This window comes from Mesoplodon mirus (assembly GCF_964341445.2).
Source record: "Mesoplodon mirus genome assembly, chromosome: 6".
Lineage (NCBI taxonomy): Eukaryota > Metazoa > Chordata > Mammalia > Artiodactyla > Ziphiidae > Mesoplodon > Mesoplodon mirus.
The window spans coordinates 4,660,149-4,725,801 of NC_138982.1; the positions used below are offsets into that span (position 1 = coordinate 4,660,149).

Genomic DNA, 65,653 nt, shown 5'->3' on the forward strand with positions numbered 1-65,653 from the left:
AAAGGCTGCAAATATGCACCAAACAACATGGGCTCTGAGGCAGATTGTATGTTTCAAAGTTGGCCAAGAAAATATCTCCCATTCCACATGCTCTTCTGCAGTGTGACCCTGTTACTCCCCACAAAGAGATAGAGTCTGATTTCCCTGCCCTTAAATCTGAGTTGGCTTTAATCACTGGGTTGAAACCAATAAGGTGAAACAGAACAGATGCTATGAGATTTCTGAGAGGCACTGTCAGAAGAAGGCTTGCAGTTTCTTTCCTGTTCTCTTGAAACCCGCTCTCCAGACTCTCCTCCTTGGGGGGCTCCCTCTCAGAACCCAGCTGAATTCCATGCTATGAAAAAGTCAAGTTCGTAAAGGATCATGTGTAGGTGCCTTGGACATTAGCCTCGGCCTTTGAGTCACCACTGCTCAGGTCCTAGACTTCATGTGAAGAATTGTCCAGGTGATCCCAGTGCTTAGCAATTTGAGTCATTTTCTCCACAGGTTGAGGAGAAGAGACAAGCCATCACCAGTATTCCCTGCACAGATTCCTGACTCAGAATTCATAAGCATAATAAAAATATGTGTTATGCCACTAAGCAGGCTCTGTTTTACAGGGATAGACAACCAAAATAGTCTCGAAATATAATAAATCAAGTAAAATAAACCGCATAGGCTCAATATGTATAACAAAAATTTTTTAATTTCAAAGAAAAATTTAAAATTTATAATCATAGTAGAAAATGTTAACACAGCTCTATCAAAAAACAATAGCTCAGCGGCTTCCCTGGTGGTGCAGTGGTTGAGAGTCTGCCTGCCTGTGCAGGGGACACGGGTTCGTGCCCCGGTCTGGGAAGATCCTACATGCGCGGAGCGGCTGGGCCCTTGAGCCATGGCTGCTGGGTCTGCGCGTCCAGAGCCTGTGCTCCACAATGGGAGAGGCCACAGCAGTGAGAGGCCTGCGTACTGCAAAAAAATGAAAACAAAAAAACAAAAAACACAATAGCTCAAACAAATAAAAAATTGTAAGAATAAAGAACAACACAATTAACAACTTGATCTAACAGATATGAGAATTCTAAACCCACAAAATAAATAACATATTCCTTACAAATTTAAATGCAACACTTATTTTTTTCATTATTTTTTAAATTGATTTTGACCTTGCATTAGGTGACAAGAGAAGTCTAAAATAATTTTAAAGAATCAAATCAATACTATACAGACATTTCTTGCTATAACACAATTAAATTAGAAATGAACAATAATAAAGAAAAACGAAGTTGGAGGTATCATGCTCCCTGACTTCAGCCTATACCACAAAGGTATAGTAATCAAAACAGTATGTTACCCACACAAAAACAGACATATAAATCAATGGAACAGAACAGAGAGCCCCAAAAATATACCAATGTTATATGGTTAATTAATCTACAACAAAGAAGGCAAGAATATACAATGGGAAAAAGACAGTCTCTTTAATAAGTGGTGTTGGGGAAACTGCACACCTAAATGCAAAAGAATGAAACCAGACCAATTTCTTTAACCATAATACAAAAGGAACTCAAAATGAATTACAGACTTAAGCATAAGACCAGAAACCATAAACTTCCAGAAGAAAACAGTCAGTACACTCTTTGACATCAATCTTAGAAATATTTTTTGGGGTCTGTCTCCCCAAGCAAAGGCAACAAAGCAAGTAAATAAATGGGACTACATCCAACTAAAAAGCTTTTGCACAGCAAAGGAAACCATCAACAAAACAAAAAGGCAAACTACTGAATGGGAGAAGATATTTGCCAGTGATATATCTGATAAGTGGTTAATATCCAAATTATATAAAGAAATTATATAACTCAATATCAAAACAAACAGACAAACAATCCAGAGTGGTGGCCAAGATGGCAGAGTAGGGGGACCCAGAGCTCACCTCCTCTCACAGACTCACGAACATTGCAACTACTTACAGACCAACTGTCGATGTGAATGACCTGAAAACTAGCAGAAAAGATTTTCCACAACTAAACGTCTAAAGAAGAAACCAAAAGGAGATGAATAGGAGGGGTGGAGATGTGATGTAGTCAAGACCCATACCCCCAGGTAGGGAACCCACAAATGGGAGGATAAGCACCACTGGAAAAGTTTTCCCCAACTAGCGAGGGATCCAAGCCCCATATTGAGGGCCCCAGCCCTGGGGTCCTGCACCAGGAAGACAAGCCCCCAGAACATCTTTCTTTTAAGGTCAGTGGGACTTGAGCACGGGAGAGCCAGAAGGAGGTAGGAAACAGAGACTCTGTTCTTAAAGGGCTCACACAAAAGCTCACACACTCCATGTCCCAGTGCAGAGCAAATGTAAAACTTTAGGTACATTCCTTTTAATTATGGAAAAAAGTCAAACGAAAGTAGAGAAGAGTATAATGCAACCCTATGTATCCATTATCCAGCTTCAATCGTTATTAGCATTTGACTATCTCAGAGTAAAAAACGTCATATCATTCCATCCATAAATCCTTCAGTGTGTGTCTCTAAAAGATAAGCATCTCTCTCTTTTATTAAGCAAACCACAATTCGGTCATCACACCTAAAACAACTAATAGTAATTCCTCATTAATTTTTTTATAGTTAGTTTGAATAAGGATTCTAAACAAGGTCTATATATTGCATTTGGCTTATGTGACCTTAGGTATCTTTTAATCTATAAGTTCAACTCTCTCTCTCTCTCTCTCTCTCTCTTTCTCACTAATTATTTGTTGAAAAAGTGGTGTTTTTCTTGCAGAATTTCCCATGTCCTGGATTTTATTGATTCTGTCCTCATGGGGTCAGAATGTTCCTTGTTTTTAACATGGAATATTTAACATGTTCCTTGTTTCCCTGTACTTCCTATAAATTATTAGTTAGATGTTGAGATCTAATTTGGTCAAGGTTTGGATTTTTGGCAAGAATACATCATAGGTGGTGGTGTGTACTCCCAGCACATCAACTCAGGAGACTTTAGAAGTCATCAGGGATTATTGCCCACCTTCGTTTGACCATGAAGAGCCGCAAAGTGGTGATGTCCTAGCATGTCATTTTTTATTTATTAACTAAAATTATTCTGAAAAGGGCTTTCCTTCATCAACTATTTAGTTACCCCGAGGTATGGTTTGTATCAGAAAAGCAGGATAAATACTGACACTTTCCATTTCTAAAAGGTTTTCAGGAAAGTAATTTGATCTCCTAACCTCAAAGATTCCATGAAGGATATTTTTAGTATCATTACGAGTTCATGGATTTTAATATGCATGATGTATTTCAATCCACTGCAGATATTATTCTTTTTGACGGTCATATTGTGCCGTCTTTGGCCAATGACAATCAACCCCTTTAATTAGGCTTCAGGGTCCTATTGTTATGACCCTGGTAGTCTTTGATAGCTTCTTTGTTATCTATTGTGACAGATGTTCCAGGCTCATTTTGTACATTTTCTGCCCCAGATCTGGACTCAGCAATTCTTCAAGAAGCCGTGATTCCTTTCTGTGGGAATGATATTTAGAGAAATGTATTTTTTAATGGACAGATTGGAAATAAATTAGTTATGTGGTCATTTCAAGAAGCTAGAAGCAAAAAGTCCTTTAAGAAGTAGTGGAAGAAAATAGTAAAGCTAAGGGCAGATATTAGGAACTAAAAGATGGTTCCTTGCAAAACTAACAAAAATAGTTTAATAATAACACAACAGACAAAATTTTAACCAGAATTTTAACAAGACTAAGTAAGAATGAAAAGGCAGAAATAAGCAATATTGTGGAGGAAAAGAAGAAGAAAAAGATACATCTACAGCAGAGTCTAAAAATCATAATTTAATACTATAAATAATTGTCTCTCAATATATTAGTAAGCAGATATATTAGAAAAGTTCCTAGGAAGAATCTAAAAAACAAAGTGAAGACGAACAGGAAATCCGAATAAACCAAAAAACTATGAAAGAAATTGAGTTGAAAAGGGGAAAACTCTTCTTCACTCCCAAAGACCCGGAGCCAGGGGAGATTGGTCAAGGTATTAAGGAATGTGTAAAGTGAGATTTCTGCTTCTCTGTTACCATATCACCAGAAACTAGAAGAGGGCCTGGCACATAGTGAGTACTCAATAAGTATGTGCTAAATAAACAATCTTGATCACACATAAACTGTTTCAAAGAATGGAAAAATATGGAATGATGGGAATTAACTGATGGTGTTACTGAGTCCAAGCTCATACTGCTTACCACATGACAGGCCAATAAACCAAGAGACAAGTTGCTGGGGCAAGGAAGAGCAACTTTATTCCGAAAGCCATCAGACTGAGAAGATGGTAGACTAGTGTCCCACGGAACCTTCTTACCTGAGTTAGAACTCAGGCGTCTTTTATACTAAAAGGGAGGGGTGTGGCTAGTTGTTGCAAACTTCTTGGTGCCAGAATCCTTTGGTCCTGCAGCTGTCCATGTAGGTCTGGTCACAATGTTCCTGTAAACCTCCAACAAGACTCTCATTATTTTCTGTTCTGCAACTTTTTATCTCTACATGAATGGAAAAGTGTTATACCATTAACGGTCAAGCCTGGGAAGCAGAGCCCAGAGAATATGCTATTAGGTATATTTCAGGCTACAGGCGACATTACTTTACAAAGGTGCAGAACCGCAGACTAAGCACAGGCAACAGAGCACAAAGGTGAGAGCTAAAGGAATAGGTCCAATATGGAGTCAGGCTTGTTCTTCACTGTTACAGTGGGGGAGGGCACAGGCTCAGCACTAAAATGAGGGAAGGAAAGAAGGAAGGAAGGAAGGAAAGAAGGGAGGGAGGGAGGGAGGGAATTATAGATCAATCTCATTTATAAAACTAAATGGAAAAACTTAGGTAAAATATCATTAAATTGAATACCACAGTATAATCTGATAAGATAGGGCATATCCCAGGAATGCAAGGAAGTCTATTCATATAATATACCACAATACCAGATTAAATGAGAAAAACTATGTGATTAGCTTAGTAATTGCAGGAAAAGATTTGATGAAATTTAACACAATCAGGATTAAAAGTAACTTCTAATAAAATAATTATTATTCTTTTAGAAAATAATTTCTTTAACATGTGACAGGGCATTTATCAAAACCTAACGCAAATAATATGTCTAATGGTGAAACATTACAGGTTGTCCCTTTAAAATCAAGAACAAGGCAAAAATGCCTCCATCATTGCTTCTATCCACCATGGTACTGAATACAAGCAATTCAATTCATACAAACATAGAACTGAAAAGAGGAAATTAATTTGCAAATGAGAGAATTCAGCAAGCTTGCTAGAGCTAGGAGTTGTATACAAAAATCAATTGAAATTCTATGCAATAGTGATAATCAAATAGAAAACATCATAGGGGAAGATCCCATTCACAGTACCAAATGATTAAAATCTGTAAGGAGTCTTGGAATAAATAGATGTGCTTTATGAAAAAATTATAAAGTACGACTGAAGTACATGAAAGGAGACCTGAACAAACAGAGAGATACCCCACGTTCATAGACAGGGAGACTTAATCTCATAAAGATGTCAAGTTTTCCCTAAAGTAACCTATAAATGTAATGTAATTCCAATCAATATCCCAACAGGGGTTTTATTTATGGAATGTGACAAGCTCATCCTTAAATTCACATGTAAGAGTAAAGGGCCAAGAAAATCAGTGATTGTCCTGAAGAAGAGGAACAAGGTGGGTATGTGGGGAGAGGGTGGGACTGAGAGAGGGCAGTGGGGCAAGGCAGGAAGTTACCTGCGCTTCCATTTATCAGACTTTCTATAAAGCTACTGTGATTAAGAAATAGTGTTACAGCTGCCAAGATGGACAAGTAAATCCAGCTCTGCCACTTATTAGCTATGTGACTGGGGCAAAATTCTTAGCCCTCTGAGCAACTTCTCTCATCCCATCCGGAAATTTAATTTTATATCATCTACATCATAGGTGGGTTATAGAAACTACATAAAATAACAGATTTCATTACTGCCATTGCCGTTCATTTCTTAAGACATAATTTTCCTCACCAGAGCCAAAAGTAGGTCAGAGAAACCAGGACTTTGTTACTAAAGAGCAAGAATTATAAATAATTTCTTTTAATTGTGTGAGTCTTAAACTTATTACATGTGGCATGCATGCCTTCAACAGCACAGAATTAAACTGAGGCTCTTCACTCAGAATATCCAGTTAGAATAGCAGGCCACGGTCAGCCAGCCATGAGGATAGCAACTAACACTTTATACTGCTTCTCTGAGGCCAAGAACCGCTTTTTACAGCTCTGGTCTAAAGTTGGTGAGCAGGGCGGGACACAGTCCTGACTGGGTCCTCTAGATCCCAGAGATTCTCACACCTTTTTTTTCCACCACTGCACACATGATCCATGATGTCCCCTTGAGGGTCAACGCCATGGATGTACTCCGATTATGGGCAGCAGCAAGATAAAATCGACTATGGTTTATGAGTAATGCCTAGCAATTCCTTTCTCTCCTTCTCAAGAAAGTCGTTAAAAGCAAATGAGACGGGTTTTAAGGGGAGAACTCTGAAACGGCTCTAATTTTTATGAATTAGATTGATCAAATGAATTAGATTGCTCAAAACTTTGTTATAGGGCCTCCCTGGTGGCGCAGTGGTTGAGAGTCCGCCTGCCGATGCAGGGGATACGGGTTCGTGCCCCGGTCTGGGAGGATCCCATATGCCGCGGAGCGGCTGGGCCCGTGAGCCATGGCCGCTGAGCCTGTGCGTCCGGAGCCTGTGCTCCGCAACGGGAGAGGCCACAACAGTGAGAGGCCCGCATACAGCAAAAAAAAAAAAAAAAAAAAAAAAAAAAAACTTTGTTATAGAGTCCAAGCTCGCTCTGCTTGCCTCATGACAGGCCAATAATCGGAGACAAGGTGTTGAGGCAGGGAAGATGATCCGGAAAGCCGGCCGAGACGATGGCAGATTAGTGTCTCAAAAGAACCATCTTATCAGGTCTGGATGCCAGTTTCTGTTCTAGAATCAGAGAGGGAAGAAAAGTCAAAAGGCACCGCAGAGAGGGCGAGGCGGGGAGGAAGTAAAGCAAAAAGGGTCGCCAGTCTTGCAAAACATCTCCTGGAACGACCAGCCTTGGGGAGGGGATGTGTTAATTTCTTCTTTCTTGCAGCCATTCACAGGTGGGTAGCGTTCCCTGAGACAGACCGTTATGTATGACTATAGTAACAAAAGCAACAAAAAGCAAAGGTGAAAGTCAAAGAAACAGATCCAACATGGAGTCAAAATTGGCTCTTCCCTGTTACAGCTTCACACCTTTCTTGCAGCAATCATTACTGTCACAAGAGCGCAGCTGAGCGCTCTAAACATTTAGCCTCAGGAATCTCCTCTCCTGGTGACACTGCCTTCCAGTGGCAGGAACAACCTTCTCTTCTCAGTCTTCACAAATCTCCAGGAGGAGCCTGAACCGTCTCTCTCCCCACCCCCTGGGTGGCGGTGGTCACTTCCAGCAGGTACCACGCATCTCTGTATCGCTTGGGAACTCTCTTCACGATATGTACGTTTCATAAAATGAATTCTGAAGGTTGGAAATCAAAATCCTATCTGGGTTGAGTTTCAGGTTTCCTGGTTCAAAGAGGAAACGGGAATCTTTTGGTTCAGTGGCACTTTTCAAAAGAAGTGTAATTGAAGTCTGAAATGTTGCATAAATGGAAGATATAAGTTTTAATTGAAAAATAATTATAACCACTTAATCATTTTTAAATGAGGGCTGTAATTGCAGTCAGCGTACAATAGCCACATACAGGCACTGAGATTTGCTCAATAAAGCAGGGATGGTACAGCTTGATTTGCTAATAGCACTTCCACTTCTCCTCCCTTTGTCTCAAAGATTAATTCAGGCAAGGGCTATTAATGCTGTTAATTGGTTCTGCAATTTAGACCTTGTGCCTGTGAATGAATGACTGATGTAGTCTCTCAGCCAATAAATGGGAGCACTCTGTCAACGCTCCCCATTGTCCAGCAGGGCACCGTCCCGCTGCCCAGATTCCCTCCCGCCAGCCCTTGGAGACAAAAGAGGCACAGCGCCTCTTCTGGGTCACAGCTTCAGCAGGACCTGAGATAGGTCAACAAGATGACCTTGAAATGAGGCTGACTTACTGCGTCTAGTGGATACTCAGCTAGCCCTCTTCTCCCTCACTGGAGGGAGGGTTTTGTTTTGTTTTGAACCCTCCTCTTACTCCGTGATGAGGCTGGGAAGGAATAAGAGGCCCAGTTGTTATGGAGCTTTGGCAAATGAAAGCGCCAACCGTAACATTAGCTTGACGATAAATGCACCCCAGAGCTCAGGAAGAAAACATTCTTTAATTGCTGCAGCACCTTCTTGGCATGGGCACGGCGCCCCCAGGGATGCTTCGGAGAGTTATCAAACCCAGTGGGGGGTCCATACCGATTGTGCCAGCCCCTGAGGACCTTGGAGCTAATTGCAAGCTGAAACACCACCAAAGAGGCATCCTGATTGAAGACTTACTCACCAGCATGGTCGTTTGCAAAGCCATGTTGGATTTCAGGATTCAGAAACATTTCCATTGCTCTACGAAAGAGTCCCCCTCTAGGACGGCAGGTCCTTCCCTCGCTGCCACAGATATTCAGATCGATGCTCTTCAGAATGAAGACATTGAGAATGAACAGGCACCTGCCATTTTAGCTCCTGAGAGCAGCCTCAGGCCAGGGATTGGCAAAGAAGGTGAGGGTGTGGAATGCCCTGAAGAGGGGAGGGGATTGGAGATGAAAGGGGCTTCTGTGACCCACTTGACACTGAGCGTGGATGTTCCCTGAATTCTGTGCAAATCGTGTTCTGAGGTTACACGTTCATGCGTCTGCCCCACCCACCCACCCACCCCAAGGTGGGGCGGGGAAGTCTGTGTTTGGTTTGGATCCCATTTACAAAGCAATTCTTCTCTCCAAAACAAAAGCTAAAAATCTCTTCTACCCATACAACAGAAACCATACTCTATGGGCTCAGATAAGAGAAAGAAAGGGAAGCAGCAAGCACCAAGAAGCAGTTTCTGGAATAACAAGCTACAACTTTCCAGCCACAAACTCAGATGTTTAGGAGAGTAACTTTTTCCATTCTTTAATAACTGAGCATAATTTTTACTTTGAGCCCGATTTCACTCAACGACCGAAACTCATATCTTCCTCCTATGTTTTCCTGAGGGTTGAATCCAAGCTCCAGAGCTGATATAGTATCAAGGCATCAGGTAGGCATCGTCTGTAGAGAATTTAAAAGCAATAATAAAGTCTAATCAATGTCAATCTGCTTTTTATCATCATCATGTGACAATTCTATAGAATGTCTATGATAAACTTCTCCCCCCCGAAAGTATCTTTTGTTGGTCTAATGTCTAAACAATTGCTGTGGATACTCTTGAGTACTATATATGTAGGCTCCAAATTAGGATATTTTTATTACTTCTCTTTTAGTAAACAGTTTCCGCCTGGAAGTTAATTCGGAAAATTTCCTGCTGCCCAGTTGACCCCAACACACTTAAACTTAGCTGCACACATTCGTTTTAAGAGTAAGTTTTAAGGGTTCAGAATCATTGTGTTTGCTTCAGGCACAGTTTAATATCTCCAGCTGCTATCATACTTCATATCCCTGCATTTAATCAGTAGATTTGAAATAAGCCGTGATAGCATGGTTATTGTAAAGACAAAGAACATATGTTATTTCAAATCTGTCATTCTCTGAGACCACTTGGAGTTTTTCTTGGTTTAAAATTTAAAGCTGAGTGCAAACTACAGTGTAATTTTTTCTTTCTTTAAAATAATCATAACCTAAGTAGAAAGTATTAATTCACTACTTTTCCCCTTTCCTGTATTGTAGTATTTGTTTTATTTTTACTTATTTTTTAGTTCCTGACATGATTATATATGGACGTTTGAGAAAAGAAAACTTGCACTGTTTACGTTTTTTTCTTTGGCCGTTGTTAATATTTGTTCCCTTTCATGATTATACTGAAAATAATTTGGTCCTATAGAGGGAGGAAATGTTGACAAGTGATCCTCTGTGGGTGTCAAATAACAGTGGATGCACACCGTAGTTAGAGTGGACATACTGATCACTGAAATGGGACCTTTTCTTGGTCTCTGATTTGTGGACCTTTTGTGTCTAAGGAAGACTGGGAAAGCAGGGTCTGCTTGGGATGTCATCCACGAGTAGTAGAGGACTATTCCAAGACTGGGTTGGAGTAGACACCGGGGAAGGAAAATTGTCTTAGGTTTGTAACCTATGGCTTCAGCTCCTTCACTGCATTTTGCAAAACATACTGGAGGGAAGAAAATCCCTGAGCTTTACTCTCATGATTACACGGGGCCCTTACACTGGACTGAAACATGACAGAAAGAGCAGAAAGGATCAGCCAACAAGAGTCACCATTACATCTCATGTAAAGATGTGTCTGGCACAGAAAGAACTATGGAGACACACAGAAAAGGTTCCCAGAAACCCGGTCACTGCCAAAGGGCCAGGAGTGGCCATTCTATTCCTCATCCCAGGTGAAGACTTTCAAAAAGCTCCATAGTGAAAAGAAAATTGAAAGTGATTACAGAACCTATCAGTATATGCTTCATCAGATGGATACATTTATATTTAAGTTAACTGTCCAGCAAAAAAATTGAGTTCAGTCTCATTAACAAACTTCTTTTTGGTCTTAATAAACATCCTCAAAGATTGTTTCAAATAGATCTGGATGGTCTGGTTTTAGAATCAATGAGTAGGTCCCACAGAGAGGCAGCTTCCTTCCCTACCAAAGTCCACATTAGCAACCTTATTTCTGTCTGAGTGAGCTTCACGCTACACTCACATTCTTCTAAAAAATAAACAAGAATACCATAAAACCTTGAGTTGCACAGAAGAATCTGAAAAGTACTTTAATCTAAGACAGTAATTGGAGACATTAATCATATATAATTGGAGGGTAGAGACCTCTGCCCACCAATTTGACATTAATTTCACTGAAAGAAGATATTAAGACACAACCTTGTAATGGAATTATTAATCTGATTAAAACTTTGCTCATGAACATGAACAAGCAAATCAAAAGAGAAGAAATAAAGATGTCCACAAATACAGAAAAAGGTACTTGGCAGAAAATAATCAAAGAATTGCAGGTTTAAATGGGGCATCACTTCCATCTATTCTTTCTTGAAAGTAATAAAATATTGATAATCCTCAGTTTTTGAGCGTATGGAAAATTGTCATTTAAATATACTGTTTTTTAGCAGGAGTATAAGCTGATCTAACTTTTTGAGAGGACAATATGATCAAAATTTTAAATATGTATCTTTTTTATGCTCATACCAGATATTTCACTTCAGGGAGTTTATCCTAAGGAAATAATGAAATGAGGGGGAAAAGATCTATGTTCTAAGATATCAATATCATTGATGTCATTATAAATAATTATAATTTAAAAATTGGAAACAACTAAATATACATTATATGCAATTGATTATTTTTTAAACTAGCCAAATTTTTTCCCTTTTTTTTTACTGAGTATAATTGATTACAATGTTTCATGTGTATAGCAAAGTGATTAGAATATATATATATAGATATATAGATATATAGATACATATATTCTTTTCCATTATAGGTTACTACAAGATATTGAATATAGTTCCCTGTGCTATACAGTAGGTCCTTGTTTGTTATCTATTTTATATATAGTAATCTATACCTGTTAATCTCAAATTCCAAATTCATCCCTCCCCCGCTTTACACTTGGGTAATCATAAATTTGTTTTCTGTGTCTGTGAGTCTATTTCTGTTTTATAAATAAGTTCATTTGTATTATTTTTTTAGATTCCACATATAAGTGATATCATATGATATATGTCTTTCTCTGTCTGGCTTACTTCACTTAGTATGATAATCTCTAAGTCCAACCATGTTGCTGAAAACGGCATCATTTCATTCTTTTTCATAGCTGAGTAATATTCCATCATACCACATCTTTACCCATTCATCCGTCAATGGACATTTACATTGCTTCCATGCCTTGGCTCTTGTGCATAGTGCTGCTTTGAACGTTGGGGTGCGTGTATCTTTTCAAGTTAAGAGTTGTCTCTAGATATATGCCCAGGAGTGGGATTGCTGGATCATGTGAAATAAATTACAGTATAGACAAATGATGGAATACTACGCAGGGTTTTAAAAGACTGGGGTAAATTTTGATGTGATAGCATAAAAAATTATCCCATTATATTAAAAAAAAATTAAAATAAAGAGGTTAAGAGCAGCCTCGCTCCAGGTCCCGCAGTCGCAGCTCGAGCCGCAGCCTTCGCACCGTCACCTCAGCCGCTCGTTTCGTGCGTTGGTCCTTCTGGCACACGGACTCCAGCCATGCCCGCAGCCGCCCTCTGAGCCCTTCAGGCCACTCCGGTCTCCTTGCCTGGCCTGACCCAGCCCGTGAAGGTGGTGGACAGCAAGCAACTGGTGCAGAAAGCCCGGCTGGCGGAGCAGGTGGAGTGCTACAACGACATGGCCGTGGCCATGAAGAACGTGAGATCCCCCCCCCACCCCGCCACCTCACCCCAGCCCCTTCGCAGACGCAGGCTTTCACTGGGTCGACTTGGGGACTAGTCGCCCGTCGCTCCTGCAGGTGATAGAACTGAATGAGCCACTGTCCAATGAAGAAAGAAACCTTCTCTCTGTGGCCTGCAAGAATGTAGTTGGGGCACGCCGTTCTTCCTGGAGGGTCATTAGTAGCACTAAGAGAAGACGTCTGCAGATGGTAACGAGAAGAAGATAGAGATGGTCCGTGCTTACCGTGAAAAAATAGAGAAGGAGTTGGAGGCTGTATGTCAGGATGTGCTGAGCCTGCTGGATAACTACCTGATCAAGAATTGCAGTGAGACCCAGTATGAGAGCAAAGTGTTTTACCTGAAGATGAAAGGGGACTATTACCGCTACCTGGCCAAAGTCGCCACTGGAGAGAAGAGGGCGATCGTCGGGGAGTCATCTGAGAAGACCTACAGCGAAGCCCATGAGATTAGCAAGGAGCACATGCAGCCCACTCACCCCATTAGATGAGGCCTGGCCCTTAACTACTCCGTTTTCTACTATGAGATCCAGAACGCCCCAGAGCAAGCCTGCCACTTGGCCAGGACCGCTTTTGATGACGCCATTGCCGAGCTCGACCCTCTCAACGAGGACTCCTACAGGGACTCCACGCTCATCATGCAGCTCCTCCGCGACAACCTCATGCTCTGGACAAGCAATCAGCCAGATGACGACGGTGGAGTAGGCAGCAATTAAGGCCCCCAGGTGGACTGGCAGCACACGCTGACGCTACTACTGCCGTCTTTATGTATTTCCCATGAGTCGGGGGTCGGGTGGGGGAGGGGAAGGGAGCGATGACCTTCCTAGGGAGAAACCCACGACCTGTCCTGTCTTTGATCGCCTCTTTGACATTTTTGCCAAAATACCACGAGTGGAAAGTCAGGCTAGCTGTGCTGGTATCGGAATAGCAGCCTCACACTGGCATGTGGACTGTTCTGTAGATGAAGGCAAGTGGAGCTGGTCCTTAATTTAACTTACTGCTAGAAAATAGGGTTTTAAGATGGAAAGGAAACTTAGGGCTTCCCTGGTGGCGCACTGGTTGAGAGTCCGCCTGCCGATGCAGAGAACGCGGGTTCGTGCCCCGGTCCGGGAGGATCCCACATGCCGCGGAGCGGCTGGGCCCGTGAGCCATGGCCGCTGAGCCTGCGCGTCCGGAGCCTGTGCTCCGCAACGGGAGAGGCCACAACAGTGAGAGGCCCGCGTACCACAAAAAAAAAAAAAAAAAAAGAAGAAAGAAAAGGAAACTTAAACGGAATAGCCCTCATTCAATAAGTTCTGTGGTTCCAGTAAGGATTTTTATGTACATATGCTCGTGTCTTTTAAGTTCTGGGTACTTTCTAGCTCATCTTTCTTAGCTGTGCATCTTGTTTTTCAGGGTGTACTCTACCGGACATGGAATAGTTTAAAATCCCAAACTGATAGACTTAGAACATAAGGTATATTTATCCTTGTGGGTTAGGCCTTGCCAGTTTTCAGAAGTTTCTGATTAGTTGACAGTATTAACACTAAGTTGCAGTTTACAGTATTTCTACATTACAGCCATATATGACATCAAGCCATGGATTGTGTGTTTTTCTTATTTTGGCTTTTACATCCTTATTCAGCCTTATCCAGGTTGGTTTTGCTGTTATCTATCTCCTAGGCGAAAAGGCTTGCCTGAGGAGACTCAAAGCTACTTTAGGTTTTGGTTAATAGGTGCTTGGCAGATGGCTGTGCGATTTTTGTCTTTCTTTCTTCTTAACTTAAATCCACCACAAAAATGATTAATCACTTTAATAGACACGTTAAACACCACAACAATAGAGAAAATTCAGGTCTGTGTGTCATTTATTGGGCTGATGTTTCCAGAGAAATCCTGATTTTCTTCGGCTGCCACAGCTCCGTCCTCAGGGACTGCACCGCTGTCTCCCTCCTCACCTGAGTCCTCCCGACTGTACCTTGTGCCCAGGGCCTGCACTCGGGTGGGTTGAAAAGCTGTTGGGTTGTAGAAGTTGGCGGTCGTTTTGAGAAAGTCTGCGGTGCAGTGTGTGAAAACTCAGGGGCTAGGAGCTTACTGGTAGAAAAATCCTAAAGGAAGAGCTCTATTCATATATACACTACCAAACGTAAGGTAGGTAGATAGTGGGAAGCAGCCGCAGAGCACAGGGAGATCAGCTCGGTGCTCTGTGACCACCTAGAGGGGTGGGATAGGGAAGGTGGGAGGGAGGGAGACGCAAGAGGGAAGAGATATGGGAACATATGTATATGTATAACTGATTCACTTTGTTATAAAGCAGAAACTAATAAAAAAATAATTTAAAAAATAAAAAGAAAAATAAAAAGAACATTCTGTCCAATGTCGGGAGCCTTGTGTGTCAGTTTTTCCTCCCTGAAAACACTCCTTCCCCAAATAATCGTTGTAGGAAAATAAACTAAAATCATTATCAGATAATAAATACTTAACTCCTATTTGACCAAATCTTTTTCTATGTATTTTTTTTCTTTTTAATGAAAGCATAAAATTTGGAAATTGATTTGTACCATCTGTACACGTTTTAGAATTGAAGGAAACCACGATGCTGTTTCCACAAGTTGGTTTCAGTTAGCCTTAGGTCCTTGGTTCTCATTTTGGATAAGTCTTAACACACGACCTGTTGCATGTGCATTCAGCCTTTTTGATAAGGTCAGTAACAGTGTGAACTGCTGAGATAGGTAATGACACCAGACTTGTTTGTTTCTTTGTTTTATTTAGGCAGGGAGAGGAATGAATCGTAATTGAGGAAAACCTGACAGTTGCTTTTGCTAAAACTAAAATGGAGCTTCCAGTTGTGAAATGCACGTGTTGACCAGGATCCAGGTGACAGTGAAGACAGAAGAGTGTGACGATGCTCTGTAATGTGGCACAGTTACCCAGCATGACTTTCCTTAGGAGGCCCCCTCCATATGCTAGAGCGGAAGTCCCAAAAAACCAAACCTAACAGAAGAACTAACAGAAGAGAGCTTTCTAACTTCTGTGCCCTAACAGGGGCCTAAGGTCAATGCCACAGATGGGAACAGATTTGGGGGGGGGGGGCGGTGTAGGTTGGGATTTCCTTAATTTATCTTCATGCCCAGTGAGCAGTGTTGTGTCCTTCCTTGTAGCATTTGCAAATGATTTACTGGAATTACAAAACCTACCTTTCTTTTAAATTTCAGCTTTGGCTCTGGCTGCTTTTTAGAATAATGCAAGACAAAACCGTATCTGAGGGCTACAAATGAAGGAGGGAATGGGAGACTTGATGTTTAAGCAGCTTGAATGGTTTCTTTTCTTTTCTTTATTTTTAAAGAAAGGCACTTGCCTATGATGCTGTGTCTCCAGTGAAATGATTACTCCCCCGTTACCCTAGTGATACAGTACGGTGTGAACTAGCGTTTTATTTCTATACAGTAGCTCGAAATTTATTAACTTACACTGTAGGTGTTATGTATTCCTATGACAAAAAAATTAAGTCTTCAAATTTTTTTAAGTTCTTTTAATTGAATTTTTCCTTTTGGGGGTAAAGTTTGCTCTACCAAATAGTGATCGTAACAAATGGATCTGTTTTGGATGTTGCTATAGTGACATGCAGTTATATATTTTGTTTTTAAGGGTGGGGGGGAAGCAAAAGAAACACCAGTGTTAGCTTAATCTTAATGTCTGGTGTTTGTCATGGTGAAATTATAACTATTATAGTGTAGGAGAACAACGAATATATTCTCTGAATGAGCCGTTTTGCTTTTTGTCATGTTATGCAGTGAACTATTTTTAAGGTCTAATCAGTGATTATTTTTCCAGCTCCGTGTTTCTCTAAGGAATTATTTCACACACGGACCATTCTTAGCAGTTTTCCTCAGTGATGGACTATCAGGAATGTGAATCATTATGTAGCTGTTGTACATCGAGCAAATAAACTTACAGATCTGAATAAATAAATAAATAAAGAGGTTAAGAATACTGGGTATGACCAGTACATTGAATAGTTACCAGTGCTGACCTAATAAAAAGGCAATTTTATTTTGGGTCTGGTATTGTCACTTTAAAGTTTGGTCAGTGAGTGTAAATTTCCTCTGCAACTAGATGAAAACTGTAGCAAGCCCATGATTTTTCTGCTCACTCTTGGTTGACAATCCTACAGTCACTTTAAGATACAAGTACTGTCTCAAGTGAAAAATCAGAATGTTTAATCCATGATATTCATCAAAACTGCAAACTTCATTTAATATCATTTATATATGAGACCTGGTAAGATATTAACCTTTTGGCATCTGTCTTCTAGCTTTGTTTTTGATAGGTTTGCTGTAGAGCAAATCTGTTTCAGACCAAAACCTGCAAAGGTTGTCTTCTTTGCTGTTTCCCACATGGAACTTCTCCTCTTTCCTTCCTCAATGGCACCCATCACCTCCTATGAAGACCTGTCAGCTAAGTCCGGCTCCTTGGGGCTGAGTGAAGTGGGAGGCAGGGTGGGGAGTAGTGTGGGAAGAGTGATGAGGAGATAGAAAAGGCCACGTTTGAATTGGCCCAAGGATAAACTCATTGCTCCATCAAAGAAACTGACCGAAACCAGGGTGGAGCAATAGGACACCAAAGACAAAATCTAATAAGTCCAAGGGAAGCAAGCAGCGCGGTTGGTTTAGCTGGCCCAGCTCGGACAGAGAAAGAAACAGAGGACATCCCAATAACAGGAAAGGTGTGGAGTGGTTGGGAGGTGAGAAAGAATGGCCTGTGCAAGAAACAGTAGGCAGGCCAGGGACTTAGGAAAGAGGGGGCATAGAAAGGGGTGGGGAAAGGATGGAGCATAGCTACCCAGCCCTTACTCTGCCTTATATATCTTACCACCTCCTGGGCAGGGGTCTTACACTGTCTCCTTTAGCAATGGCATGACAGAGGCTCAGAGAAGTTAGGTAAACAGCAAGGCATGAAGTGAAGAAGCCCAGGACCCCTGATTCCAAATCCCCTGTTCCTTCCACATGTCAGTGGTTCCCACATGAGCCACAAAACCAGTACCAGGCTGGCTTCTCAGAATCACCTGGAGAACTTCTTTAAAATTCATAATCCATACTGGCCTCATCCCAGACCTACTGAAGCAGAATCTCTGGGAGGATCAGGAAATAGGATTTAGGCATAAGTTCGTTCGATGATCCTGTGGTACAGCCAAGTTTGGGAGCTAATATGTTAGGCGTGTCACATTACCCCCAACACATCTGCAGGGGGGCGGGGGGGAATGAACTGTTACTCCCTGAGCACCTACGTCGTTTCACTTTCTTAGGAGTATCTCCTGGACACTAAGTATATCATCACACGTTGTCCTTTCTCGACATGCTTATGGGATTGATAGTATTTCCACACTAGTGAAGAAGCAGGCAACGATTATGGGAAGCCCTGAAAGGGCACTTGGCTCGTCAGTAGCAGAGCTGGGATATGACCCCAATCTCTAGGACCCCTGGTTCCTAGTCTTCATACCTTACACACTGCTAAGGGGGGGAAGACCTTATGATGGTGGGAGAAGGGAGATCAAGATACAGCAGAGGAAAGGGATAATTATGGAGCAACTTAACAGAGAGATCTGCAGTAGCGGCCCAGGCTGTGGGAAACCTTGGCTGGGAAAGCGAGTGTGAGGGAAACTGAGGATCAGGTCCAGCTCATGGATTCGTCCAGCTTTTCCCAAGTCCCTACCTAGTGAAGACCGGGCAGCTTTGAGAAGCCTTTATGCCAAAGGGATGGCTCCCTCTTGTGGCGGCTGCCGCTCATCACAGAATGATCTGTGACCAGGCAGCCCTGAAAGAGCAGAAGTGGCAACCAGGTTGCACATTGGAATCATTGGAGCTTTTAAAGCTCATGCCCCAGGTCAGTGAAATAGGAATAGCTAGGGAGAGTTGGACCTGAGCTGTTCAACACAGTAGCCATTAGCGACACGAGGCTACTGAGCACTTGAAATGTGGCTAATTCAAAATGAGATGTAAGTGTAAAATATACACTGGATATCAAAGGCTTCGTACAAAAAAGAGAATGAGAAATATCTCACTAATAATATTTACATTAATAATATGTTGAAATGGTATTTTTGATATATTGGGTTAAATAAAGTATATTCTTTAATTCACCTACCTCTTTTTACTTTTTAAAATGTAGCTATTAGAACATTCTAAATTACATATGTGATTCACATTTGTGGCTCAGATCATATATAAGCTTTCCAGATTTAGGAAATAAAAATACTGGATGTCCAGGTTAGTTTGAATTTCAAATAAACACAAATTTTTAAAGTATATTTAGTAAATTTTTTGTATAAATATGTCCCATGCGCTATTTGGGACATACTTATTCTAGAAATAAAATTCATTGTTTATCTGAAATTCATTAATTAAACTGGGCATCCTAAATATTATCTGGCCACACTAACATGTCTATTGGACAGCACTGATCAAGACTCTTGCTGCACAGAATGTGGTCTGAAGACCAGAAACATAGATCTAACCTGGGATCTTGTCAGATATGCTGCATCTTAAGCCTCACCCATAACTACTGAACCAAAATCTTTCATTTAACAAGATCCCCAGGTTATCTGTGCGAACATCAGCCGTTGAGAAGCACTTAGCTTGAGAGCCACCAGCCAAGCAGAGGTGTATAGGAGAAGGAAGATGGGTCTGCCCAGTGCCCTTGGCCAAAGCAGACAGTTCTGAATTCCAGACTCTGAACCGATCCACGGCTCTCCTCTATCCCCACAATGACCAACACATAAATGTCAGTTGAGTAAATGAGTTAAGTGGGAATGTGTGAGTGAATGAATGAATGAATGAATGAGTAAATAGAATATGAATAGATGAACAAATTAATTAATAAATGAATGAATAAATAAATGAGTAAGTAGCTGAATGGGTGAATAAAGTATTGGCACGTTTGATATAGTAAATAAATTCAAGAGCAACTAGAAGGATGATTGAATGGAGAATTTCATAGTGAACTCTGGACTACACAAGGCCCAGGAGAAGGAGGCAGATGGCTCAGAAAGAAAAGTGACCCAAAGGACTGTCCCTACCTTGGCCCAGGATGAGCCCATGAAAGGAGGAAGGAAAGGAGGAAGGAAGGAAGGGAGGGAGGAAAAGAGGGAGGGAGGGAGGATTAAGTGAGTGAGTAGAGAATGAATGAATTCAAGAGCAAATAGAAGGATGATTCAATGGAGAAATACTTAATGGCCTCTGAACTACACAATACACAGCTGAAGGAAGCAGTGGCTCAGAAAAAAACTAATTAAATGAATGAATGAATAAAAATAATTGAATGAATGAATGTCTCTCTCTCTCTACCTGCCTAAACTCTGGCTTTACCCCTTCTATCTTCTTAGGGACCTCAATCTCTCAATTATCCCCTCTCTCTTCTGAACCTTATTCCTCTTCCTCTCTCCTGTTTATCAGCATGTATACACTCTAGCCATGCCTTCTCACCCACCCCCCATATTCCTTCAATCCCATATCCCTTTCTCATCTCTCCTTTCATGGCCAAACTTACGGAAAGAGACATCTACTGCCATCCTCTCCTCTTCCCCACATCTTATGCACTCCTCCGCTCCCTACATCTGACTTTCTTCCCTCTCACTAGACTTAAATTGCCCTCAAAAGAAAAGAGAAGAGAAATGAATGACCTCTTTATCATTCAATCCACTGGACACCATTCAGTCCTCCATTTGCTTGACCTCTAGCAGCATTCGACACTGTCACACTCTCTCTTCTTTTCCAAACCCTCTTTTCTCTTGCTTTCCATGACCCACATTCCAACTTCCTTCCACCTCTCTGGTCAACCCTTCCCAGTGCCTTTGCTGATGCCTCTTGCTCTGCCTGTCCTCTAGCGTTGGTAGTATTCCCAAGGTTCTTATCTTTGGCCCTCCATGCTACAGATGCTATACTCTATTCCCATATGATCTCATTCCTTTAATGACTGTCTCGTCTCTCTCATCAGGTGCCATCCATATACTGATAACTCATTAATCTATACCTCCAGATGCCTACATCTAACTATCCAGGGGTCGCCTTTGTACATACAACCCACAGATATCTCAAAGTCAATCTCTACCCAAATGAATTTATCTCTCTCCTTTCTCCAACCTCCAAAGAGGTTCTCCTTCTGCCATGTTTTTACTTTAATAAAAACCTACCATGATACTCTCAGGATCTAAGCTAGAATTAGGGGCTTTTCTTAATCCTTCTTCTCTCTTACTCTCCTCAGAATCAGTCACCAAAGCCTATCAGCCCTGCCACCTTTGAAACAGGTACTGCATGTTGACTCACTCAATGCCATTCCAATTACTTTCTAGCATGACTTCCCGTACAGAGATTGTACATTTCTCTTGCTTCCTTGCCACTAGGGGGGACCTATGTGATTAAGGTTCTTCTCATTAGATAAAGTTGCATGATGCTTTGATCAAAACTGAGTTATGTAAAAGAGGCAGGGTGTGGGGCATCCATGTTGCCGATGTGGGTAGCAGCAGAGACAGTGTAGTTCTGAGTTTGATAGTGACAGAAGCAGCTGTAGCAGAGGGATTTCTCTACCACCTCCTCTAGCGGTTTTTCTGGAAGCTCAGCCTACAGTCTATTCCCTGAGTCTTCCTATACATTTTGTGAGCTACTTAATATCTTATAATAAATCCCTTCCTGCTTAAATCACCTGGAATGATTCTGTTTTCTGCAATTAAGAACCCAGACTAATAAAACCTTTTAAGTAAACCTCAAATCCATCTACTTCTCTCCATTGGCATTGCCACTCCTTCAGTCCAGGCCACCATAAGTCCAGGCCACCATAAAAGGCTCCCTCAGAAACCTTCTGGATTGCCTGTTGTTAGTAGTTGCCCACTAGTCAATCCCATTCTCCATATGCAACCAAAGTAAGTAAGCAAGATGTAACGATGAGCTTATCCCTCCCCTCTCAAGCCCATCATTGGCTTGCCACCACACTTGGGATGGAGTCCAAAATCCTTAAGAGACCCATTAGACCCTTCATGTTTACTCCATGGCCTACAAGCCCTCCATGTCCTGGCTTCTGTCCAACTCCCCAACTCCCCAGCCCCTCTCTCACATTCACAGACAGCCCTCTGTGCTGTAGCCATTCCCAACCTCTTTAGCACCTGGTCCTCCCATACTGACTCTTCATTCTCAGCCTTTGCACAAACTACTCTGTACCCAAAACACCCTTTACTTCGTTCTTCCCACTTCCCACTTTTATGGCTCACTTCCAATCATCCTCCAGGTCTCTATTAGTCGCCATTTCATTCAGGAAGTTTCCATAAATAAAAAGATTAAGTGAAATTTTCTGGAGTATCACTCGGTACTTCATCTATTTCGTGTTTTTGGTAATTTGATAATTGTCTTAATCCTGCCTCTAGACCATGAGCTCTCTGATGGTCAAGACCACATCTGTATTATTCACCATTGAATCCCTAGCACCTTGCAGAATTATTAAGATGCTTACTAATTTTTAAAATAAATGTATGCTTTAGTAAACATACGTGAACATAAATTGTACCTAATCTCTCAGTGTCTCAGGTTCTTGATTTGTAAAGTTGGGATATTCCTATCTCATAGAGTTGTTATGAAGATTAAATTAGGCAGTACCTCTGAAGTTCTTATAATAATGCTTGGTACAATGTAAGTGCTCAGTAAATGTCGGTGGTCATTATTATTATTTCTCTACATAAGGATGCTCCATGTGAGTTAGTATCATGGAAATTGAGGAAGAAGCTGAATCTGAGATCTGAGTATACATGGTATGGAACAGGAACAGCTGCAGGAGAGCAGGATCCCAGAGGCAAAATTGATACAAGAACATAAGACTGTCAGGAAATTGCAGAAATTGCGGGCAGGGCTTTGGAGACCCAGGAGATGCAGAACGAGTGATAGAACCAGTCTTATTTAGATCACAAGAGGCTGAGTGCTCCAGGTAACCACAGCATACACACACACACATGCATATTCATATCCTGGGAAACAACCAGCCTTCAGGCAAAAAGTAGTTTCACTCTAAAATGAGAAAAAAAAACTTTTTTTTTTTACTCCATTAACTTCTCCTTACAAAAAAAATAAAAATTCTACAGAGACAAGATTCTGACTCAGGCATGCACCAAAAAAATGTACTTTACCCATCAGGATACTTGGATTCTCAGTCTACAAACATCTATATTATGGTTGGTGATGATACCACATTTTCTCCGAGAATAGTAAGTGAGTAATTTACATTTGTGTGATTATATTGTTAATTCCAGTGGTGCCCAGAACAAAATGCAGCCTGTCTTGAAGGAGTATTAGAGCCTCTATCGCTAGTGAAACAGAAAACTGCTTACAGTTTAAATGTTAGTTTTTTTAAACTTCTAACCATCAAGATTTCAAAAATCAGAGATTCTGGTTTTTCAAAAATCATACTACACGTAAAAAGTAAACACTACAAATAACCTAAATACTCAACAGCGGGGGAAAGGTTAAACAAACATGGTACATCCACGTGATAAAGTATTAAAATTTACACTTACAATAAATTTTTGATAAAGTACGAAAATAGTTTTGACAGATATAAAGTTAAATAAAAAAGCTTGAGTAAAAACTATACGTGTAGTATGATCCTAACTATTTAAAAACCATGTATTCAAGGAAAGAAGACTAGAAGGAAATAAACCCAAAATGTTAACAATCGTACCTTTTAGAGATAGAGTCACAGTTTATTGTTTTATTCTCTGTGCTTTTCTTGGTTTTATTTTTTTGGATTTTTAAAATTTTTTCTTTTTATTTTTGAAAATTTTTTATTACATTTTATTTTTTTAGAGCAGTCTTAGGTTCACAGAAAAATTGAGGGGAAGGTACAGAGATTCCTCATATAACCTCCCCCACACACATGAATAGTCTCCCCCATTATCAACATCCCCCACCACAGTGGTACATTTGTTACAATTGATGAACCTACATTGACACATCATTATGGCTCACTCTTGGTGTACGTCCCATGGGTTTAGACAAATATAAACTGACAAAATAGGATCCTACAGAGTAGTTTCACTGCCTTAAAAATCCTATGCTCCACCTATTCTTCCCTCTTTGGATTTACACATTTTTAAAAATTCTGTAACATTTTCTACATTTTATATTACTTTTATAATAATAATAATAATAATATACTGTCATTTAAAGAAACTCTTTTTTAAAGGAAAATGCACGTTGGAGCTTTCATTTTCCCCATGACTCAGAAACACTTTGAGAATATTTTCAGCTCCACTGAATAAAAGCACCGAAAGGTGAACATGCAGTTTCTGTGTGGAGTACCAGGAGAAGTCAGGGTGCCTCTGGGCCCAGGATAATCAAACAGAAACCAGCCAGCCCTCCCACCTTGTTTGCTCTCTTGCCTCACTCTTTCTGAGAGCAGGAACCACAGAGTACCACTGCTTCCTGATTCTGAGTGTCAGCTCAGATAAGGTGTGTGCCAGTGGTGAATGAAAACCCCTATGACCATATCACTCCAACCACTTGCCATGTAGGGAGTTTCTTCTCATCTTATTGCATACATTAATTAAAGGTGACTCATTTATATTAAACTTTTTTCATTAAAATTTTCGTTTAAATCAAAAGCGGGGGTGGGGAACCTGCCTCAGTTCACGTACATAATCTCTTTAGTTTGGAAAACAGTCACTGTATGGGACCTTTATCAGGAGTGTTCTGAAGCATCACTGCACTCCCTTTCACTAGCCTTCTCTCCTGGGAGGACTAACAGTATACTTTCCTTTAGCATATCTCCATTCTTCAAAGTGAAAATTGGATTTCAACTTCTTAAAAAAGATGACTTCCACAGTACCACATTCCACTGGTTCATCTCACTTTTCTTGATCCTGTCCTTTGACACACAAAAATTTTATTCTAATAAAGTCCAGTTTCTTTGTTTTCTCTTGTTCATCTCACTTTTCTTGATCCTGTCCTTTGACACACAAAAATTTTATTCTAATAAAGTCCAGTTTCTTTGTTTTCTCTTGTTCATCTCACTTTTCTTGATCCTGTCCTTTGACACACAAAAATTTTATTCTAATAAAGTCCAGTTTCTTTGTTTTCTCTTGTTGCATGTGCTTTTGGTGTCATATCTAAGAAGCCATTGCTTCCTCCAAGATCACAAAGATTTATGTCTATGCTTTCTTCTAAGAGTTTTATAGCTTTAGCACTTAACATTTAGGTCCATGTTGAGTTAATTTTTGTATATAGTGTAGGTAAGGGTCCAACTTCATTCTTTTCCATGTGGATATCCAGTTGATCAGCACCATTTGTTGAAGAGATTATTCTTTCCTCTATTGAATTATCTTGGCACTCTTGTCAAAAACAAGTTTTTTGACTTATGACATTATGGTGAGGGTTTATTTCTGGACTCTTAATTCCATGCCATTATTCCTGTACCACACTGTCTTGATTACTGTAGATTTATAATAAGTTTAGAAATTGGAAAGTGTGAACTCTTCAATTTTGTTCTTTTTCAAGGTTCTTTTGGCTATACTGGATCCTTTGAATTTCCATATGAACTTTAGGATAAGCTTATCATTTTTTATAAAGAAGTCAGCTGGAATTTTTATAGAGATTGCGTTGAATTTGAAGATCAGATTGAGGAGTATTGTCGCCTTAACAATATTAAGTTTTCCAAGTCATGAACAGGAGATGTTTTTCCATTTATTTCAATCTTTTAAAATTTATTTCAATAACGTTTTGTAATTTTCAGAATATAAGTTTTCTACTTCTTTCATTAAATTTATTCCTAACCCTTTTGTTCTTTTTTATGCTATTTTAGATGAAATTGTTTTCTTAATGTCCTTTTCAGATTTTTCATTGCAAGAATATAGAAATGCAATTATATATTGACCTTGTAGCCTGTAACCTGCTCAACTCATTATAAGCTCTATTAGCTTTTTAGTGGATTCTTAAGGATTTTCTGTATATGAGATCATGTCAACTGAAAATAGAGATAGTTTCACTTCTTCCTTTTCAATCTGGACACGTTTTATTTCATTTTCTTGACTAATTGCCCACATTAGAATCTCCAGTAAAATGTTGAATAGAGTGATGAGAGTAGACATCCTTGTCTTGTTCCTGATCTTAGGGGAAAATCATTGTCTTTTTAGATATGATGGGGGCCTCCCTGGTGGCGCAGTGGTTGAGAGTCCGCCTGCCGATGCAGGGGATACGGGTTCGTGCCCCGGTCTGGGAGGATCCCATATGCCGCGGAGCGGCTGGGCCCGTGAGCCATGGCCGCTGGGCCTGCGCATCCGGAGCCTGTGCTTCGCAACGGGGGAGGCCACAACAGTGAGAGGCCCGCATACCGCAAAAAAAGAAGAAAAAAAAAAAAAAAACTCTCCTTATCTTTGATTTTCAGTAATGTCATGATGTGTCTAGGAATACATTTCTTTTTATTTATCTTGCTAGGGATTTGGGGGTTTCTTGAATCTGTGCAACGGTGTCTTTAATCAGTTCTGAAAAACTCTCAGCAATTATCTCTTCACATACAGCATCTGTTGCATTCTCTCTCTCTTCTCCTCTTTGGATTGCAATTATACATATGTTTATGCCTTATCACTGTATCTTGCAGGATTCTTACCCCCTTTTCTTTCTCTCTCTCTTTCTCTCTTTCTCTCTCTCTCTCTCTTTCTCTCTCATCTCTATCTCTAACTCTATCTCTATCTCTGTCATCTCTATCTCTCCCTCATTTTACCTCATACAGTATTCTGAATAATTTCTTTAATGGGTCTATCAGTTCACTAATTCCTTCTTTGACTATGTCTAATCTGCTGTTGTGTTTTGTTTTGCTTTGGTTTTTTTGCTGGCTCTTTCTCATGGAGTCTTATTTCTATGTGTGCCTGGTTATCTTTGGCTATATGTTATATATTATATATTTTTGAATTATTTGAAGAAATAATTCAAGGCCCACAATAAAGAGACGTTCTGCAAGGAAGAATCTGAGTTTTCTTTATGCCAGGTGCCTGAGGTTATTGCCAGTCCTAAACAACCTTAAATCAAACTATCTGGAATACCAGGGAATTTTTTTATAGCTTAAGTTCTAAACTTCTGGTACACCCTTATCTTGAGGGTTTAGATTTTTGGATTCCCAGTTAATTGTTGGATAGTCCCTTGAGTCCTCATCTTTAGCTCTCATGGAACTTTGATTTTTGTTCTCCACACATACCTCACTAGGTTGTCAAAACAAAGGTTCTAATTTTGAAAGGTAAGCAAGTGCCCTCAATTAAAAGTCACTTCCATGCTCAGTTATTTCCCAGGGTTCTGGTTTTCCTTCACTTTTGGCTGGTGATCCCTTTATTTTTTAAGAACGCTTTTTCCTAATATTTTATTCAGCTTTTTAAATAGTTTCCAGTGGAAGGATTGATCAAATTACATAGCTCACCATTTCTAGAAACAAGGAACCACTCCACCTGGCATTTCTACCATTTCTACTGCCCATCTTGAGGACAACAGACCAGTTTTCCTACTCTTTTTTAAAGCATCCTTTCCTGAAGACTCAGAGATCCAAATTCTTCTCCCCCTCAGTATCTGCTACCATGTTTTCTCTCCAGAGCTGGATTAGGCTAACCAGGCAACAGATAGTGGTGACGGTCCATATGGGATATTACACCATCACTGAATAAACTGGAAATAGGATGTCATTTAACTCATGTTTCCTCACACAACTCTATACCTTGTCGGTGAAAAGTTAAATAGTCCCACTGCTTCCAAAGTAGAACATGCCCTCCAGTAAAAGTTTTTCAAGCACATCTCTCCAGCACTCTTTTTCTCTTGACTGTTCCAACCCAAAGCCAGCCTGCTAATGGCCACCAAAGATCTCTGTCACAGAGAACTGAAATTATAAAACTGAATCATGCATAGCACAGTGCCATTTACTGAAATTTATTTTTTAAATTTTAAACTTTGTAATGAGCCTACCAAGGAGATGTCTGCTTCAGTAAATCATAAAACTATAGGGAAGAATGAGAACTACAAAAACGTTTTACGGAATGTTTTTAGGGCTTTAATTAACGGAAGTACATTTTTAATAAATATAAGTTTTTCTCACCCTTCTAAGTAAGTGTTGAACAAATACATAAAGACTTTTGTTTGGACAGAGGGCTGTAAGTTATTAGTCTCACTTGATGTTTCTTGATTTCTTCTTCCCCTAGCTTACCTGCTCCCCAAAAGATGCTTACAATCTAATTTTTAATATGTTTTTTGAAGATTTTACTGTTAATCACTTTGCACAGAGGAATAAATAAAAATAAAGTAAATATAATGGAGTGACAAAAATCTAGAATTTTCCAAATTTCTTATAGCACTGGTCCTGCATTACTCTTCTTGACTATTTTCTGAAATACTAACCGAGTTCCATTAGACATCAGTTCTCCACTTTTATTCCTGACTATTAAACTCCACACAACTACTAATTACTTCTTTTACCTTAGAGGAGGGCTAACAGCTATTTGTACCCCTTACCCCAAGCATCAAGATGCAGAATGAAAGATGTCTTCTGGATAGAACAATATGTATTTCCTTGTCTCTATCTGATCACCACAAGCTGTATTTGTCAGGACTCTATCAGTTAAAAGTTAGAAAAACCTAATTCAAATTGGCTTGAGCAGAGGGTGGGATGGTGGGGATGGAGAGATTTGTTGGCTCACATAACTGAAAAGTTTAAGTGTAAACTCTCTTTAGGTGGAGTCTGGTAGAGGGAATCAGACATCATCAAGATCATCAGTATCTCTCACCACCTCTCCTTTCTACTTTTTTCTAAGTTGATTCATTCAAGATTCCAATAAGTGGTTCCAGCATCTTCAAGGCTTCATCAGACTCAATGCCTGCAGTCCCAGTGAAAATAGCCCCTTTTCTTTCCCAACAACCCAACAAAATGCCTAGAATTGAGTCTCACTGACCTGGTTTGTATTTTGTGCTCATTCATAATCCAATCACTGTGACCAAGGAGGTGAAAGATACTGATTGGCCAGCTTCAGTCACATGTCTACCTCTAGGGAGGAAACCACTCCACTGGGACCTAATGGACAGAAGGGGATAAGAGGTCATTCCTCAAAAGAGCAAGCAAGATGCTCTAACTTAGGGTGATCAGCTGTCCAAATTTTCCCCAAACTGAGGGGTTTCCCAGGACCTGGGACTTTCAGTAATATAACTGGGACACTCCCAAGCAAACCAGGATGACTGGTAGCCCCAGGGCTGATACCAGATGATTCAAAAAGCTATCGTTGAGCCACGGTGCCTTGTGACCCATATATCAGCAGCAGTGCAAGGGTCTCCCTGAAGATTTCTGGGTTTTCTCTATTTCAGGTCTCATGGAAGCCTTTCCCACCCAGTCCTCTGTGGTTCAGCAGAGCCATCAGTCATCATTGCATTACAGTGTGGGGCTGAGTAGCTAAATTGCAGACCCAGGCTCATGCTGCTCACTTAGCTGGGTCCAAATGAGCCTGATCCACCCCACCCAAAGTTTCAATCTCCCTTTCTGTTGATAGGCTCTGCCTCAAGTGTCATTCAACAGGTTTCTTGACCTCTCTACTTTCCTCCCAGGCCCAAGCTACATATTCTTCTCTCTTCTTTTTGCTTCATTTCACTTTTATTCACTCTTTCCCCCTTCTTTTCTCTTTAATCCTAAAGAACTTGGGCTACTCTCTTTAAGCCCCGTGTCTATTCCTCAGCCTTGTAGTAATACTTCTCTCTGCAAAGCCATCATCACTCTGACGTACCAGTCTCTCTCTCAACTTGCTCACAGCTGATTTGGCCAGTAATTTCCAAATAGGGAAGCACAGAGTGCAATGACAGACAAAACAATACACCGGGATACAGGAAGATTGTTTCAGAACTTATATTTACAATCACTTTGTATTATCCTCCTTTAATTTCTTGTTAGGCTATGTTTTGCAATGTAATACATAAATATAGTAGCACATATATATCATTTATAAATAATTTTACATATCTGGGAACAAGGACTGAATCTTATTTATTTCCAGATTTCCAGTGCTTAGTGTACACCTGGCTCCGCATTTCCTTTTTAGGCAAATGCATCCATAACTGAATCAAATAGGTCACACAAAATCAATCAGTCAGTGATGTTCCTTAGTCTCTGTCTACAGAACATTCTAAATAAGTCCTTGTAAGGTTATACTCACTGTCCTTAGGAACTTTTCATTGCTATTTTTCCACACCTGATGAGAATGATTTTTTAGCAGACACACTGCCCTTCCACCCATCTTACTCTGTACACCCCCAACCAGATCGTCCTGAATCCTCAAGATCTCCCATCTTTGCCCATCTCCTTCCAAAGCTAACAACTCCCTTCAGGATCACCAAAGCTCCCACCCTCACCTTCCATTCAATAATCATGTTTCTGGCCCCTATATCCTGGCATTGCTTCCCTTCAACAAACCTTAGCAGTGAGCATCTCATTAGCTATAGGAAAACACCCAGTCCTCCAGCTCCAGGCTTCTACAGCCATGCTGCTCCATGGACCATGCTGAGCCACGATGATGCTTTTCCCAGCTAAAAAGAAATAAGGGGCTTCCCTGGTGGCGCAGTAGTTGAGAGTCTGCCTGCCGATGCAGGGGACATGGGTTCGTGCCTCGGTCCAGGAAGATCTCACATGCCGCGGAGCGGCTGGGCCCGTGAGCCATGGCTGCTGAGCCTGCGCGTCCGGAGCCTGTGCTCCGCAACGGGAGAGGCCACAACAGTGAGAGGCCCGCATACCGCAAAAAAAAAAAAAAAAAACAGAAATGAGGGAAGAAATGAGGACAATGTGGATCATAAATCCAAATATATATATATATATATATATATATACATATATTTCTGAGATTGTGGTTTTCTAGCTGTGCATGACTGTCCTTTATTCTGAGATTATGGTTTTTTATATTTTTTATATCAAAATGTTTTTCTCTTACAAATGATGGTGATCATAATAATTAGTTATTGTCTTTAATGGGAAAAATAAAACTTTGCTGGTCTCCTTTGTGTCCTGAAATCTTTTATATGAAAATTTACTCATTCATACAATCCAAAAGACTGGAGATCACCAAACCATTAACAAAAACACAATGTTTTGTTTTATTTGTTTTTTTAGGGGGAGAGAGGAGAAGTTGATTAGTGGGGTAAAACACAGAGTCCAGAAGAGGTTACAAACTAAGCTTTGCCATTCAATCATCGTGCCTTAGCGCATCTCTTTCCTGATAGCAGCTTTTAGAGCTGGGAGTGAGCTTGAGGAGCCTGAGGCACGGAGCATCAATGAGCATCAATGAGGAAGCGACATAGGTGAGGGCAGGGGAGTATGAGGATCATCTGTGACATCATCACACCTGCATGAAGGGCTGATTCTGTCCTAGAACTTTTGCCCTAAAAGTGTGTCCTATATTTCAGGGGACACCTTGATATTGTCTTGTGCTGGCAACAAGAAAAACATGGACACTGTGGATGTGTCCATATTCCTGCTGCATTTTGCTTTATCACCAAAGAAGCAAGGTTTGGGTTTCCCAACTAAAACCCTGCTTGGCAGACAAATAGGGACCTAATTCTTGTCTAGCCTGTAATGATGCATACTGTCCAAATTCTTTTCCAGATATGTTAGGCAAAATTTTTATTAAAAATCCACATGAAATTAGTCACTCCAACTGAGACTCAAAAATACAGCCAGGTCTAGAAAGCTGATGAATGCTGGGCAGTATATTGATTAGCCTTGCTTACTGGCTTTAGAATTGAATCTTGAAACTCAAATGGGGTGGGGTACTTGAGTTTATACCCACCACAGTCAAGGGAGTATAATCTTTTTACCCACAAGCCAAACCAAATGGAAATGAGTCACCGTGTGGCTGAGTCCTGTCCTTGGAACACCCACATTAGGCTGAAACTCAGGGTTCAGCGGTCATTTTTCTGAGTCATAGCTAACTCAGGAGCATAAGCTTATGACAAGGACACGCTGAGTTTCTCCTGCAGAATCTGGGGTAGACATTTTACCTGGAAAGAGCAGACTGGCTCTCTCGGGAAATTTGAGTTTGTTATTTCAGAGCCCACACTCAGTGCCAGAGATCTCTGCATGTAGTGGCATTCAGCCTGTTATCCTTCAAAATATTCAAAATATTCCTTATTTCTCTGGGGGAGAGAGGTCCAGTTTTGGTTAAATGGTGTAAGTAAAAGCACACAATGTTAGAGTTAGGACATGAACTTCTTCATATGTTAGCGTATATACTGAGATTGCTTTGCCTCTGATTCCAAGATTTTTGTTTGTTTGTTTGTTTGTTTTACATCTTTATTGGAGTATAATTGCTTTACAATAGTGTGTTAGTTTCTGCTTTATAACAAAGTGAATCAGTTATACATATACATATGTTCCCATATCTCTTCCCTCTTGCGTCTTCCTCCCTCCCACCCTCCCTATCCCACCCCTCTAGGTGGTCACAAAGCACCGAGCTGATCTCCCTGTGCTATGCGGCCGCTTCCCACTAGCTATCTGTTTTACATTTGGTAGTGTATATATGTCCATGACACTCTCTCACTTTGTCACAGCTTACCCTTGCCCCTCCCCATATCCTCAAGTCCATTCTCTAGTAAGTCTGTGTCTTTATTCCTGTCTTATCCCTAGGTTCTTCATGACATTTTTTTTCTTAGATTCCATATATATGTGTTAGCATACGGTATTTGTCTTTCTTTGTGATTTACTTCACTCTGTATGACAGACTCTAGGTCCATTCCAAGATTTGATGATAAAAAAATTCCTACACATTTTTTAAAGAATCCTTGACCACTGACTACCTGGACAGAAGGTTAGATATAAGGAGTGTTCTCTTGGCCACAGACCTTAAGGTGTACATCTGGCAGCCAGAGGGTCAGAGTTACACGGAGACAGCCTTGCAGTCACTGAGAATGTTTTGAGTCAGAATTCTCTCTTCCCAATTCAAGCCTCACAATCACCCCGTTACCAAGAGTTTAAAAGTGTTCTGACTTATGTCCTCCCTGTGACTGAGCACATCACCGAGATAGTGTCCTTGATCCTTCTGCTTGTCATGTAACTGAGATTTCCCCTAAGGGCATCCCTGTCCCTGAAGACCTAAATGAGATTGTTTTGAGCTCTCATGCCACACCTTGAGAAAGTCTACTGCCCACTCCAAGATTTCTCAGAATTCCCAGCAATTTTACCTTTTCATGAGCACTTCTCATTCCAGCTCCCTGCCCCCGTGGAAGTCTTGTTCTCTGCTCTGCACTTCCAGAGCTGTTCTTCTCTCTCCACTCAGATATCAACCCAAATATGGAACTCAGCCCTTTTATTAAAAAGAGACTTTATGTTTAAGAGCAGTTTTAGGCTCACAGCAATATGGAGAGAGTTCCCATATAAGCCCTCCCCCCACACAAGCACAGCTTTCCCAACTACCTACATTCAACCCCAGAATGGTACCTCTGTTACAATCAATGAACCTACACTGACACATTGTTATCACCCTAAGTCCGTAGTTTACATTATGGTACACTCTTGATGTTGTACATTCTATGGGTTTTGATAAATGTATAAAGACAGATAGCCACCCCCCATTATAGTATCATACAGAATAGCTTCACTGCCCTAAAAATCTTCTGTGCTCCTCCTATACATCCCTCCTGAGCCCTGAGACCTTGGTAACCACTAATCTTTCTTACTGCTTCCATAGTTTTGCCATTTCCAGAAAGTCATATAGTTGGAATCACACAGTATGTAGCCTTCTCAGGTTGGCTTTTTTCACTTAGTAATGTGCATATAAGGTTTCCTCGTGTCTTTTCATGCCTTTATAGCTCATTTCTTTTTAGCACTAGCTAATATTCCATTGTCTGGGTGTGCCACAGTTTATTTATCCATTCACCTACTGAAGGACATCTTAGTTACCTATAAGTTTTGTCAATTATGAATAAAGATTTTATAAACTACAGTGTACAGGTTTTTGTTTGGACATAAGTTTTCACCTCACGTGGGTAAATACCAAGGAGTGTGATTGGCTGGATCATATGGTAAGAGTATGTCTAGTTTTGTAAGAAACTGCCAAACTGTCTTCCAAAATGGCTGTACCATTTTGCATTATCACCAGGAATAACTGAGAGTTCCTGTTGCTCCACATCCTTGTTAGAATTTGGTGTTAGTGTTTTGGATTTTAGCCATTCTAACAGGTAGGTAGTAGTATCTTGTTGTTGTTTTAATTTGTAATTCCCTAATGACATATGATGTTGATCATCTTTTCAGATGCTTATTTGCCATCTGTATAGTTTCTTTGATGAGGAACTCTTCAGATCTCTTGCCCATTTTTTAATCAGGTTGTTCATTTTCTTCTTGTTGACTTTCAAAAGTTCTTTGTATATTTGGGGTGAGTTTTTGATTCAAAAATTTTTTGGATAAAAATACTTTTGCAGATATTTTTCTTTCATAAATATGTTCCTTTTGCAAATATTTTCTCTCCATTTGTGGCCTATCTTCTCATTGTCTTGAGGTTGATGGTTATTTTTATTCTCAATTTTTAAAGATATAATTCTTTCACCTCCTGGTTTCTATTGGTGCAATTGATATAATGGCTATAATTCTTTTCTTTCAGATTTTTAAAAGGTTTTTCTCTTTATCTTTGGTATTTTTGCAATACTACAGTACATGCAGCTATTGTTTTATTTTTATTTACCTTTCATGGAACTATTGTACAACCTTAATATGGAAATAATGCTTTTCACCAGCTATAGAAAATTCTTAGCCAATAGCTTAGCAAATATTGTCCTTCTCTCATTCTCTTTATTCTCTTCTTTCAGTGCTCATGCATTGGATGCATGTTGGAACTTCTCATTCTATCCTCCAAGCCTCTTACTGCTATTTCATATTTGCTATCTCTTTATTTGTGTCTAATTTTGCATACTTTTCTCAGTTCTATCTTTTAGTTTATGAATGCTAACTTTAGGTGTACTTAATCTGCTAATTACCTGTGGTTAGTTTTCTATTGCTGCCATAACAAATTTTTAGAAACTTTGCAGCTTCAAACAACATCCATTTATTATCTCACAATTTCTGTAGGTCACAAGTCTAGCATGGTGTGGTTTGATACTCTGCTTATGGTCTCACCAGGCTTAAATCGAGGTACTAGCCATGGCTGTGGTTCTTATATGGGGCTTGAGGTCCTCTTCCAAGATCACTGTTGGTTGGAGGAATTCAGTTCTTTGCAGCTGTAGAACTGAGGTCCCTGACTTATGACTCCTTTCATCTTCAAATCAACACTGATGCATTGAATCCTTCTCGTTCTCCTAACCTCTGACTTTCTTTCTGCTGTATTACTCTATCTGTCGCGCATTCCTCTTTTGCTTCTTAGGGCTCATAGGAATACATTGTGCTTCCTATCCTATAATCTAGGATAATCTCTCTATTTTAAGGTCCCCTGATAAGTAAATTGACATCTGTAAAACTCTTTTTGCCATATGACATAATATAACCATGGTGTAACCTAAAAGGCAGAAATCATTGGGCCAAAAACTGCGCCTGTTACACTATCCACTGAGTTTTTTGTTTCATTGACTACATTTTTAATTTCTAGGAATTCTAGGTGGGTGGGTAGTGGTCAAGTCTTCCTGTTCTTTTTCTCATGGTGTCTTTTAGTTACTTGTGATTTTTGTTCCTTCTTTTACGTCTTTAACCAGTATTATCTGATTTTTTTAGGGGGTCCATTGTAACTGTTCGATAAGTCTTGTGATCTTAGCTGTAATCAAGTGATGTGCTGGAGTCAGCTCGTGGGAGCTGATTCATGCATCTCTTCCCAACTTTACATTCAGTGACCTCACAATGATAGCTTGAAGTCAGCCATAATGGGAGTATTTACGCCATGCAAATTGGCAAATGCTACAAAGTCAGCGATTTTTTTTAAGAGTTGGTTTACCACTGTTCATCATAGACCTAGAATTTTTGAGTTTTGAGCTCAAGTTTGACAGCTTTAAATGTAGAAGTCTATTCAGTCTTCACTGAGGGGTGTGCAGTTGCCTCTGCAAGTCGTTCCTGGGGTTTTTTTCATCTGGAATCACCTTTTAATACTATTTTCTTAGTATGGGAGTTCCAGGACCATGATGTGGGATGTGTCAATTCAAACCCAGTCACATATGAAACAAAGTCTCATGGTCATATATTCTCAGATGACTTTCTTTTTTTTTCTATATGGAGACCAAGTCAGATTAAGCCTAACAAGCTTCTTTGTTTTCTCCCTGGGCCAGGGAGCTGAGTTTTCTAGTCCATCCCTTCACTGTATAAATTGTTGAATAGATTATTGAATGAATCTTGTCCAGTGGTTTTCAAACTATGTTCCCAGATGCCCTGAGGGATTCTAATAAATGACCCAAGCAGCTACTTCAGGGAGCAAGAGAAAAGTGGGCAGATTCTTCCCTCCTGCTTCAAAACCAGGGTAGCACACCCCTCTCCTCTCCTAGCACTGCCACACAAGCTAACACACACACACACACACACACACACACACACACATTTTATGTACACGACATATTAGCCTTCCTGACAATACCACAGACAACGAAAGGGGTTCCTCTTTTTTTTTTTTAATTATTTTATTTATTTATTTATTTATTTTGCGGTACGCGGGCCTCTCACTGTTGTGGCCTCTCCTGTTGCGGAGCACAGGCTCCGGACACGCAGGCTCAGTGGCCATGGCTCACGGGCCCAGCCGCTCCGTGGAATATGGGATCTTCCCAGACCGGGGAACGAACCTGTGTCCCCTGCATCGGCAGGCGGACTCTCAACCACTGAGCCACCAGGGAAGCCCTGGGGTTCCTCTTTTTTTAATTATGAGATTTCTGAGATATTCCAAACTTTTTACTTTATTTTTTCCTGGTACACAACATAGTGATCCAATATTTCTGTACATTACAAATACTTTAATAATTTGGAGAAACTGAGGTACAGAGGTATTAGCCAACAATGTATAATATAGTTCTGTGAGTTGGTAAAAGACTTGAGACTTGAATCCAGGGTCAAAGTAGGTAGAAATGGTATTTGGACCAAAAAATTGTAAAACCTCTCTATAACTAGAGATACTTTGTGTGAGAGGCTGGGGTTTAGTTTCTGATCAATGTGAAGAAACACAATGTGAAAGTGATCAGTCAATCACTAAAGCTTTTAATTCTACTACTATCAGTTTGCCCTAGTAATATTTGCTATTATTTCTGAGTTCAGAGCTCCACATGTAATACCTAGCATTTCACATGCATTATCACGTTGAAGCTACAAAACAATCCAGAGAGATAATCACTCTTATTATCTCATTTTACAGATGAAGACAATGAGACTCAGAGAGGTTAAGCGATTTAGCTGTTGTTTCACACAGCTGGTGCCACGAGGGTGAACCCAGGCTGCTGACCCCAGGGTCCAGGACAGTCCTGCTCCTACCCTCTGCCGTCTTCCCTCCCCCATGGTCTCTGGGCTGAAGGTGGAGTCAGTGCCACAGAAGCTGCAAACAGCTTGACCACAGTCACTACTCAGTTCCATCAAATAACTGGTCGATTATTTGCACATTCATATATGTCAGTTCACCTATTCGCTAGAACGTACTTTAATCAGTACTCAAGGTGCTTCCTCAGTGGTCACCGGACATGTGCATATGCAGACGGCAAGATATATGGGCGGTGGGAGGTACATGTTCCCAGGTGAGGCGAAACAAGCAAGGTTTTGCCTTCTTGTTTCAGCTCATCCTGTAAACAAACGCCTCTCTCGCAGTATTTTAGTGCCATGTTTTTCACGTCTTTGTGCTTTTATTTGGTGATTTCTCCATTTAAAATGGCCCCAAGCATAGTGCTGAAGTGCTGGTTAGTGCTCCTGAGGCGAGAAGGCTGGGATATGCCTTACAGAGAAAAGGACGTGTCAGATGAGCTTCAGGCCTGAGTTCTAGTGCGGATGGCCACGCGTTCAATGTTAGTGAATCAACAATGTAAATTAGGTGTCTTTAGACAGAAACCCACATATAACAAGGTTATGTATTGATCGGTTGACAGAAATGTGACCCGAGGCTCACAGGAACCGAACCCTGTATCCTCTCAGGTGCAATGATTCGGTATTCGCTCATTCAGTGTTCCTGGAAACTTTCTAGGACGTAAGCAACGTGCTTAAGGAGAATCGGCTGTATTTCGTCCGGCCTCATAACCTGCCTTACCGAGGTTTTTAACGCAAGAAGCAGCAGTACCTTGGGAGAGCCACACGGACGAAGCCCTTTCATCTCCAAGTACTTTTTTAAATTGAAGTATAGTTGATTTACAATGTTGTGTGAATTACTGCTGTACCGCAAAGTGATACTGCTATATCTATCTATCTATCTATCCATCCATACATGTATAGATAGATAGATAGATACATTCCTTTGACATCTCCGAGTAGCTTGTGGCTTAGCCACTGGGAGCCCTGTCTGGCCAGCCTGTGGGTGTTGCAGGCAGTGCCCTCTGTTCCTGCTTTACCCTCCACAGAGGGGAGCCTGGCTAATCAGGAAACTCCCTCAAAAGGTAAACAGTGAGTAGAGTGTACATATGGTGGAAAACAAATGGCTCTTGGTACCATGTTATGGAAATTATCTCACTCAGGTAGATAAAGGAGCAGGGCGAGCCCAGGTGGCACTGCTGAATCCCCTCCTTACATGGCCCATTCGTGACGTGTGTGCCAGCCTCTCTGAGAAAACTCCATCCCTACACTCAGCGCCCTCAGAACTGGACTGGCCCCCTGCTGAGTGGTGCTCTGTGTCAACTCTGCACCCCACCATGTCCGTGACCGCCTGCCAGGGCTTGGGGTTTGTGGTTTCACTGCTTGGGATTGCGGGCATCATTGCCGCCACCTGCATGGACCAGTGGAGCACCCAGGATCTGTACAACAACCCGGTGACAGCTGTATTCAACTACCAAGGGCTGTGGCGCTCCTGTGTCCGAGAGAGCTCTGGGTTCACCGAGTGCCGGGGCTACTTCACCCTGCTGGGGCTGCCAGGTAAGGGCTGGTACCTGGCAGGATGTGGGGGAAGACGGAGGTGGACAGGAGACAGTGGCCTCTGTCTGGCGCACCACAAAAGGGCCACGGGGGAGGGAGAAGCAAAAGCCTCCACCACCAAGGTGGGAACAGGAGTGCAGGAAACTTAGGGCGAGGAGCTTCCTAGAGCTGGTAGGGCTCCTGTATCCTTAACTGGATGGTACCCAGTTCTCCCCATTGGGCACATTTTTTAAATAACTTCTATGCAAGCAATAGCGTTGTCTCAATCACCAGGACTCAGGAGGCCCAGATCATAGCCACTTCCTTCCTTTAGCCCTGAGATCTCCTCTCCCTGAGTTGGGGACTGTGAACCTCCTGAACAGAGTTCCATCTCCAGCTCCCCTTGTGCCTGGTCCCAGCTTCCAGGGGACACCTCAGCACATAGCAGCAACAGAAAGGGAGCAGAGGAAAGGGACAGAGAAAAAGAACAGGGTGCTGCATTTCTCAGGGACGGGGGCACCAGATGGGCCCCTTCTCTGCATCTCCTGACCTCCGGAATGTATTGGCCACATGGAACCAGCTTCAGGCCACTCTCTGCACAGAGGACCCTTGTAGAAAGTGCACTCCACTGTGCGGGGCAAAAGGGTGTGGGCTTTGATGTCCAGACTGGCATATTAGCCACACAAGGATTTGTTTTCAAGGATTTGTAGATGGTTCATGTTAACTTGAAGAAAACTTCAAGTCTCAAGAGTAGAGAATGTTAAAAGTGTCTTTCACTCAGGTAACAGAGTAAGACAATGAATACACTTGTCATTTTTATTTCTTAGTTCTTTTTCCTTCCATAAATATACATCAAAGTCTGGGGAGAGGCATTTCCTAAGGTGGACACAGTAAAGACGGTCAGAAATAGAAACTAGGGCATCTCCTGCAGGAATTTCCCATTTGGCTGCAGGGTCAAGACTTAGACCCGCACAGAAGGTAAGAGGTAAAGACTCAGTGACGCAGTGACTCAGTCTTTCATACATTCCACACTTATGGATGGAGAGCTCACTACAACCTCAGGATTCTGTGGGCCTGGCGCCCACCCCCAAAATGTGAAAGTGCACTGCGGGCTGGGTATGACAAGGTGGCAAGTAAGGAGGACAGGAGGCCGGTGCTGCAGGAGATGAGATGAGGATGACCTGCCCAGGAAGAGACCCACCAAGAAGGAAACCCCACAAGTGACCCTTGAAAGGTAGTTAGGCATTAGAGCGGCAGCATCCAGGAGGAAAAACAGCATGGGCAAAGGCATGGGGGTGCTTCCACCCAAGTCTTACTTGGGAGAAAATGAAGGAATGACCTTGGCTGGAGAAGAGGGTTTTTATGGAGGTTATGATGAAGAGCATCGAATGCCAAGCTAAGAGATGAAGGGCCTGGGTGCAAACAGGAGAATGTGAACCAGATCCATGGGTGACCAGCTGCCGATTCAGTGAGGTATCCCTCCACCAGGGGCTGGAGGAAGGCGAGCCACTCCCACATCCCTATGTCCTGCTGACCCCTCCTGAGCTTCGGGGCTAACCATCTGCCCTTGGGATTCTCCCTCACCTCAAATGCAAAATGGCCCAAATCTCTCAGAGGTCTTGTCCATGGACCTGTGTCCATGCAGAGCTAGAGGCCACGAAGGAGAGAGTCAGCCTGAGGCTGACCTCTTGCGCACAGAGCACCCACGTGACGTCTGAGGAGTCATGCGGCTTCACAAAGGGCAAATAACTATGGCAGACCTGGCACTAACACGTGAGCCAACAACTGCCTTGCCATATTTTGTGTAATCTCTACAAGCCACCCTGTGAACTTGGTGCTATCACTGCCACCTTTTTAGAAACAAGGAAGCTGAGCTGGGGTAACTTGCCCAAAGCCACATGCAAATGGAGCCAAGGCTCAGACCTGCCTGCACCTAAGCCCTAGCTCACAGCCCTAACTGGGAGCCCCAAGGCTCTCAGACACAAAGCGGAAATCCCGAGTGCAAAGGCACCTTTCCTATCCTCCCCTCTTGCCTAAGATTGGGGCTGCAGTCTTGGGGAGTGTCCTGGACTAGCAACAGCTGTCAACAACCCCGGTACTTATTTTGCAGGTCAAGAGAGGGAGACTTAGAAGGGCAAAGTGACTTGCCCACATCCACAGAGCTAAAACTGAGCCAGACTGAAACTGCTCTAGGGCCTTCTCTTGGAAATTTTGTGTGTGTTCATATGTGAAGATCCTGCGACTAGATAGTTCAGAGAAGGATTTTTCAAAGAGAATTTTGTAGGAATCACTTTTATAAGAAAGAAATTCTTGCAGCCCCTCAATGTTGATTTTAATTGTGTTCATTTTAGTGTCACTTTAATATAAACACGTATAACAATAGATTTAAATTCCTAATGCATATAAATCTTATACAAGGACCAAAGCCACATTTGCAAATGTAATGTAAATACCACTAAAAAACTAATAAACACAAACGTCAAAATTCATCTGGTGTTAGGGATATTGTTGGTTTTCATTTGGAATTTAACAGGACAAAGAGACAGCCTCAAGTCTGATTTTGTATTTCACCTCTCTCAGTGTTTTGACTTTAGTATTATTAATGCAGATTCTCTATTCACGTGGGTTTGTTTTACAAAAGGGTATTAATAAGTTCGAGGTACTCACATCTTACACTTAGCCACCGCCCCATCAGAGAATCATCCTCTTGAGTCTGTGGTGATGAGGCATCTGTGACTTGCTGCTTTTTGCAATGGTCGTGTTCATTTGAGGTGAGGTTGGGATGTGGAACTACTGAATGTGGCTCTAAGGCTATCAACCCAATTATTTCTGGAATTGGGGAGGAGTAGTTCTCTGCTGTGTATTTACCACCACGAACTGTCGCAATCGGGTTTATGCAAAGACAGAACAATGCTGCTGGTGATGTTACCGCAGTGTTGACCACCAGGGCACAGGGGTCTGAGCTCATGGTGCCAGTGCCACAAGGTAGGGAGAAATTCCCCTGACTCCATTTCTATTTGAGCTGGAATGAACCCTTTGTTCAAGTAGCAGCTGAGGCTATCACTTCACTGACCCCTGATATAAACATGATCATAAACACCTAAATGAACCCAAACCGTAAGTGGCTATAGCCTGAGGATCTGGAACATACTTGTTTTAACTTCCTTTCCATTGCCATTGAAATGAAAGCACAGAATATTTTAATTTCCATGGAGAAGCTACATACTCCCAAGAACACAAACACAGATACTCAGGCTCAGAGGGAAGAAATCAGGCACCACCAAACCCTCCAGAGAAATCTGAGCCATAGGACTGGCAGCCAACCTTCCTAGACAAAGTCTTTTCACTAGAACCATCACTGGCAGCCACCCTGTCCTGGGCTGACCGGGTTTGGCCAAGGTCTCCTCTTGGCAGGGATAAGGAAAGAAAGGCAAAGCCTTTGGTCCTCCTACACAGGCAGAAATAATAGGAAATAAACAATAACACAAAATAAATATGTTAATTAATTAAAATTTTAAAGTTAAAAAAATTTTAAAAAATTTTATAACCCAGTAACACAGAAATCGTGGCTCTAGAAAGAACGTTTATTTGTTCAATAAACATTTGTTGAGCACCTACTATGTCCCAAGCTGTCTGCACATGGGGAACATAGATATCAAAAGGCTCACAAATCTAGAAGGAGAGACAGAGGATCAACAAACCATTGCAATGCAAGGTTTGTCAACCTCGGCACTACTGACAGGTTAGGCCATGTAATTCTTTTTTTGTAGGGTACTGTTCTGTGCATTATAGGATATTTAGCAGCATCCTTGGCCTCCATCCACTAGATGGAAGTAGCAGCACCTCTCCCTCCCCAGTTGTGACAACAAAGATGTCTCCAGACGTTGCCATATATCCCCTGGGGCAAAAGCAGCCCCAGTTAAGAATCACTGCAATAAAGCATAGCCAGCAGACATGAGGGAAGGGACTTCCTAAAGGAAATGACAGCTGAGCTGAGTTACTAACAAGAAGTATGAGTTACCCAGGAACATAAAGAGATAAAGAATTTTCCAGAAAGAGAGGAAAATCATTGGAAAAGACACAGTGGCATGAGAGAGTGTAGTGTATTAAGAGAATTAAAATAACTCAGACCTCTTTGTGAGGCAACACAATACAATATGTGTTAAGCACTTAGGAATACCTTTAAATATTAAGCAAGGATCGCTTCTCGGCCTTTTGGTTAAGATCAAGTGTAAATATTAGGCAAGGATAAAGATGAAAAAAGAGGTTTACTAAGAAACTTTTAAATGTCAATTAAATGGAAATATATACTACAGGTTCCTAGATAGGAATATTATAAAGATGTGAATTTGTTCCTAATTAATGGATAACAATAAATAATATAATTAACTAATTACACAATAATAAAATGTATTAAGACCTTACTTTGTGCTAGGCATTGGCTCAAGAAATTAGCATATGTTAATTTATATTTTAAATATATAATTTACATGGTTGTATAAATTTACATAAATTACCTTACACTTAACTTTAATTTTCACAACGCTATGAGGTAAGTAGTGGTGTTACCTCCATTTTATAGATAAGGAAACTGAAGCACAAAAATGCTGTAGAATTTGCCCAGTGACACTGTAGTAGTAAGTGGCAGGTGAGAATTCAAACCCAGGAAGAATTTCTGCGGAGCGTAACCTTGTGTGGATAATATTACAAGAATTCTAATCAAAATGCTAGTAAGAGTTTTCCTTTGGGAACTTGACAAAATGGTTATCTATAAGTAGAAAGTAGATGAAATTAACTTTTAAATGTTTTTTTTTAAGAATAATACAAAAGTAAAGAGCTAGCTCGGCCAGATATTCAGCCAAATTCTAAAGCTGTGATAATTAAAAGGGTGCTTCGGCCCAAAGATGGACAGAAGGTCAATGGAACAAAGTCTAAAATTAGAAAGACACATACATGAATTTAATATAGAGAGAGGAGGTTTTACAAAGCACAGGGAGAGGGAAGGTTATTCAGTAAGTGCTGTAAAAATTATTAACTTTTTTGAGGGAAAAAAAGAATCATAGGCTATAAACCCAAATAGATTCCAGATTAATTAAATGTAAAGATACATAAAATACTTTTAAACTTTCTAAAATTCTAAAATAATTCTAATATCATTTCTAAATGGAAATTAAATTCCTAAGCATAGAAAAGAACAGTCATTTTACTACATCATTCAACAGATTTTTATTAAGCACATATTATTATGCACCAGGTACTGTGAACATATAAATGGAATACGCTGTATTTTTCTAGAACCATGAAAGACACGAAAAAGGAAATAATCAACGTGAAAAGATCTTTTTAGTAATCATAGCAATATATTAAGATCCTTAACAAATAAATAATTCATATAAATTGGTAGAAAAAAATGCTAAAATTCCAGCAAATAAATGAGGAAGAAGTACAAACTGACAACTCAAGAAAAGGGAAAAGCAAATGCTCCATAAATATTTGTTTAAAAAATATAGTGTCAAACTCATTAGTAATCAAAGTAATGCAAATCAAAACAAGTGATCGTGTATAACTTACCAAATTCACAGTGTAGGTAACGCTACAATAAGGCAAGATCTTTCAAATACTGCTGCTAGGAATAAAATTTATAGAAAAAAAGTCTGCTTCTACATAAGAAAGCTTTTTTAAAACTTCACACCTTTTGACATCTTAATTCCTCTCTTAGGAAACTGTCCTAAAAGACTACTCAGAAATGCTAACAAAGAGTTATGTGAAAAATGTTCATCATAACATTGTTTTTCATACAAAAAAAAAAACTGGGGAAGGGATATAATCTAACTATATAAGAATAGATGCTGTTTTAGTGAATAGTAGCACTTCTATATAATGGGATATTAATATACTAAATTAAATATATTAAACAATGTTTACAAAATATTTTAATTGCACATGTATGCAATCAAGTGAAAAGCACAAAACATTAAATTGTATAATCTCTTAATCGTGTAAAAATATATACAGAGAATGGATTAAAAAGAAATTATGCCAGATATTTTGTCTAGGATTTAAAACTGTGAGTAAGATTTTTTTTAATTTTCCCTACTTCTAAATTTTCTATTTTGAGCACCAAAAGGTGGAGTCAGGAATTAAGAATATAAAGTGTGTTAACAGTTTAAAAGAAAAAAATCAATAGGTGTATCAATCATTTGTCTTGCTAATAATACTAATTTTACTCCTCCTATATTCCTAGCTATGATATTTTATATTGCTATTTGACCACCATTTTGCCTAATTACCATAGATGGTGTTATATTAATATTCCTAAAATGAGGTAAAGAAAAGGTAGGGGAAATGTTGTCTCCAATGTCAGTAAAATAATATAAGCTCCTGGAAATTTACAACCTGAAATGCCACCACCAGAACCAAATTTAAAGTTGAATATAGGGAGGATTCCCCCTAAGAAGTCAGCAAAAATTTTTGCTCCATTTTAAAGGTGATTAAACAAAGTTGTAACAACCCCATTATTGTTAAATACAATCAGACCATGAATTATTACCATTATTATTATATACTATTATAATCAGACCACTAACTATCACTATCATTAGAGATACATTTAATATATTTTAACAAAGCTTATTGCCATGAACAAGAAAGCCAGATGTTCCTCTGCAGACCCCCATTCACTCTTTGGCAGTGACAGCTAAAGCAGTGGTCCACTCATTTTGGAGCACAGAAAACTCACCAGGAAGTAAAAAATCCCATCTTCCACATGTTTTAAAACATGTTAGTACTTATTTCATATTTTTAAAAGTGTATAGACTTAGAATTTCTCTCCACTCATTCAGTATTCTGCCTAGGTAGAGGGAGCTTTAGTTTTTCCTTTAAACTTAATTTGTCCTTCCTCCAAAAACATAAAGTCACTGTCTCCATTTCAAACAAGAAAGAAAGCTTAATTCATTATTACCTGAATCACTTTGTTTTTTCTGTCCTGAAATTTTGCATAAAAACATTTGCATAGGAGAGTGGGTGGGGAAACTGCCATGAATCAGAATAGATAACTATAATAACTTTTTCATTTTAATGTTTCCATTTTCAATCTACTGTTCTGGTGGTATTGTAGTCAATGTGTGGGGAGCGGGTAGACAGATGTCATAAAATGAACAACTGGAAACCAAACTCTTACAGGTCTCTTTGTGGATAAAAAGCCTGCCTCTTAGTTGAAAAAAAAGAGTAAAATGAGCTCTGTCCACAGAGACAGTGGCAGAATCATTCCTGAATTACTCCAACATTTTCCAATTGAATCGGTCGATCCCTGTCCACCAGCAGAGACCAGAGTCACTTCTTCTAGCTGCCTTCTACCCACATTTCAGACTTGGCCTTGTAGCTCAGTTCAGGGGATACAGAGCCATGACTTGACCTTAGTCATGTAACTCTTGCTTGCTCTCGTCTTCTGGGTTTCCTGGCTCATTCTTCTTTCTCTACAAACACTGATCACAGAACCTAAAGCAAGGTGTGCGGTTGAGGGGAGCGGTGCCTCCATTCAAATCAGAGGGGAGACCTTGCATATTTGCTTTCTGTGTTTGCTGGGAATAAAGCCGTGGGAGTGGTGGCTGGGTGCACCCAAGATAACATTGAAATGTCCAGATGCACAGGCCTGTTTCCGGGAGAACCTGTCTGCAGGCTAGAGATTGGGGTATGGGTGTGGGGGGCTGTGTATCAGGGCCTTGACATCCAGATTTGGGGAAAGTCTCATTAAAATGTGTCTGAATTCGGAGGCCAGACACACACCACCTACAGGAAGCAGCAGGTCCATCAATTCCCTAATATAATTCTAAAATCAAATTATGTAGACAAAACGCCATGGCTGATCTCCAGCCAAGTCTCTCTTTTGTGTGACTATATAATCCTGATATTTTGACCAACTGTAGTGAAAACCGCTTTTGCAAAATGTACAAGATGACAGTGTGTGAGACCTGAAAGGGCTCTGAAGTGCTCTAGTTTAATCTGTCCATGTTACAGATGAAAACACTGTGACCCACAGAGGTTGAGCCATTTGTCCCAAATCACGCAGCACACAGTGTGTTAGGGACAGTGTCGAGAGCAGATGCTAGGCCTCTCAGTAACCAGGTCAGGGTCTCTGGCCCAGCCTGCCCTGTTCCATCCTCCTGGCCTTTGTGGAACCTCCATGTCTGCCTGCCACGTGGTCTTCACGTGGTTCTTGCAACAGGAGTGAAAGGGTGAGATGGCCGTCAACACAATGCCTTGCTCCTTCTCATCCCAGTTCCAATACCCGTGGACCGAGAGCCTATCTCTAGGATTTGGCTTCCTGTTCTCAAAAGAGGGGACAACTCTGCCTGCCTCTGCCACTCCATATGGAAACAGAGAAGGAGCCCCAGATTGGAAGTTGAGATGGGAGCTCCAACTTTGTCATCTTTAAAGTAGCTGCGGGGGCTTCCCTAGTGGCACAGTGATTGAGAGTCCGCCTGCCAATGCAGGGGACACGGGTTCGTGCCCCGGTCCGGGAAGATCCCACATGCCGCGGAGCGGCTGGGCCCGTGAGCCATGGCCACTGAGCCTGTGCGTCCGGAGCCTGTGCTCCGCAACGGGAGAGGCCACAACAGTGAGAGACCCACGTACCACAAAAAAAAAAAAAAAAAATGCAGCTGTGGTTCAAGGCACTTGGGCAAGTTTCTTAACCTGTTTGTAGGTCGCTTGACTCACAGCCTCTCCCCCCCACAAAAAAATATGGGTGGGAAATAATAATACCTTCCCTACCCATTTCTGTAAGATCAAAATGGAACTATGTCAGTGAAACGTGGTTTTAGTCTTGAGGAGAAAATGTTAACATCTGGTCTAAGAGGAGATTCCTGGAGGCTTTTTTTTTTTAAGTGAGGTCAGGGGAAGTGGTTTCCTGTGATGAGCAGAGCCTAAAGGAAGGGCTTTTGGGGGTCGGGGGGGGGGTCTCAGCTGCGCTTCTTCCCCAGAGGGTGGCGCCCTCGGGGCAGAGCCCGAGCCAGGATGGGGCGGAGGTCCGCTCAGACCGCCTCGCCCTCAAACCAGCTGGGCCTGCGCGGTGCAGCGGGACAATGCCTCTTGGGGCTGCTTCCCTAACAAATGAAAAAATAATACCCTTGAACCAAGAGTGAAACTGAACTATCTAAGGAAAACACTGTGAGCAAACACCAAGGGCTGAGGGAAACCATCTAATCAGAGCAGCTCCCCGGGAGCACAGCAGGACGAAGGCAGCAGCTGGGCGGGAGGACGGCGACCGAGGCCATGTCCACCACCACATGCCAAGCGGTGGGCTTCCTGCTGTCCATCCTGGGCCTGGCCGGCTGCATTGCCGCCACGGTGATGGACACGTGGAGCACCCAGGACCTGTACGACAACCCTGTCACCGCCGTGTTCCAGTACGAAGGGCTCTGGCGCAGCTGCGTGCAGCAGAGCTCCGGCTTCACCGAGTGCCGGCCCTACTTCACCATCCTGGGCCTGCCAGGTAGGCGAGGGCACAGGTGAGGCAGGGAAGGGCCTGCTTCTCTCACCGCAGCCAGGAGGGACCAGTGAGATGGGCACAGGGCATGACCCTCGCAGCACGGGCTCCGGATCAGAGGTGTGAGTAAGAGAAGAAGCTGACCCTGTGTCAGAGAGGGCTATAGTCGTAGCGGTGAATATCAGAGATTTCATACTCAGGTCAAAGGAATTGCTAGTAAGGAAGCAGGTCATGAAAAGAATGGGTCTATCGTGAGGACAGGCTCATGATACTAGAATAGACAATGTTTCTCAGGAGAAAAGTAATCGTGTGCATGTATGTGCATGTGACTTGCTCTTGCCTGCACACTCGGGAGTAGGTAGGATGGTGAATATTTTCTTCCAGTCAAAAAAGTTTATTGGGAACTAATATCATTTCATTATCAAGTCAATTAATTTTTCCTTTGAAAAACTGGAGTCTCTGTAGGTGCCAGAAAGTGTACATTGCCATTAAACTATAAATATCCTTTCTCTGCATTTGTGTTGAGAGGTTCTGGTATGCACTCCTAGAAAACAATGCATGTCAAAATATAATTATAGAACTGTAATGATATTATAATAATTTCAGAATATAAATATAATTATAAATGTGACATCGTTTCACCCCTGAAGATAAAATCAGCTAAATCCCTGTTTCTCATACAGATAATTATTTCAAATAGAAATCATAGGAACTTTGCATTCTAGATATTATGGAAGCTCTACTTGTATTTGTTTTTTAAAGCAAAAAGAAATAAAAGGTCAGGCTAATCAGTGGCTCCAAGGAGTGGCCCAGATGTGAGTTGGGTGAGGAAAGGAAAACAGGGCTAGGTTTTGCCTCTCTGAAACAAACACTTTGTGGACAGGTAGATGGGAATAAATTTGCGCAAAACTGTTAAGAGCCTGTGAAGCCCTTGAAATTGAATTGTAAGGAGCAATTCAAGTAATTCACCTCCATGTGCAGTAAGAAATAGAAGGTGGGTGGCAGAGTGGAAGAATTGGGGTATTGACTCCATTTTTAGAAGTCACTTGTGTTGCAGGACAGGCCGATCACTGACTGAGACCTGCTTAGAGAATCAAGGGAGGTAGAATCTGGCTGGAGGGAAGGAAACCGTGGAGGAGGGATGATGCTATAGCGTGAGGGCAAAGGTCAGAAGGGAGGAGATGCGGGCTTCCCTGGTGGCACAGTGGTTGAGAGTCCGCCTGCCGATACAAGCGACATGGGTTCGTGCCCTGGTCCGGGAAGATCCCACATGCCGCGGAGTGGCTGGGCCCGTGAGCCATGGCCCTTGAGCCTGTGTGTCCGGAGCCTGTGCTCCGCAACGGGAGAGGCCACAACAGTGAGAGGCCCGTGTACCACAAAAAAAAAAAAAAAAAGAAGAAGGGAGGAGGTGCGAGACCGTGGATTGTTGAGCTGCTAGCTAATTTTAACTATTAAATGAAAAAATAAGATTGACCTAATGTTGAAAATTAAGGCATGACATTCCATGACTTCAGCTCGTTAACCCAGGGCCCCGTCACATGTTATCAATCTCTTGCTCATTCTGTATCTTTCTACACATGGGGCTCCCAAGTATCCCCACTCTCCTAAATGGCCAGACCCCATCGCTGCCACTCCCATTGTCTTTCCTGTTCTACCGAGGGATCCCATCCTCCCTAAGCCCTCCCAGAATCTCTGCTCATCTCCCCACCTCTCTGCAGAACAAGATCCCCTCCCCCCCTCCCCCCCTCCCTCCCGCCCAAGGCCGACCTCTCCACCCCAGCTGTGAATGCCCCACGCCCTCCTGTCTGGCCATCACCGCTGATCAGCCCCTCTCCTTTTTGCCTCTTTCATCTTTCCTCCTCCCTTATGCTTATATCCTCCTTTACTGGAAAACCTTCTCCTGATTCGGATCATTGTCCATTTCTGTCTCTCCCCGGCTCACTGACAATCAAATTAAAAGACTAAATTTTTCTACCGCCCCTCACTCTTCACCTCTCACAATCTGGTTTCTATCCTTCATCTCTTTAGAGCGTTTTCTGCTTTGACTGTGGCAGAAGGTCGGGCAGAATCTTCCAGTCACCAACTTCCAGGTCTCACCTGTCATCTCCCTGGATATTTCAAGACCTAACCAGCTTCCATGGTTCCCCACTCCCAGCTTAATTAGGTGCAGACATGACAGCCTGACACCCATGCCCTCCTGCATTGCTCACCTCCCTTCCCTGACCCATCTCTTACCAGCCCTTTGCCCACAACCTAAGGCTTCCCTGTCCATTTACTATGCCTTGGACTTGGTCCTGGATACCCATTGCCCCTACTGCCCAAATGTCCCCCGTCTTACACCCCAACTGCCACCTGCACAAATCTTCCCATATGTGAGGTTCAGCTCAATACCATCTCCTCCCTGAAGCCCCCTCACATCCCCAAATTAAAAAGGATCCCACAGATCTCTGTACCACATCCTGTACCACTCCCGACAACTGCTCACAAATCTGAAACTCTGAAAAGCTCCAGGCAGCCTTCACAGAGGGGGACCCCAGCCCTGCCAGTCTGCATCGGGGGAACAGGATCCCACCAAAAGCCAGGAAAGACATTTCTTGGGACTGAGTTTGTGGAAGGGGAGATACTTTAAATCATTGATCATGTATGGCCTTGGAGAACAGTGTGGATTTAAGAATAGCCAGTCCTCAAGGCAGCAGGAGTGACCACAGTGTCAACTGGCATCCTGAAATATTGTGAACAAGAGGAGATCTTCCCCCCTGCCTGGGTCCAGGCCTTTCTCTTCCTCCTCTTCTCAAGTCTTCTTCCACTCCTGCCTTTCACACTCTCTCACCCATGGCTTTCAAATTCTCAACTATATTTTATCACCATGTGAGAGGATTCAGGTTTGTACACGGTTAGCACAAACCAAAGCCATGTCAGGTTGGAGAGAGAGAACTGCTCTTTTTCAAATTGTTTTATTTTTTTAAATTAATTTTTATGCAATTTTTAAAGCTTACTTTCCAGTTACAGTTATTACCAAATGTTGGTTACATTCCCCATGTTATTCAATACATCCTTGTAGCCTAGATTACACCCAACAGTTTGTATCTCCCACACCCCTATATTGCCCCTCCCCCGCTCCCCACTGGTAACCACTAGTTTGTTCTCTATGGAGAGATAACTTCTTTTTAGGGAAGGGGAAGAAACTAAAACTTACTGAGGCTGGCTTAGCTCCATGCTGGGGCCAAGCAGCATCTGATCCTCACAACATTTCTTTGCAAGAAATATCTCTATCCCACTCCAGAGTTGAGGAGACTTGGCTTCCGTGAGGTTAAAAGACTTGCCTAATGACACCTGGTATCATGAAGTCTGCAGTTTTCGTGAGATACACAGGACCTCCATATCGGTTCCCTGGGATCTCTGGAGAATCGAAGCCTTCCCACCTTGTTCTGAAGGGCTTTCCCTCTGAGGTCTGGCCTCAGACTTCCCTCCTCTGGGATCCCCTCCTTTGGGCTCCTCCACCAGACATTCCTGCCTTCAATCAGAAGCCAAGCTGTGCCTGAAGATATGGGTCCTCCCTCTCCCCGCCCCAACAAAGGCCCCATGTCCAGTCTTTGGCACTTTGTGACTTGCGGTCTCATCAGTCCCACCCACACCCCCTAGCCAGCTTAGTGATGTCAGCCACTGGGAACTCTTTCCTCTCAACTCCCCATTCTGAGCACCTCCTCCTAAGCCCTCTTGAGAGCTGTTTTCCCAGATTATTCCTTGCAATTTTATGTCACTGAACAATTAAGCGAAAATCCCTAGGGATCAGGGCAAACCATTAACATTTCTTTAAAAGTTTCCCCAGAAGAGGCTAAGGCACAGCCAGGATTGGGAACCACGCCTTGCCTGTCAGTTCATAGCTACTTTGGGGGAATAAGATATATTGCAACGGTCGGGGGCGGGGGGACACTGAGTTCCCATTTTTCTGTTTGCTTCTGTCAGCCCTGAATCCTGCCCACCCTTCAGGTCTGATAATACGTCTTTGTTCATTGGAAAGAATGCCGTAGTCACACCTTTGGTGCAGGAAATCAGTCTGTAGAACCCGTTGACTCACCTGTTATCAGCTGATAAGCCTATGCCCCTTGCTCAGAATATCAAATAAGAGACAGAGAGGCTAAAAGAGAAATCTACCTCCTTTGGAAGCAGTTCCTCTGGTGACTTATCCATGGAGACTGATTAGTATTCCAGGTGGTAGAATCTTCCAGATGGAAAGGAAGTTCGGGTCACCACCATGCATCTCCATGGTCATTACTAGACATAGGGGAGTTCTAGCAATGAGTAGTGAAGAACATTTCCCCTTGCTTTCTGGCAGCTGCCCCCATCACAGCTCCCACCCTCAGAAGAACACCCACAAGGGGTCTCCAAAGCAAGGAAGATCTTGATTCATACATCCAGGTCCAGAGTTGTGGCTCTGACAGTGGCCCTACAAGATTTAAGACAGTGTTGTGTCTTTGCCCAACCACAGGCTAAAAGAAAGTGGTAAGCTAACCCTAACCCTAGAAGGAGATTCTAAAAAATAAAAAGGAGCTCAGGGTCAAGGTGGACCCCTGGTTCAAAGCAGGTACCAGTGTTCATCAGAAATCCCGAGATCAAGAGAGAGCGGTAAAGAATGAGGTCTTGTCATGCAAACCTGACCCAGCAAAAGCAAGAGGGCATCTGAGAGCCTAAGGCAAAGGCTGTCTTTGCAAAGGCAAAGACAGGCTGGCTAGGGCTTCGGTACCCAGGGAATCCTGTGGCACACAGCAGCAGCTGCTCTCCACATCAGGCAAGCCCAGTGCTTTTACCTCCCACCAGCTGGCATCTCCATCCCTTCTAATCCAACAATGTCAGGGAAGACCACATACTTCAGCCACAGCCACAGCCACAGCACATACATGGCATGTTTTCAGGAACAAATAGTAGAACCACTCATTTAAAGAGATTCAATGACCCCATCCTTGCCAACAGTCCAGGATAAGTAAAATTTTTCTTAGAATGAAGAAGGGATATTTTTTATCCTACTTGGTCAATATTGTTTATTTGGCTGGTTGATTGGTTGATTGGTTGGTTGGTTGGTTGGCTGGTTGGGTTTTGTTTGTTTTAACCAGATGCCTTGCCAGGTGCTTCTCAAAAGGGATAAAAGATTTTGTTCTCTGAATGGCTTAAGGCTAGAATATCAGAACAAGTTTTTAAAACCTTTAACAGGTTCCTGAGTAGATTTGAAGTTCATAAGAGGCCGATGAGGACAAGACGGAAGGAAAGTCAAAGTCCCTTCCTCCTCTCATAGGTCCTGTTTTCTGGTAGCAACATGCAAAAATACAAGAGCCCTGAGGGTATTTCCTGAAGTCTGGGGCTGCCCCACAAATGTCCTCTCCATAGCTGTCCTGAACCACAGCCTTAGAGTTTAATTGTGTGTGTGAAAGAGAGCTAGAACCACACCATGAGTGACTGTCAGAAAGGGGTTCTATTATGATTTCTTAGCCAAAGTACTCCCAAGGTGAAAAGAAATTTGAGGTTCAGGATTTCCAGTGAAAATATAATCCTTCCAGGTTGTAAACTGCTTGAAGACAGAGATTATTTATCATGAAATTTTATTCTTCCTACAGCATCTGGCAAAGGGCTTTGCAGAGAATTTGAGCTTAAGAATACATTATGGATGAATGAATGAATGAATGAATTCATGGATGAGCGCATGAATCTGTTAATGTTTGACTATGAGAGTATACCAGCATGTGCTGGATGAATACACAAAGGTATAAATAAATACATAAGTAGATGTCACATGCTTGCATTTGTCAGTGAGGGAATGGATGAGGTGTTTGTTCCCAGTATGTGTGGGGTCAACAAAGCCATTGGGCAAGACTTTGGAAAACAGAGGTGACACACTAGAGCCCTCTTATATTAAGGTGTGGATCCAGAGGCCACTCTTAAGCCCTCATGAGTTCTTTTCATTGGGGCCACCGTGGCTCTAGCATCAGGAAACTGCAAGCCCAAGACGCTAATGTTCATCAATTCTTCTAGGATTGAATGGTCAGATCCTGGAAGATTGATCCACACCGTACACCAACACATTTACCCCCAGAATATAGTGGTTAATAGGACCAAGACTGATGATGGATGCTTATAGAAATCTCTTCCCAGCAGGGAAGCAAAGTGAAAAGCAGAAGTTTCGGGGCTTCTCTGGTGGCATAGTGGTTGAGAGTCTGCCTGCCGATGCAGGGGACACGGATTCGTGCCCCGGTCCGGGAAGATCCCACATGCTGTGGAGCGGCTGGGTCCGTGAGCCATGGCCGCTGAGCCTGCACGTACCGAGCCTATGCTCCGCAGCTGGAGAGGCCACAACAGTGAGAGGCCCGCGTACCGCAAAAAAAAAAAAAAAAAAAAAAAGCAGAAGTTTCTTTAGGGAGAAGAGAATCAGAATTAAGTGAATGGAGGTCAATGGCACAGAACTAGAGTAGCTGGTTACCATTGTCTCGCTACCTGATGAGAAAGTTGCCGAGGCCTCTATTCCTCAGACACTGCAGAAGGCTCTTTAATGAACTGTGCATGATCTACCTCTCCTGTTTTCAGTATCTTTCATTGATTTCCAATTCTTCCATCATGACAAATTGCTTTATGATACACACGTTAGAGTGAATAAGCAGGCAGCTCCCCTGATATTGGCCATATTTGAGATGAAATCTTCCCGAAGAGATTGGAGAGAATTCCTCCCAGGGCTCCCTTGTCTTGAGAGTCACACTTATAAGTAATCTCCTGGGACAGACAATTCCCTGAGATGATTTTTGGAGACTATTCCTTTATACATTCTTAGCATCCATTTCAGAGGATGACATTTTATGGTCTAGTCTCCAAGTTTGAAGGATACATTCTCTTAGGAGCTTACAGATCCCTATACCTTGCTGGCAGCCAGAACTCTACCTGTTTTTCCAGGATAAATTACCTCAGAGCAATGTATTGTGATGGGAAAATAACCATTTTGAAACAGTTCCAGGTTTGACCCCCAGCTCTGCCTTTCCTTTGATATGTGTCTTTGGGCAGGTTATTTAACCTCTGAGTCTCAATTTCTTCAATTATAAAATAGAGATAATAATATTACCTACATTGCAAGGGAGTTTTTATATGGATTCAATCTCTTAACGTTGAAAAGTCCCTAATAGCTTTCAATTAAAAGTAGCAGTTGGTGGGCTTCCCTGGTGGTGCAGTGGTTGAGAGTCCGCCTGCTGATGCAGGGGACACGGGTTCGTGCCCCGGCCCGGGAAGATCCCGCATGCCGCGGAGCAGCTGGGCCCGTGAGCCACAACTACTGAGCCTGCGCATCTGGAGCCTGTGCTCCGCAACGGGAGAGGCCACAACAGTGAGAGGCCCGTGTACCAAAAAAAAAAAAAGTAGCAGTTGTCTATGACAGCTAGGATAGGACAGAGCTCTCTGCTTTGCTGCACGTGGTTCTTCAGTTCTGCTCTACCAGAACCACCCACACTAGTGGCCTTTCCCTCTGGAAGACACAAGAACTAATTTATCTTCCTTTTGTAAAATTAATTATGCTTGTGGTGGACACGTTTAATGACTTTCTTTCCCCACTTTGGCATAAGCTCCGTGAGGGCAGAGACCATATCCAACCTGTTACTCACCGTCCTCCCCATGCCTAGTCATGCAGGCTCAGTAAAAAACTGTTGGGATGAGTCACTGCACCTTAAGGATGCACTAGAAACCTCTTTGGAAATATCTGGAGGGGAGGTCACTGCAGGAGAGTCCCAGCAGGATGTACAGCTTCCATTGATTCCTGGAAAGGGAAGTGCTGATAAACTGTGGTTGTGCTGAAAGGCCTGAGATTGATATAATCGCCTTTTTATGTAGACCCCAAACCTACAGCTCACCATGACCTTAGTAGTCCCTTTGGGAAGAGGCAACAATACAGTGCCCCGGGTCTACCACCTAGTGGCCTTGCTTCCTTATAGGCTGTAAATGAGTATTGAGCTTTCTGGAAGTGGACACAACCCTATGAAGCACTGAGTTCCTATGGAAAGACTCAAGAAGAAAGATGTTTGGGTTAGAAGTCAAAGCAACACAGTTTTACTATAAGCTCTATCAATAATTTTTAATGGCACCTTAGTCAAGCCATTTCCCCTTCTTGGACCCCAGGTTATCAAGCTTTAAAATGAGGACATGAAAGAGCTAAATTCCCTTGGCCCTCCCAGCTGCAACAGTTCATAATTTTCTCATTCTATAGACTTCTGCGTGCATGTCTTTCATCAACCAGGGGAGTGTACGCGATGGTTTGCATTGTTCACAAGTTCATATCCCCTGATGATGATACGGCTCACAGTTTATGGACTTGCCGTTTCTCCGCAGTCTGCTGCTGGTTGGCTGTCGTCATTTTGTTGTGTTAAACCAGAGCCTAATCAGTCACGCTGAGGTGGTCTTACGTGTCTGCTTGTGTCTTGCCCCGCGACCCGCAGCCATGCTGCAGGCAGTGCGAGCCCTGATGATTGTGGGCATCGTCCTGAGCGTCATCGGCCTGCTGGTGGCCGTCTTCGCCCTAAAGTGCATCCGCATTGGCAACATGGATGACTCTGCCAAAGCCAAAATGACACTTACCTCCGGGATCATGTTCATCATCTCAGGTAAACAAGGAGCCTGGGGTTCCCTCTCTCATATGCACATCCAGGAATGTCAAAGCAAAATCATTCTGGCAGAGGACAGGGCTTCTCCCTAGTGAGCATGGTTTGAACATGGATCAGAGCTTTACACACTGGGATTCAAGATCTGAGATTACGGCTCACTTACACTCTACAGAATTATCATGAGTGCTGGTGTCCGTCTTAGCTGCCACCCTCACTTCATTATGAGAGATTCTCAACTCTAGGTAGACCTGTGACTCGATCCCTAAAGGCATTATTTGGGTGAGACTTTAGAAAATGATTTTAAGGGAAAAGCCCTTGACATCCTCAAAGGACCAGGCCCAAAATATTTGTACTACTAACCCCTGGTCCCAAGATGGAAAATCTCTTTCTGCTCACGTACAAATCCTTCCTCAACTAGAGAGATAAGAGAGTGTAGGCACCTAGCACAGGGTCTGACTCATAGTGGGAATTCAATAATCGAGGCTGGGATTGACCATCTTGTTATAAGAATAGAATATTCTGCACCTGCTCCTCTAAACGCGTTTAAACATGCATTGCCTCACAAACAATGTGAGCCATTTAAAGCTGACTCCAGAGTTTTCTTGTTCTTGCCCACAGGTCTCTGTGCAATCGCTGGAGTGTCTGTGTTTGCCAACATGCTGGTTACTAACTTCTGGATGTCCACAGCTAACATGTACACTGGCATGGGTGGGATGGTGCAGACCGTCCAAACCAGGTAACCTCCTAATCTAGTCTCAGTATTCCGTGGTGAACATTGTTGTAAAAATCCGATTAAACACGTATGCCTAATGTGACTGTCAGTGCCTGAAATAGCAAAAATTTATCAGAGGCAACCATCCCATATCATAAATCAACAATGATCTGTAAATTCATAAACTTCATTTCAGTGAAATATCCTTGGTGATATGACTTGAGGCTGATCTGACATTTGCATTGAAATACAGCGACAGTTCACAGTATTTATCTAACACTCTTACACAGGCCCCATTTTGGTGGCAATGAAACAGGCACTGTTAACCCAAGCCTGTAAATGAGCATCACCCCCACGTCTCCAGTTCATGACGGGAACCCAGCTAGGGACAGGGAAAAGCTGGAATCGAAATGAGGGAGGTGCGGTACAGATGAGAAAAGTAATATTTCTTCCTTGTGCGGCTGCTCTTTCTCTCATTCATTAATTCATTCATTCTACAAATGTATCGAACATACAGGCACTCTTCTGAGGTCTGGGGATAACCACAAGGTCCTCGTTCTCATGGAGGTCATGGTCTAGTGTAGGGAGATGAAACCTCCTTGTAATTTGGTGTCGGAAGCAGAGTACAACTTTTCAAAGATGGAAGAGCAATTCCAATACCTATATTCATTCAGCCACTTCAAAGGGATGTATTTCATAGCAAGAAACAGCAGCAAATTCCTGAAGGAGAAAGATCTTGTTCTGGGAGAGCAATGTAAATATTATACCTAAGTGACCCGTCATCTCTGGAGTGGATACACTTGGTATTTCTCTAGCAACACCATCATGGGAGACAGATGAGCATGAGCACATGATAAATCCATTACTCTCTGGCTCCCTGGAACTCCACTCGCCATCCATGTTCCTGCTTTATTTCAAGAATAGGAAAAAATGTGATCCCCATAAGCTGCCTCATCCTCCTCATCCCCCCTCATGGTCTCTTGACTACAGGGGAAACTTAGAAGCATGCTGATCAACTCATCCTGCTTTTCCTGGGATTTCCCCAGTTTTAGCACTGATAGTCCCCGATCCTGGGAAACTTCTGTGTCACAGGCATATCAGGATGGTTGGTCACCCTATTTTGAAGAGCCCTTCTTGGCCGCAGTGTCTGGGTGCCTGGTGTCACTGCCCCTGCCCGAGGAGTCCCCCGCCCGCCTGGCACCCAGCGCTAACGCCCGCCATCACTCTCTTACACCGTCTCCTTAGAACATTCCCGTGTCCCTTGGGCAGGCAACTTCAGAGATTTTGTTCTCAGACAATCCTGTGTTGATGTAATTGAGTCCCATTGGAGGCAACCCTCCAAGGGGAAGAGTACCAGCCTTGGTGGACTGGAATTCAGTGTGGACTGGAACAGAAGCACCATGAGGGTAGGGTCTGTGTCCGTTTCGTTCATCCCTTTGTCCCGGTGCCAGGCAGTGCCAGGCACATAGTAAGAGCTCAATAAATATTTGTTGAACAAATGAGTAAAGAAATGAATGAAAGAGTGACTGGTCTCTTCACATTAGTTCTTTCTAAACATAATGCTCCTACCGGCATGGACGGTTACCAGGGTTACTTGAGTTAGAGAAGATAAAAGCTTCTTGGCCCACAGTAAGAACCCAAGAGACCAAAATTCCTTCTGAAATAATTTGAGACGGATCCCATAATCTCTCAAACTTCTCTTACCAAACCTTCAAGCCACTTCCCTTTGCCAATGGGGAGGGAGTGGGATTTCCTGAGATGTTTCTCTGAAATTAGAAGTTTATGATAAATTCTATGCCTGAGTGATGCTAGGGGCCTAAGAATCCCACAGCTGTTTTGCTGAGTAGCTTCAATCCTAATTCTATTCTCCAGGACACCTGATTCAGTTGACTGCGACCCAAAGGGCTGTGTTCAGGGGAGAGCTGGGATAGATGTGGAATCCAAAAGTGGGGACAGAGAGGATGGGCATGGCCAAGTTCACTGGGTAGAGCCCGAGGAGTTGAGTCAACCACCTTCACAGCCACTGTCTCCCCACCCAGGTACACCTTTGGTGCGGCTCTGTTTGTTGGCTGGGTCGCTGGAGGCCTCACGCTAATTGGGGGCGTGCTGATGTGCATCGCTTGCCGGGGCCTGGAGCCCGAGGAAACCAAGTGAGTCTCCCCATCTCAATGCAACCAGACGTTTTATCCGAGTCCATTTTAACATATCATTTGCAGGCAGAATGATCAGTATAGGTACATGGAAGAACTCTACTGACAAAAGGATCATGAACCTTATCTTTTACGAGGAGACCTAAAGAACAGAACAGCCCTATTTCAGCCTGAGCAGATTTAGAAATGATGCTATTGAAGGAAAAACCCAGCCCTCTAGGTTTCCCCCGACTCCAGTATTCTGTAACTCAATGGTCCTCAGCTAGGAGCAACTTTACCCACCTCCCACCCCCACCCACCCCTGCCCTGGTCCCCAGAAGATATTGGGCAACATCTGAAGACTCTTGATTGTTACAGCTTTGGGGTGGAAGGGTTGGGTGATACTGGAATCTGGTGGGTATAGGCCAGGGATGCTGCTAAACATCCTACAAAGCACAGGACAGGCCCCTACAACAAAGAAGTATCCATTCCAAAATGTTAGCAGCACTGCTGTTGAGAATACCTGTTGTACCTCTGTAACTGGGCTTGGGGTTGGGAGACCTGGATCCCAGTCAGGTTCTCCTGCTCACCAGCCCCATGACCTCTAGCCAGTCATTTGCCCTCTCGGAGCCTCTGTTACCTCATCCACATACTAAGCAGATTAGGGGAGATGGGTTGCATGTAAATACCTCCCAACTCACAAATTCTATGATTCTTTGGCATAACCATGTTCCCCTGGACATCATTTCTGGTTCAGCTTCATCTTAATTGATGAACAGAGGGAACTCACTAGTCACTAACCCCCCAGCTCTAATACAAAGCGAGAACTTCTGCTCTACCGCAGAGGCTGAAAAGCCAGTGTCCCAAAGCCCAGGGAAGCAACTGTCTCAGCTTGCCCAGGACTAAGGGTTTCCTGGGACACTGGACTTTCAGTGCTAAAAGTCAGACATCCTAGGGAAAATGAGTAGTTTGTCCTCCTACCAAATACATCTATGGTCATAGAATGTTTCTTTTGCTTTCAGCTACAAAGCCGTCTCTTATCACGCCTCAGGCCACAATGTTGCCTACAGGCCTGGAGGCTTCAAAGCCAGCACTGTCTTTGAGTCCAACACCAAAAACAAGAAGATATACGATGCGGGTGCCCGCACAGAAGATGAGGGACAATCTCATCCTTCCAAGTACGACTACGTGTAGCCCTCCTAGACACCTCGGCAGGAGCAGAAGAAATCCCCCAACTGGAGCTCACCCAAAAACAAGGACATTTTACCTTGATTTCCCATTGCTTTTGACTCACAGTTGGAAGTTAGAAAGCCTTGGTTCCACCTGTGGTGAGGCCAGATGGTCTTGGACACCGGCCTCTGTCTCTAAATGTTCCATCACAAAACAGCTGAGTTAGCAGATGTGCATTAGAGGCTATAGCCCACATTTTCCAAACCTCTTATTTCTTTTTTTTTAACATAAGCTTTTTAATCTGATGATAGAATGTGGTTTGAATTCATATCATTCACTTAGATAATTTAGGCAGACTCTCCCTCCTCCTTCTAGCCAATGGCCCATTGATGATCTATTTCCCAACTCATCCCCCAGAACAATTCTGAAAGGAAAAAAAGAGTCAATCAAAAGACATCATTTTCTGCTATTTGATTTTTGCCCCTTCCCCCCACCCCCACCCTAACTTGGCTACTAATAAACACTGATTGAAGGAGAGTTGGTAGGGAAAAATATTTATCATATCTGCAGCTCATTATCTGAGTTTTCTTACACTATGATCTTGAACATTACTTGGACCAAAGTGATTTCAGTTTGAGGAAACCAACCTTTTCCACTTCTGCTAACATCTGCTAATTCTAGCTGGACTCCCCACTGCAGGTCCTCTTTCTGTCACAGGCCAGAAACTGTCCCTAGAGGAATGAGAAAAGAATTTTTTTCTTTTTTCTTTTTTTTTTTTTGATAATCTAAATATATTTGGTATTCTAAATATACTTAGAATAAATAATGTATTAGTGAAATGATACCCTGTCTCTGTGAATTAGCCTCACCCCTGCACATGAATAGAAGAAAATGAAAAAATAATTGCTCTGATGTTGTATTGTACTTTGTAAAATCACATTTAAGTCCAAATTTCATGAAATGCTCACTGATCCTATTTCTTTCCCTTTGAGGTCTCCTGGGCTCTGATTATAGATGATAGAATCAGTGTAATCCATGTAAAAACCAAATAATGGAACACAGCAGGTCCTAGGAAGTGAGTTGAAACTGGTTCTTTTTTAAAAAAGCGATGAGCCTGAATGTAATATTTCCAAGTGACAGGTGTCCACACTTCCATGGCTGCAGGCCACTAAGAGTTGAGGGTAGCACTTACTTGGCACCGTGGTCAGCTTTGTGACCCTGAAAGCTGGTCCCTTCATTAAATTCATCTTGAGTGGTTGGACCGTTGGATGTTCAAGAACTCTCTGCAGCCACACGCCTTCCCTTTGTTTGCATCACTACTGCCAAAAGCCTAACCTCCTTCTTCCAGGCCACCAGAATCCCATCCCAGCACCAGAGCCAGAATAGCCCCCCCCCCCCAGAAAACTGAGGTAAGGCCAATCTCTCAAAACTACCTAGTCAGGGAACAGCACTGGCACTGGGGGAATCTGACCATTGGATTATTCTTTGGAGGAAAAAAGTCCTCAGGCCAATAGTGCATATGAAAGTGGCCTCCAAGGAGATGGGTGAATATTCATAGGGGTCTTCAGGCTGTAAAGACTACGTCGGGGGTAGGGGGAAGACCAGATCATGGCCCATTAAACAGAGAGGAATTGTGTTCACCAAGAACCCAAACAGTAAACCCAGAGACACTTCTCAATGAAACAGCAATGGCTTTAGGCCAAACCACATAAAAGTGCTCGTGAAAATCATTGTCTAAGATGGGGTAAAGGATGAACAGATAAAATCAGGATGGACCTGGAGATTATCATACTAAGTGAAATAAGTCAGAGAGAGAAAGACGAATATCATATGATATCGCTTATATGCAGAATCTTTTAAAAAATGATACAAATGAACTTATTTACAAAACAGAAACAGACTCACAGACTTAGAGAATGAACTTATGGTCACCAGTGGAGAAGGGTAAGAGGGAGGGACAGATTGGAAGTTTGGGATTGACATGTACACACTGCTATGTTTAAAACAGATAACCAACAAGGACCTACTGTAAAAAAAAAATTTTTTTTTGAAAGTCAGCAAGTGCATGCACACACACACACACAAAGTGGAGGTTGGGAGAGAGAAAGCTGAGCAATGTAGGACATGGAGTTTGTTCAGGGTTCTCAGGGTTTGAGTTGAAGGCCATGAGCACAATGAACTCTCCCCCACACCACCACCAAGTCCCTAGTCAGGTCTGAGGCCCTGAGGTGTGGCTTAGCTGGGTTTTTAATTAGCACATTCTCTATCCAACACTTAATTGTTTGAAAGCCTCCATGTAGTTAGAGTGTGCTTTGTAAATTTTTTTGTTGCTGCTCTGTCTTATTGTATATGCACTGAGTATTGACCTCCATGTTTTGTTACTTAAATATTAAAGATACTGTTATCTCACATTCGAACAGCTTCTGCTCTTTTTTCCTTAGCTTCAGAATGTGGAGGTGGGAGTCTCAGCACCTCAAAGCTGAGTACATCTCCCTGGGGTGTTTCTGTTTGCAGAATCTCTGTCTTCTCAGCAGCAGCCTGGCTGCCTGGAGGCCAGCCAGGCCTGATCCAGTCCAGTTAGCAGTTTCTGCAACTTGGGAAGCCTGAATAAAAAGGGATTCCCAGAGCCGCCAGGCATGCAGCGTGGGATCCAAAAACCAAGTTTAGCCTGTCTGACCCTGAGTGTGCCTGCCTGAACTGTCTCATGTTATTGGTAAGCCCATGAGCTAGTAAAACAAGAGAGTCAATGCCTGTCCCCTTGATGACATCAAGGTCTGGCTTGACCAGCTCAATTAGCCATACTCACTGAGGGTGCATCAGGCTATGGAAACAGCATGAGCTATAGAAGCAGAACATCCCAGTCTCAAATCGAGGCCACACCATTTCCCAGCGGTGTTAGCTTGAACAAAACACTTAACCTTTCAGAATCTCAGTTTCCTTATCTATAGAATAGGCATAATAAGGCTAATGGAGTAATGTGAGTAAAGGTTCTATTTAAGTGAAAACACCTGACTTGCACAACTTTAAGACAAACAGGGCCTTGGCTTGTGTAGCTAGCATATGAGGCCAGGATTGGTTTCAGGCACAGAAGGATCAAGGAATATGCTCAAGACTCTACCTTTTTCTGCTCACATCTCAGTTCTGCTTTCCTCTCAGTTGGTGTGCTTCTCAGGCCGGTTGTTCCCACAGGCTAGCAGTGATGGCTGCTCATATTTCCAGGCATAGGCCATCTTTCAGCTAGGGAAACTTGCCAAAAAAGAGGTATCTCTTTCCTGATATCTGAAGGAGAAAAAAATCCTGATAAAACTCACTGGACTATTTGAGCCATGAATCTATTCCTATCCAGGTATCCACCCATCATCTCTTCCTATAGCCAGAGCAGTGGTATTTAGCTTGGCCAAGCCTGGGTCCCACAGTCAAAACGTGGAGATGGGGACTTCCCTGGCGGTATAGTGGTAAAGAATCCGCCTTACAATGCAGGGGACGCAGGTTCAATCCCTGGTCAGGGAAGTAAGATCCCACATGCCGCGGGGCAACTAAGCCCACATGCCACAACTACTGAGCTCGCGCGCCTGGACGACAGTCCGCGTGCTGCAAACTACAGAGCTCACGTGCCCTGAAGCCTGCGGGCCACAACTAGAGAAGAGAAAATCCTGTGCCCATGTGCACCACAATGAAGAGCCCACGTGCCACAACTAAGACCCGATGCAGCCAAAAATAAATAAAATAAATAAATCTTTAAAAAAAAGAAGTGGAGATTTGTCATATACCACAAAGACTATATCCTAATGACCCAGAGTCCTTAGCAATCAGGCACTCATTGCTTTGCCTTGATTTAATTTTTTTTTACCCCTTTGGTTGAAATTGAACTCCAAAAAAAACTTCAGAGGCACAACCTCTGAACCTCTCTGACCATTTACCAAATAGCACAGTATTTACAGTACGGAGAGGGAAGATCTGGAAGACTTCTTTGGTTCTCACAGGAAACTGATAATTACAACCTAAAAATGGAAAAAAAAAAAAAAAAAAAACAGCCTTCACATTCAGTTTTAAACAAGTGGGATTACCAAACTGGATAGTAGAAAACTAAGGTTAAAGACATTTTGAAGACTCTGAGAAAACAGTATGTGCAAGTCATAATGTACAAGCTCAAAATATGACTCATCACTGTTATCCATAAAAATCCCTGGGGAATCCCGAGGAGTGGGCTAGTGTTTTCGCTGTCATTCATGTTGAGGTCCAAAAGAAAGAGGGTTAAATCAATGTTTCCATGGGATGCCCAATTCTTTTACCTTTTTTCTTGGGTAATATTCAGCCCCATCCTGCCACCACAGATATTATACAGGGTCAACCACTGCAATGACTACAATATTTGCCAAAGTGCCTGGTATCTCAGAGTTGGAGCATTTCATTGGAGAGAGCACTGGACTTGGAATCCAGTCTTTGGGGAAACCTGAACTTCTGGTCCCAACTCCATGGCCAACCAGTTATGTGACCTTCAAGGATCAATCACAATGATTCACCAACATGTTTTCATTATTTTGTTTCCTTATTGAGTCCTTGGGATCATCAGTACTGCATTTAATGCTTAACATACCTTATCTCTAATCCCCAAACAACCCTGATGTCTCCTCATCAGCCTCCATCCTGTGACCAGTCTGAGTGGCCCAAAGCTCCCAGATACTTGTCAGGAACTACACACTAGCAAACATACACTCACCGATACTCACACAGACTCAGTCAGCTCTATCTCTGGGTCCTCAGCAGCATCCACAGTTTCTTTGATTTTTCAGTTCTCAGGCGTTTGCATACACCTCGGAGCTGCTTTTGAACTATTCCATTTGTCCAGCTGAAGCCAGGCTGATTTATCATCCTTCCCAATCCACCCTGAGGAAGGAAAGGGATTATTTTCTTCAGAATAACACAAATTAATATGAAATGAGTAAAAGAGGAATTAGGAGTAGGGA

The 65,653-nt window shown here is 42.3% G+C and overlaps 1 protein-coding gene and 1 pseudogene across 3 annotated transcripts; both read left to right on the forward strand.

Moving 5' to 3' along the window:
* Positions 1-8,840: 8,840 nt before the first annotated feature.
* On the forward strand, positions 8,841-13,291 carry LOC309806549 (14-3-3 protein gamma-like; annotated as a pseudogene). The gene is made up of 3 exons: positions 8,841-8,873; positions 12,407-12,535; positions 12,636-13,291. The product of its transcript is annotated as a 14-3-3 protein gamma-like (transcript).
* A 25,074-nt stretch (positions 13,292-38,365) lies between these two features.
* Positions 38,366-60,710, forward strand: CLDN18 (claudin 18; the record flags this gene model as incomplete). 2 transcript variants are annotated; one of them, XM_082625605.1, is made up of 5 exons in its annotated part: positions 38,366-38,585; positions 56,511-56,675; positions 57,294-57,411; positions 59,427-59,537; positions 60,539-60,710. In XM_082625605.1, 5 exons carry the CDS (start codon positions 38,366-38,368, stop codon positions 60,708-60,710), a joined length of 786 nt encoding a protein of 261 aa, XP_082481731.1. The 2 variants fall into 2 exon arrangements, with proteins under 2 accessions (XP_082481731.1, XP_082481730.1); XM_082625604.1 differs by lacking the exon at positions 38,366-38,585 and adding an exon at positions 47,838-48,057.
* Positions 60,711-65,653: the final 4,943 nt, after the last annotated feature.